The 71,070-nt window shown below is 45.3% G+C and overlaps 2 protein-coding genes and 4 long non-coding RNA genes across 7 annotated transcripts; 1 reads left to right on the forward strand and 5 right to left on the reverse strand.

Moving 5' to 3' along the window:
• Positions 1-8,066: 8,066 nt before the first annotated feature.
• On the reverse strand, positions 8,067-11,682 carry LOC114854648 (uncharacterized). Of its 2 annotated transcripts, XM_029149252.3 has the most exons (3): positions 11,619-11,682; positions 10,974-11,145; positions 8,067-10,246 (listed from the first exon to the last, which is right to left on the reverse strand). In XM_029149252.3, exons 2-3 carry the CDS (start codon positions 11,108-11,110, stop codon positions 8,737-8,739), a joined length of 1,647 nt encoding a protein of 548 aa, XP_029005085.1. In that variant the 5' UTR covers positions 11,111-11,145; positions 11,619-11,682; the 3' UTR covers positions 8,067-8,736. The 2 variants fall into 2 exon arrangements, with proteins under 2 accessions (XP_029005085.1, XP_055364477.1); XM_055508502.1 differs by lacking the exon at positions 11,619-11,682 and having other exon boundaries at positions 8,068-10,246; positions 10,974-11,251.
• A 10,901-nt stretch (positions 11,683-22,583) lies between these two features.
• On the reverse strand, positions 22,584-24,468 carry LOC114854601 (uncharacterized). Its single transcript, XR_003785798.2, has 3 exons — positions 24,216-24,468; positions 23,575-23,746; positions 22,584-22,871 (listed from the first exon to the last, which is right to left on the reverse strand). It is a non-coding gene; the product is annotated as an uncharacterized LOC114854601 (long non-coding RNA).
• A 5,791-nt stretch (positions 24,469-30,259) lies between these two features.
• LOC114854600 (uncharacterized) lies at positions 30,260-32,379 on the reverse strand. Its single transcript, XR_008694601.1, has 3 exons — positions 31,954-32,379; positions 31,311-31,482; positions 30,260-30,606 (listed from the first exon to the last, which is right to left on the reverse strand). It is a non-coding gene; the product is annotated as an uncharacterized LOC114854600 (long non-coding RNA).
• A 4,915-nt stretch (positions 32,380-37,294) lies between these two features.
• On the reverse strand, positions 37,295-38,146 carry LOC114852940 (uncharacterized). Its single transcript, XM_029145665.1, has one exon. The coding sequence runs from the start codon at positions 38,144-38,146 to the stop codon at positions 37,295-37,297; it is 852 nt and encodes a 283-aa protein (XP_029001498.1).
• Positions 38,147-39,970: 1,824 nt separating this feature from the next.
• LOC129604034 (uncharacterized) lies at positions 39,971-45,964 on the forward strand. Its single transcript, XR_008694568.1, has 2 exons — positions 39,971-41,462; positions 42,000-45,964. It is a non-coding gene; the product is annotated as an uncharacterized LOC129604034 (long non-coding RNA).
• Positions 45,965-50,768: 4,804 nt separating this feature from the next.
• On the reverse strand, positions 50,769-53,332 carry LOC114854847 (uncharacterized). The gene is made up of 3 exons (XR_003785831.3): positions 52,955-53,332; positions 52,312-52,483; positions 50,769-51,600 (listed from the first exon to the last, which is right to left on the reverse strand). It is a non-coding gene; the product is annotated as an uncharacterized LOC114854847 (long non-coding RNA).
• Between the last annotated feature and the right edge of the window lie 17,738 nt (positions 53,333-71,070).

A 71,070-nucleotide genomic window follows, 5' to 3' on the forward strand; every position in this document is an offset into this window, starting at 1 on the left:
CATTAGGAGAGCTTTCTTACACCCCGGAGCCCCGCTCTCACCAGGTCACGTCACACACGTCACACGCCAGCCAATCTGCTGCTACGCGGAGAGACCGCGCAAACGTACGGTGGAATCATCTGGACGTGTTGCACATCTGTTGGTCGCACATTTGTTTGTTCCCCGGAGACCGGCCTCATTCACCTGCGTTTATGAACAATGAAGCAATTACTCCAAGGCCCTTCGGGGTGAAAGGGGCTCGTTTTCCCCGCGTGTTGGCGTCGTTGCTGCCATTTAACATTCTCCCATTTAGAAACCGCAGCGAGCGCTTCGAAGGCGGAGGGCTCTGCGTTGGGCCTGGATGCCGGTAACCTGTTCCCAGCTCCAGAAGCTCCTCGGCTGCAGCGCCTCTGTGGAGACATAAGGAGGAGGGAGTGAGCTGCAGTCGGAAGCTCCTCGTGTCTTATCGCGTCTTCATTCATTTCTTTTCTTTTTGGAGCACGAGCTTAAAACGCTCTCGTGTTGTTAACGGTTTAAAAGGAAGCGCAAGTGGACGTTTTTGATGTTTTACCTGCTAACTGCTCTGTGGAGCTGTAATCGTTAGCATCCAGTGAGCTGACATGCTCCCAGTGAAGGTGTAGAGTGATTCAAATGGAAACTAGGGAGCCTTTTCCCCCTCGCGCAGCTGTGGGTTTTGTTTGCTACTGTCTATTGTCCTGCTGTCCATGTGTTTCCTACCGCCCAGACGTCCCTGTCAGATAAAGTTGTGTCAGTGGAACTCGGATGAGCCTCTGCCAAGAGCAGGGCAGACGGGCCAGACCGTTTGGACGGCCTTCTGCTATCGCTGTCAAGTGTCCTTCCTCTTCCTACTCGACCCGCGCACTTGCATCACGCCCCGTTCTATTTTGACGTTTCAGAGATAAAGATGGATGAGGAAACATCCTGCGAGTGTTTCTGTGTGTTGAGCACCGAGGCCCGGCTCCTTTTGACCACTGGGCTGCTGCGTACGTCCCAGCAGGCTTTGCAGCGTCCGCTGCCAAGTCAAACAGACGCAAGCTTTAGACCCAGAGGGGCGGCATCCTGCAGCCTCACAGGCCTCTGCTTTGTGTGGGTTATGAGTGCATGTGAGCCTGAGCCCAAAGCAGGTTGATGTACAGGTAGATAAGCTGATGTGTGAGATACTGCTGAGCCCGTCACACTGGAGTTCAAAGCCCTCAATGCCACTCAGAGGTTGAGGAAGGGTTAGAGAGTGGGCTCAACACACTCAGCTGATTGTTCCCTCGGCCTCTGCTCTTTCCTGTTGATGAACTAATAGTTTGTGTCCTTCACAGAGCTCCCTGGCCGGTCTCTCGTGTCGCCCCCGTCCTCCCTTCGTTCCTGACGACCCAATCAAGGATCGGTTTGTTTCCCCTTTCATCCGTCAGCGGTACAGTCATCTCGGCCAGACATCTCTGAGTCCGTTGTAAAGGTTTCGCTGCAAGCTGTGGGACTGTTTCCTGTTAGCTTCCCGCTGTACCTCAAAGGTAGATCCGTGGTTAAAGAAATATGTTGGGCTGCAGAAGTCAACGTGTGTTTCCTGCCTGCGCTGCCTTCGCCGATGCTTCAGCTTTCTCATTAGACGTGACTTTTTCCAGACTGCAAGCTGATTACACGTGTGTGATTACAAAGCCTGCAAATACTGTATATTCCAAAGAAATCAATTAAAATCTTGGATATGCAGCATTATGCTTTGACTCATTAAAGCAAAACCTATAGTAATATCATGGTAACTATGTATATGCTGCAATAAGGTAAATACTCCAAGCTGCATCCAGACATCGTCAAATATGACATGTTATGAAATGTATGATTTTGCACCCGACAGTGTAAAATTAACATAAATAAGAAAACAAACTGAACAAAAGACCCCAAAGACTTGATTCGTGTAAGGACACCTTCCACTCTACATAAACTCGTTTATTACGACTCCACATTGTGACAAACACTTAATGAACAAACATCATTGTATTCACTCTTACTCATTTGTGTTACCTGCCTCACATCCTCCACCCTCCCTCCTGAGGGTGACGACATGTCATCAGGCCCTGAATGACAAACTAGGCAATGAGGGACTCATGATCTCCTTTCTTGCTCTTTGTGTCAGCACACACAAAGCTTCAGCACTTAGCGATTGTCCTGATTAATTTTCTCGCCAGAGGGACGTCCCGGTGGAGCTGCCAGCCAATCACACCTTAGCGATGAGGGCGACGGCTTTGAAGGCGCTACGATCTCCTGGAATCCCTCAGAGACACTGCGTCATAATGTAAACACACCTGTGACCTGTACTAACGTCTCCCCTCAACCCCCTCAGTGTCTGGACTGTCAGTGGAGAGACACTGTAGTCTCAACATGAACCTGTCATGCAACAATGCCTGTAGGTCAGTGACAAAACGAAAAGAGTGTAAACGTAGTGTAAAGCAGATAAGAGTGCCCACCATGGGGACACTTGAGGTCAGGGTGAGGGTTAAACTAAACACCCAAATGAGATATGGAATGAGGTCAGAAAAATTTGGAGCGGACATTGGATCCAGCTGTAGGTCAAAGGTCACTGTGTGTGTGTGAGTGTGTGTGTGTGTGTGTGTGTGTGTGTGTGTGTGTGTGTGTGTGTGTGTGTGTGTGTGTGTGTGTGTGTGTGTGCGTGTGCGTGTGCGTGTGCGTGTGTGTGTGTGTGTGTGTCTTTCATCATTGTAGTAAAAGTGCCTCCAGGAACAACATGTCACTTTAACAGCAATTATATTAGCATTTATATTATTTGAGTAATTCCTCAGTGGCAGAGGTGATGATTCTGTGTTATCCTCTCCCTGGTCCACACCAATGTTGAATAAGTGACAGCTGTCAATCAATAATAAATGGACACGCCTCCTTCAGCCCCACTGATTTAAATAACCTTTGCACTAGCATGTGTGTGTTCGAAAAGAGAGTAGAACTAAAACAAAAGCAGTTACGTAAGATAATAAGCACAGAAATGTCAAATGGTGCTTTCTTTATGAGGTCATACTGACAAGGACTAATCCACTCGACCTGCTGCGTAACCTGAAACATCCTTCCATAACTGGGAGATATATTTCAACCAATCAAATATGAGTAATACTGTAAGAAACTAACACCAAAGTCTTACACAATTACTAATAATCTCTCAATGGTACCTCTAATTTTTCATGTGTCTGAGCAAACACACAAACTACCTGAGCGACCCCTTTGTACCACAGTAAGCGACATCAGACATGTACACGCAAGCACTGCATCCATCCAAATTGCATGTTTTATTAACGTTAAATTACAGTATTTACACTTGTTAGAATACCAAAAAAAGGCAAAATAAATTAAATTTACAGTGGTGAGGTGAGAGATTAAAACTCAGTCCTTCTCTTTCAAAGGTCTCTACCAACTGAGACTAACAGGTCTTCTGTGAAACCTCAACCTTCCAAACCTCAACTTTCTATTTAAATGAGTGTCCATCCTCCAGTCACACACGAGTTATCTTACCTGTAACTGTCTTAATCAATACCACCATAATTCAAGAGAAGTAGAGTCATCTTTTATAATAATTAAAACTGTCTCTCCCCTACGTTGAACTGCATCTGTTCGCTGCTGGTTAATTATTTTATAGTTATTTTGCAGTATAAAAGCCATATTTCCCCAACCTGTCACTGGTTTAGCTAACTCAGGACAAACACAAACTTTAAGATTACCTCTGGATAATAATGTGACAGAACATTAATCAGATGTCCTGTATTTGAAAGTGGTGTTTCTCTCAGCCCTTAACTTCAGAGCTTCAGTCGTTATCAGTCACCAGCAGGTCCACTGGTGGTAGATGTTGTAGATGTCATGTGTGGTAGAAATCTTTAAAGGAAAAAAAAAAAATTGTAGAAAACAAATCAAAAACATGGATGTTGATCGTGCACATCAACAAACCTAAAAGTGCACACACCACAAAGGTGTGATGCAAAGAGCCCACAATCCTCAAGTTGCTTCTGACTTTTGACCCCTCTGTCCAACTATGGTGGAACGTCTGTGTAGCCCAATCAGACTGCATGCACCATCTCATCCCTGTCACGGTGTGTGTGGAGATGGTTACATTTTCACACCTGCATCACTGGCATCCAACTATCAGAGAGGAAGGAGGGTTAAGTCTCAACAGACAGAGACACAACTCCCCGGCCTTGGGTTTGGGAGCTAGAGTCCAGAGTCTATCAGGCAGAGACAACCATTGAACAATCTAGGTGAAATGTCAAATACATTACAAAACATAAGATAATAATTGCAGAACATAAGTCATAAATCATGTAATAACCACATAGAATAAGGAAGAAACAATTTTTCCATTACACATGTCAACTGGACTTCTTTTTTTCAGTAGAAATGTTTCACCACCTATCCATGTAGCTCATTGACTCTGTGGAGGTTTGTTAGAGGCCACAACTCTATCCTCCAGTAAGGTTTCACTTCATACCTGCTAACAGTAAGATTGGCATGTGAACGAAGGACTGGAGGTCCTGAGTAGGTGTGAACGCTCTACTACTCTGACTCCTCCTCCACTATTACATGTACAGACTAATTAAGTGTGTCCCTCAGCAGAGGGGGAGACCTCAGACACAATTTGCCCTCTATTTATCATGCTGCCCATGCTGTCATGAAGTCCAACGTTAAGGACACCCTTAACAGCTCTGTGATGATATAGACATCCTTCAGACGTTCAGTGCCCTCTGAGCTCACCATGATCACCAAGATCCCCCACCTTATCCATGGGATTGGTCAGAGGACGGAATTCAGCGCCAGTGACCATCTGTACAGTTGCAGTAAGTCATTCATTACTTCAGTTTGGCTTTACCTGTAGGGAATTAAAGCTTGCCTGTTAAACAGATATCAAGAAAAGATCAGGATTCCACCAAAAATACTCATCCTGTAAAGTATAAAGTCATTGTTAGACTGAGATAACCTAGCTAAGAAGAATTTTTTTTGTTTTCAACTAATTAAACCCATGGCCAGATGTTACTCCATGGTGCTCTGGACTTGTATATTTGAATCGTCCCTTCATTATTCTAAGATGGTAAAGTTGTCATTGTAATCTACAGCTGTATTTGACCAATACAGTAATTGAAATCTCATCTGTTCAGTGCTTAAACCTTGTCCTTGTGATGACGTCCTGCTAAAGGTTGATGTGTGTGATTTGCTTCACTATTGGTGTTGTTGAAGCATTTCTCTACAATTTATCTAAGAAAATGTTTGTGTCCCACACTTTAGTCTTCCTATTGCATTCTTACAGTCTTTAGACTTTAAGATTTTCGCATTGCTGTGTGCTACAAATGGAACCCGATATGATGAGTACTGTATATGTGTCTTGGCCTGTTCTTATCTTCCATCCCATACAGCTAAGACCAAAACAAATGCACATAGAGAGGTTGCGGTGCATCACAGAAACTGGTTTATTACATTGCGCTAAGTAATAGAGGCAAACATGCACAGGCCTACTCTCTGTCAAGACCACACTTTACACAAAGACATAGGGGAACCAGGATCGCAGACTCCAAGTTCAGGAGATGATGTTCAGGTAATCTGTTGTTGAAGGTGTAGAGGTGGATTCGTCTGTCAGATGTGATACTGTAGGACATAATGCCAGCAGGATCATCCGCATACATTGATACTCTGCTGGAGACAGGAGAACCAGATTTAGTTGTACAGCAGGAGATCAAAACACATGCTCTTTACCTCGTCCACCTGATGGCTGCTGACTCTCTGTAGACAAGACGACGGAGAATCACAGCTTCTTTCTCACCGATTAGTGTCACTCAATCTGAAAGTAAATCTAAAAGAAAATATTTTATAGCAACATGACAAAAATTTGTTGTTTCTTTGTCCTTTTTTCCTTTAGGATGCAGACACACAGACACACACAAACATGACTACAACCCTCTCTATTTATCCGGGCTTGGGACCGGCACAGATGTCACTGAATTGCAACCTCTGCGGCTAGATTACACATTCACACACACATTCACACACACACACACACACACACACACACACACACACACACACACAAACACACAAACACACACACACAAGTGGGGGTGGAAGGGAAAGTGGGAGTGGAGGTGATGGGGAAGGTGGACTGATGGGGAAGGTGGAGGTAAGGGTGGAAGGGAAAGTGGGAGTGGAGGTGATGGGGAAGGGAAGGAACCTCCATCATTTCTACATCAGCCCCAGTCCCCCCTGATAGGGGCTGATGGGGAAGGTGGGAGTACAGGTGGAAGGAAAAGTGGGAGTGGAGGTGATGGGGAAGGTGAAGATAGGGGTGGTAGGGAAATTGGGAATGGAGTTGATGGGGAAGGTGAACTGATGGGGAAGGTGGAGGTAAGGGTGAAAGGGAAAGTGGGAGTGGAGGTGATGGGGAAGGGAGGAATCTCCTTCACTTCTAGATCAGCCCCCAGTCCCCCCGATAGGGGCTGATGGGGAAGGTGACGGTAGGGGTGGAGGGGAAAGTGGGAGTGGAGGTGATGGGGAAGGTGGAGGTAGGGGAGGTAAGGAAAGTGGGAGTGTAGAAATGATGGGAAAGGGACAACACTCTATCACCTCTAAATCAGCCCCAGTCCCCCCTGGCAGGGACTGATTGGGAAGGTGGGAGTTGGGGTGGAAGGCAAAGTGAGAGTGAAGGGGATGGGCAAGGTGAACTAATGGGGAAGGTGGAGGTAGGGGTGGAAGGGCAAGTGGGAGTTGAGGTGATGTGGAAGGGAGGAACCTCCTTGACTTCTACATCAGCCCCCGTCCCCCCTGATAGGGGCTGATGAGAAAGGTGGGAGTACGGGTGGAAAGAAAAGTGGGAGTGGAGGTGATGGGGAAAGTAAACTGATGGAGAAGGTGAAGGTAGTGGTGGAGGGGAAAGTGGGAGTGGAGGTGATGGGGAAGGTGAAGGTAGGGGTGGTAGGGAAATTAGGAGTGGAGGTGATGGGGAAGGTGGACTGATGGGGAAGGTGGAGGTAGGGGTGGAAGGGGAAGTGGGAGTGGAGGTGATGGGGAAGGTGGACTGATGGGGAAGGTGGAGGTAGGGGTGGATGGGAAAGTGGGAGTGGAGGTGATGGGGAAGGGAAGGAACCTCCATCATTTCTACATCAGCCCCAGTACCCCCTAAAAGGGGCTGATGAGGAAGGTGGGAGTACGGGTGGAAGGAAAAGTGAGAGTTGAGGTGATGAGTTGAGGTGGGAAAGTGGACTGATAGAGAAGGTGAAGGTAGTGGTGGAGGGGAAAGTGGGAGTGGAGGTGATGGGGAAGGTGAAGGTAGGGGTGGTAGGGAAATTGGGAGTGGAGGTCATAGGTAAGGTGGACTGATGGGGAAGGTGGAGGTAGGGGTGGAAGGGAACGTGGGAGTGGAGGTGATGGGGAAGGTGAAGGTAGGGGTGGTAGGGAAATTGGGAATGGAGGTGAGGGGGAAGGTGGACTGATGGGGAAGGTGGAGGTAGGGGTGGAACGGAAAGTAGGAGTGGAGGTGATGGGGAAGGGAAGGAACCTCCATCACTTCTACATCAGCTCCATTCCCCCCTGATAGGGGCTGATGGGGAAGGTGGGAGTACGGGTGGAAGGAAAAGTGGGAGCGGAGGTGATGGGGAAGGTGGACTGATGGGGAAGGTGGAGCTAGGGCTGGAAGGGAAAGTGGGAGTGGAGGTGATGGGGAAGGTGAAGGTAGGGGTGGTAGGGAAATTGGGAATGGAGGTGAGGGGGAAGGTGGACTGATGGGGAAGGTGGAGGTAAGGGTGGAAGGGAAAGTGGTAGTGGAGGTGATGGGGATAGTGGACTGATGGGGAAGGCGAAGGTAGGGGTGGAAGGGAAAGTGGGAGTGGAGGTGATGGGGAAGGTGAAGGTAGGGGTGGTAGGGAAATTGGGAGTGGAGGTGATGGGTAAGGTGGACTGATGGGGAAGGTGGAGGTAGGGGTGGAAGGGAACGTGGGAGTGGAGGTGATGGGGAAGGTGAAGGTAGGGGTGGAAGGGAAAGTGGGAGTGGAGGTGATGGGGAAGGGAGGGAACCTCCATCACTTCTACATCAGCCCCAGTCCCCCCTGATAGGGGCTGATGGGGAAGGTGGGAGTACAGGTGGAAGGAAAAGTGGGAGTGGAGGTGATGGGGAAAGTGGACTGATGGGGAAGGTGAAGGTAGGGGTGGAGGGAAAGTGGGAGTCGAGGTGATGGGGAAGGTGGAGGTAGGGGTAGAAGGGAAAGTGGGAGTTGAGGTGATAGGGAAGGGAGGAATCTCCTTTACTCCTACATCAGCTCCAGTCCCCCCCGATAGGGGCTGATGGGGAAGGTGGGAGTAGGGGTGGAGGGGAACATGGGAATGGAGGTGATGGGGAAGGTTAACTGATAGGGAAGGTGGAGGTAGGGGTGGAAGGGAAAGTGGGAGTAGAGGTGATGGGGAAAGGGACAACAGTCTATCACCTCTAAATCAGCCCCAGTCCCCCCTGGCAGGGACTGATTGGGAAGGTGGGAGTAGGGGTAGAAGGGAAAGTGGGAGTAGAGGTGATGTGGAAGGGAGGAACCTCCTTCACTTCTACATATGCCCAAGTCCCCCCTGATAGGGGCTGATGGGGAAGGTGGGAGTATGGGTGGAAGGAAAAGTGGGAGTGGAGGTAATGGGGAAGGTGGACTGATGGGAAAGGTGATGGTAGGGGTGGAGGGGAAAGCAGGAGTGGAGGTGATGGGGAAGGGACAACTCTCCATCACCTCTAAATCAGCCCCAGTCCCCCCTGGCAGGGACTGATTGGGAAGGTGGGAGTAGGGGTGGAAGGAAAAGTGGGAGTGAAGGTGATGGGCAAGGTGAACTGATGGGGAAGGTGGAGGTAGGGATTGGAGGGAAAGTGGGAGTGGAGGTGATGGGGAAGGGAAGAATTGGCACATATGAGGATCCGGCTAGTGGGGGGGGGAGTGGCGGTTGTGGGTGGAGGTGATTGTGGAACCTGCGATTCTTGCGAGAGAGGGTGTGACTGGGAGGGGTGGGGAGGCTATAAACAAGAGGTTTGGAGACGGGAGGAGTAGAGCCAAGGGATAAGGGAGAAGTAGAGGGGAGGGAGAAGGTGGGATTGGGGGTGGGTTTTGAAGTGATGGAGGGGAAGAAGGATTGTTTCCTTGACACCTTTTCTACTTGGGTCATTATTGCCTTCTTTTTCATTTCCTCCTTCTTTTTCTTAATGTTAGGGACGGTATGAATGATGGGTTTGGAGAAGGGAGGAGTAGGGAGGATGGGGTAGGAAGAAGTAGGGGGGTTGGGGAAGCTGGCAATGGATGTGGGTTTTGGAATGATGGTGGGTAAAAAGGATTGTTTCCTTGACATCTTTTCCATTTGCTTGATCATTGTCTTCTTCCTGATTTCCTCTTCCTTGATGTTAGGAAGGGTATGAATAAGGGGTTTGGAGAAGGGAGGAGTTGGGAGGATGGGGTAGAAAGAAGTAGGGGGGGTGGGGAAGCTGGCAATGGATGTGGGTTTTGGAATGATGGTGGGTAAAAAGGATTGTTTCCTTGACATCCTTTCCATTTGCTTAATCATTGTCTTCTCCTTGATTTCCTCTTCCTCCTCTTCCTTGATGTTAGGAAGGGTATGAATAAGGGGTTTGGAGAAGGGAGGAGAAGGGAGGATGTGGTAGGAAGAAGTAGGGGGGGTTCGGAAGGTGGAAGTGTTGCTGGGTTTAGGGATGAGGGTGTGTAGGTTTAGTTTCTTTGACATCCTCTCCATGTGTTTAACTGTCAGTGTTTTCTGTCTTTCCATTCGATCTTTTTCTTCCTTTTTCCTTTGTTCCCTTCCCTCTTCTTCTTCTTTCTTCTTTCTCTCTCTCTCATTTTCCTGTTGTTTTTTAATGATGAGGAGGGTTCGAAAGACGGCGGGGGAGAAGGGGGGAGTAGGGGTGGTGGGGGAAATCAGTAAGGTTTTAGTATTGAGGATTGGTACGATTGGTTGTTCGTGTGTCATCCCCTGCTTTTCTTCCTCTTTTTCTTTCTTATTTCTTTCATCTTCCTTTTCGCTCTTCTTTCTTTGCTTTTCTCTTCTCTTTTCTTGTTCTTCTTCTTTTACTTTCTCAAGTCTTTCTTTTTCTTCTTGCTTTCGTCTGTTCTTCTTTTCCTTTTCTTCTTTCATCTCCCTGTTCTTCATCTCTTTTGCCTCTTCTTTCTTTTCCTTCTTTCTATCTTTCTTCTCCATGTTGCTTTGCCTTCTTAAAGGTTTACTCAACACTTTTACCTCTGTCCTTCTGAAAAACAGAAGAAAAATAAAATTATTTTATTGCATTAAATTGCTAAAGACACAAACATGAAAATAAGATCCATGTATATGAAACACCCTCTTCCCCAATAAGCTAGGGAAAAAAATATTAAAATTAGGACCAATATCTATCCTCTTAATATATTGTATAGATTTCAAAATACAGTAGAAGATAACAGCTGTTCTATTTCTGGAACCAGCATTGAGGATATCAATCATTTAATTTTTGTGATACAGTTCAGAGGCTTGACCTACACAAAGGGTAAAAAAAACTAATCCCTATCCCTGAGGACATGCTTCTTTTTCTTAACAACACGGAAGGAAAAAAACAACAACAACACGGAAGATGAACTATGTATTAATAATGATTAAACAGAGTGCAAAAATGTTTCCCAAAATTAGTTTTCTTTACAAGCTTCAAGTTAATTCAATATGTGTGTACATTGTCAAATTGTTAATTAACCCATATCCAGAAATATAGTTTCTTAATTAATTTATTTTATATTCAGTATTTTTAATTAATTTATCTCTCTTCTCTTCCCTCTAAAGGTTATAATTAGGACTCTGACCAGTTGAAACAGATTCAATTCATAGGTAGGAAAGAGCAGGCTTCACTTCCTGGCCCATTGATCTGACTGGAGACCCCACTTACTGCATATCTACGTGTTCAGCGCACTCAGCTACAGTATGTTTCTCCGTTTTCATACGGTACTTACGGGGTTAACACTACGAGCCTGAACGTGGGGGGCTCTCGGGAAGTTGAACCTGATTGGCTTCTCGTGGCTGATGCAATCCGACACTTCGGCCTTTTCCGCCTTCCCTGGTCCCAACCGAAGCGTAAGGGAGACGGCATCCATCTTGAATTCGCTGGATTACTTTGGTTTTTTCCTGTGACGAGTTATGGCTCATAAAAGATGAGGTGGAGCGAAGTTGGAGCTTTTGGTGACTGCGCTGTGATTGTTAATGCTGGAAATGCTTTATATGGGAGTCTAAGCCTTACAAATGACGTGTAGCATGCGTGGCTAACTATTGGGGCTGAACTGTACACATAACGGCTGTCCAGCACCGCCGGTTGGGGGCTTTCATTCTGTGGCTTTTAATATCTGACCTTTTTACATTAAATGTAAAATATCATAATAAAGTGGCACTAAATGCAAACATTTTTTTTTATTGAAATGCAATGTTGATTGTGTTGTTAGCTAATGCAGAAATATTGCATATAATATTGCAGATAATGATCTAATATGAAATTTATTTACATGCATGAAACATAAAGAACTTCTTCCACAAGAAAGTTTGCGTCAAGTCAACAGGAAGTCAAGTCAAATATCGATTTTTAGCTGAGCAGTAAAATGTCTTACCTCTGTCTGTCAGTCAGTCAGGGTTTGAGTGTTACGGTGTCAGTAAACCGCAAAGTCACGTGAGTTGTTACCATGGTTACAGCATTTAAGCTCTGATGTACTTTATCTACACATTAGCATTATTCGGAAGGTCTGCATCATTTGAAATGTTGCAACAGCACTGAAAATGGCTGCAGTGTGAATCTTTGGGCTTCAATAAAGTCCTAGTGGCAACAGATAAGCAACTCTCTGACACACACAAATACACACACACCTAGTATATTAGTAATCACCATTATTGTTTGAAGTCTTGAATAGCTGTGTTACCTGATAACCTTCCAACTGATTAAATTAATATTTGACCTTTTATAGTATTATATGATTAGTATCTATATAAAATTGAGACTGTTTGCTTTTCCAAACGGATCATTGCTGCCTGATGGACAGGGTGGTGCCCTATAATGAATTAAATTAATTAGATAATTATTACCTATTGCACTTGTTAAATTATAGATAATAATTAATATTCATCTAATAATAGGAATTTGTAAAACAAAGTAATAAACAAAATATAGTGTTATTATGTTAATTATTATAATTAGTGATCCTTACTTTAACCAATTTGGCGCACTAGGCAAGATTTCAGGTGGCACTCTGTTGCATTGCAGTAAATTCTACTGCTAGTGTATATCCTGTTATGGGAAAAATTGTCTCTTCCTTATTTCTATGTGTCTTCCTTATTTCTATGCAGTTATTATATGATATATGACTTATGTTCTGCAATTAATATCTTTTGTTTGTCTTACTGTATGCATTTGACATTTGACCTAGATTGTTTCAATGGTTGTCTCTGCCTGATAGACTCTCAACTCTAGCTCCCAAACCCAAGGCCGGGGAGTTGTGTCTCTGTCTGTTGAGACTTGGTGCTCCTTTCTCACAGATAGTCGGACGTCAGCGATGCATGTGTGAGAATGTAAACATCTTCACACACACTGCGACAGGGAGGAGATGGTGCATGTCATTTGATTGGTTTAGAAAGACGTTCCACCGTAGTCGGACAGAGAAGCTAAAAGGCAGAAGCAACTTTAGGATCGTGGGCTCTTTGCATCACACCTTCGTGGTGTGTGCACTGATCTCCCCAACTGGTTTTTGGTTTGTTGATGTGCACGATCAACATCCATGCTTTTTATTTGCTTTCCCCATATTTTATTTTACTTTATTATTCAATAAATCGCACAAAAGGACAACTCTCTCATCTGCTTCTTTATGGAAAATTTCCACTACAGAAATTGGCGTCTTACGAACAGGATCCGCGGCAGGTCGTCTGGACGGATGTGGACCAGAGACGTAGTCCTGAGGACTAGGGTCCGCTGAGCCTCCAAACCTCTACAGACATTCAGAGCTGGGAGGACTGCTCACCCGTCTGGATCGCCTCTGACGGGATCCACGAACTCAGATTCAAACTCAAATCTTAACTTGGCTCAGTCGGTGAGAGAGATTCCTTTGATTTGGGAAAAACAAAAGATTGGAACTTTTTATTTTTTAATTAGCTGAAACATTTCAATTGGTTGAAAAAAAAGAAAAAGAAAAGAAATCTTCTATTTGGTTGAAACACTAATTTGATTAGGAAAAGTAATTAGATCGAGAAAAAGAAAAAAAATCCCAATAATACGTTGTTCTTAATTAGGTCAAAGTCAGCTCTGGGTGGTGAGACGTCGGTTGCTAAGGGTTGGCTCGTGGAACCGAGCTTCCGTCTGTACTGAGGATACGACATGGTTTTTTTGATCTGTGCGTGGTCCACACGTGGGGGACTGAGTATAAAAAGACGGCTTCTGAAAGAGGGAGCGCGTTCGCAGAGTGAAGTATTTTCAAGATACGAGGGACCCGGGTCTTAGAGGGGCCTAACGTTGAGGAAGAATTGTTTGCACTCTGCCACACCACACACACACACACCACATACCACACACACACATATCATGTCAAGAGCAAATGCTCCCATTCTTTCTGCTCTTTGTCCTAATGCAGAACTGAGCGCGATGAGGGTAAATCCGGATCTGGACTCCTTTCCCACCATCAGCAGAAGAACCGAAGGAGAGAAAGCGCCAACCAACAACCAGAACAGGGTGGGAAGCTCTGACACCACAGCAGCTAGAGGACACAGACCACAGCATGGACGCCTCACCGACTCACACAACGTCTACAGCCATCACGTTCTGGGATTATCAGATGAACCAGCTACTACAAGCGTGTGTGTCTGACAGACACCTGCTAATGACAATCAGCAAAGGAAAACAAGGACAGAGCAACAGCAGTGTGAGAAGACGTGCTCTGACACAGACACTGGTTGAAACAACAGGAGGAGCTTCAGACGTGATCGTCCCAAAAGAGCTGCATTGCAGGATCCAGGAAAGGTCTGTCATCGAGGAACAACTGTCCCATTGAAAGGCCCTCACACAGGCTGCATCACAGCTTGTTTATGATTTCACACACACACACACAAACTGACCTCAACTTCCCTCTTTTGGGATGAACAGGTCTGCACTTGCGATTTCTTTTACTAACGAACAAAAGATTTTTGATGTTTATTCTACAGTTCCACACGTCCCTCTGTGAAAACATGATGGAGACAGATGCAGGACGTGGGTCCCTTTCGTGAACAGATGTCAACGGGGTGGAGACTGGTGAACCACTTCTGACCCATGTGACATATTCACCTACTTTGCATACTTTTAGAAACTTATTTTTATTCTGCCTGTTAGGTGCAGCAAACAGTGAACTGGGTAGCCTCCACATTTTAATGACACACACTACATGCTTTTGTTTTTATTTTCATTTCAGAGGACCGCTCTGACCCAACACTCAGCCTTACAGGAAGCCCTGCTTCCTGTGGCTCACACACAGACATGATGAAGGTTTGATCAGAGGATGTGAACCAGTGGTCATCACACCTAAATCTGACCACAAACCATGTAACAACAACACCCTCCTAAAGGAAGCCATAGATGGTGTTACTGCAGACACCACTAAGATACTGAAACATTGGATGCTACAGGCCACAAAGAGAGCCTGTCTAAATTACAGTTAGTTCAGACAAAGGTTATTTCTGGGTCATTGTAATTACAGCTGATGGCAAATCCATCTCACCCAACAGAGTTAAAGCAATTTGAAACCTGCCTAAACCGTGCACTTAAAAACAGCTTATGTCTTTTCTAGGTTTTTGTTCTTATTGTAGGACCTTCGTTCGTAACTTACTGTCTTTGAGGCCCCACTCAGGATTCTGATGCAGACATCTTCAATCGTCCACCTCTTGTCTCACGTGGACGTCTGAGGCTGAACACGTTCACTGACCTCATGCTTGCTCTTCAGTCAACTCCTACTTTGGGGTCTTCCTGATCTGACCCTACGCGACCTTTCACTCAAACAGTGGATGAGAGATCAGGTTGTACGACTTCTGTTCTTTCGTCCTCATGCTGAGTCCTTGATTCTTTTGGAATAGATCACATCTTTCTACAGCCCGATGGCTTAGATGCAACACCACTTTGCTCAACTGCTGAACGTTACTATCAAGACGTCGTCTTGAAGTTCTAGTGCTTTGCTAAGACACTACTCTGCTCAGGCTGCAGAGTTGATCCTATTGACTGGAAGCTGTTAACTAAAAGTCTGTTACCATCTACACAGACTCCACAGACGCTCTGTGGAAGCATAGGAAGCTTTTTGAAGTCTGATTGCAAACCTATCTCACATCATGATTAGGTTCTGCTTTGCTGGACGCTGTCCTGCCACCTACAGCTAATGCTGTTTTTACATCATCAGTGACGACTTTGTTTGGTGCCGACATGCAGCTGCAGACGCTGCTGCGAAGGTCGCTGCCCGACAATCCCTCCCTCTCCTGATCCTCGTTTCCTCTCCTGATCCTTGTTCCCTCTCTCCAACTCTGTGCTTTAAACATTTTCTACCTCGCAGGAACACAGACTCTGGCAGACGAATGGTTCCACCTGTAGCCATGGAGTCTGGTTTGGGCCTGATGACAAGCCGTGCCGCCCAAACACCTTTCCCCATAATTCAGATTTCCCAACAGGTGAAAGCAGGCGACAGGACCATCACATCATTCAACCAGGAGACTGGGCGATCGACTCCAAACGGTGGCGAGGCCCCTTCCAGGACCTTCTGACGACCCACACGGCTGTGAAGGTCACAGAGAAAACCACCACTGACGAAAACAACTGAGAAGGACGACCCTCGCTGTGCTCACACACGCACTGAGGCGAGGCTGCGTTGACCGTTCAGCTAAAGGTGTGAGCCAAGCGCCGCCTGAAGCTGCGCCGATGAATCACACTATCAGACCATACATCTACACACACGTTCCTGAGAAAACACACACACGAGCAGCCTTGAGTTGCCGACGCTGGAAGACGTGTAGACTCTTCACATCACGGGAGTGACAGTGACTCAGACGACATTGGGAGGAAACCTGGCGGTGATAACGAATCCCAAGTGTCTCTGTGATCAGCTGATCACAACCTGAAGAACCCCAACGAACAATCAATACTCAACACACAGGTTGGAAACAATCTAACGCTACTGTTCAACAGGACGAAGCAGATCGTTACGAGACATCAATTGTAACCATGCTTTGTTAGACTTCATTTTATGTTACTCTGATTATTGCCTTTATCACATGATGTTTCTATGTAACTTTACACACTACTTTTGAATGAGAAAATTTCACATAATTCACAACACTGAGTTTAAATATCCTAAAGTTGATTTGGTGTTTGATTTGCTCACAATCACTTTATTCACTGCTACAAAAATCTTTATCCTTCATCTACAGATGAAAGACAACACAAGCGGAAATATGCATCATCATCATTCTGGTTTAATCCCTGAATCTCGTATTCATTCTAGACGCAAATGTACAATTAAAGATCCAAAAGCATGAAATCTATCTTAAGATTACTGTATATGAAACAGAACCCCATCGGAAACCTATGGCTATCATACATTAATTGTCTTTATTACATTACAATTGAATGGCCGTAGACACGTTGTTAGCTGAGAAAAGAGGCGTTTGTGTTATGTTTGGAGAGGCATGTTGTACTTACATCCTGAATAACACTGATTCTAATGGTATTGTGGCGAAGGCGCTCCACGGCCTTCCGAATCTCAGCTAACTCTGGTATAGGTTCTTTCCCTTGGAATTGGCTAGACGAAATGTCTGGAAAATGGAAATCTGTTCTCATGTCCGCAGCAACACTCTTGTATCAAATGACACAATGCACTATGTTCAAAAACCCCAACTCTAATTCACTTAATGACTTTGACGATGATCTTAGGCTATCGGATCAAAATATAATATGATACAAATATGATAATGAGCTTATTTTCTTCACATGCCAATACAGAAGTTATTCTTGTATAACTATCCACCAAAACAGCTCCCAACCTTTTGTCCCTAAGTTACTTGCATTTTATGTAAAGGTGTATTTTGACTCTTGATGAGTTAATACCCTTATTGTTTCATTTGCAAGGGTCTTTTATTATTACAGAATGTGATGTTGACAATTTTTATTCCTTTATGGTTTGATTAATGTGTAATCAAAAGGGGGGAGTGTTATGGGAAAAATTGTCTCTTCCTTATTTCTATGTGTCTTCCTTATTTCTATGCAGTTATTATATGATTTATGACTTATGTTCTGCAATTAATATCTTTTGTTTTGTCTTACTGTATGCATTTGACATTTGACCTAGATTGTTCAATGGTTGTCTCTGCCTGATAGACTCTCAACTCTAGCTCCCAAACCCAAGGCCGGGGAGTTGTGTCTCTGTCTGTTGAGACTTGGTGCTCCTTTCTCACAGATAGTCGGACGTCAGCGATGCATGTGTGAGAATGTAAACATCTTCACACACACTGCGACAGGGAGGAGATGGTGCATGTCATTTGATTGGTTTAGAAAGACGTTCCACCGTAGTCGGACAGAGAAGCTAAAAGGCAGAAGCAACTTTAGGATCGTGGGCTCTTTGCATCACACCTTCGTGGTGTGTGCACTGATCTCCCCAGCTGGTTTTTGGTTTGTTGATGTGCACGATCAACATCCATGCTTTTTATTTGCTTTCCCCATTATTTTTATTTTCTGTATTATTTCAATATATCGCACAAAAGGACAACTCTCTCATCTGCTTCTTTATGGAAAATTTCCACCACAATCCTCATAAGAAAACTAATAGCATTGTCTCAGACATACTTTAATTTAACTAAAGCAACTGCACACTCAAAATACTTAGAAAGAATTAAAGATACAAATACAAAAAACTGAACATATGAAATACAATATAAATAGCTTACATAAAGTATTACTACTCCCAAAATAAAAAGTGTAAGCAAGTAACATTAATTTAAAAATACAATATCAATACGACACTGCAAGATATTTAAGAAACGAGTAGACACGAAAAAATACAAGGATTTAAATAAAAAAATTATGATTTTACAAAGACCTCGAGTCATGTTTTCACCTCTTTAATCTCACATAACCTGCTACACCTTTATTCTCCTGGTTTCTCTAGCAGCAACAACATTGTCACATGACAACTGATTTGAGACCACAAGGTTTATAATTTTAATGGCAATTCCACTGAGACGTTATTGCTTCATAGTAAATCACAGTAGTAAAGAAGAAGCTTCTTTCAGCAGCAGCCACTGTTAGAGGAAGAGTGTGTTTCTCAAAGCAACCCACATGTTGGGGTAAGTTTCTGCCAGCTTCCAAAACAAATGCACATAGAGAGGTTGCGGTGCATCACAGAAACTGGTTTAATACATTGCGCTAAGTAAAAGAGGCAAACATGCACAGGCCTACTCTCTGTCAAGACCACACTTTACACAGAGACATGGAGGTACCAGGATCGCAGACTCCAAGTTCAGGAAATGATGTTCAGGTAATCTGTTGTTGAAGGTATAGAGGTGGATTCGTCTGTCAGATGTGATACTGTAGGACATAATGCCAGCAGGATCGTTCGCATACATTGATACATGATCTCTGTTGGAGACAGGAGAACCAGATTTAGTTGTACAGCAGGAGATCAAACACATGCTCTTTACCTCGTCCACCTGATGGCTGCTGACTCTCTGTAGACAAGACGACGGAGAATCACAGCTTCTTTCTCACAGATTAGTGTCACTCAATCTGAAAGAAAATCTAAAAGAAAATATTTTATAGCAACATGACAAAAATTTGTTGTTTCTTTGTCCTTTTTCCTTTAGGATGCAGACACACAGACACACACAAACATGACCACAACCCTCTCTATTTATCCGGGCTTGGGACCGGCACAGATGTCACTGGATTGCAACCTCTGCGGCTAGATTACACATTCACACACACATTCACACACACGCACGCATGCACGCACACATGCACACACACACACACACACACGCAAACACACACACACAAGTGGGAGTAGGGGTGGAAGGGAAAGTGGGAGTGGAGGTGGTGGGGAAGGGAGGGAACCTCCATCACTTCTACATCAGCCCCAGTCCCCCCTGATAGGGGCTGATGGGGAAGGTGGGAGTACGGGTGGAAGGAAAAGTGGGAGTGGAGGTGATGGGGAAAGTGGACTGATGGGGAAGGTGAAGGTAGGGGTTGGAGGGGAAAGTGGGAGTGGAGGTGATGGGGAAGGTGGACTGATGGGGAAGTGGAGCTAGGGTGGAAGGGAAAGTGGGAGTGGGGGTGATGGGGAAGGTGAAGGTAGGGGTGGTAGGGAAATTGGGAATGGAGGTGCGGGGGAAGGTGGACTGATGTGGAAGGTGGAGGTAAGGGTGGAAGGGAAAGTGGTAGTGGAGGTGTGGGGGATAGTGGACTTATGGGAAGGTGAAAGTAGGGGTGGAAGGGAAAGTGGGAGTGGAGGTGATGGGGAAGGTGAAGGTAGGGGTGGTAGGGAAATTGGGAGTGGAGGTGATGGGTAAGGTGGACTGATGGGGAAGGTGAAGGTAGGGGTGGACGGGAAGTGGAGTGGAGGTGATGGGGAAGGGAGGGAACCTCCATCACTTCTACATCAGCCCCAGTCCCCCCTGATAGGGCTGATGGGGAAGGTGGAGTACAGGTGGAAGGAAAGTGGGAGTAGAGTTGATGGGAAATGGACTGATGGGAAGGTGAAGGTCGGGTGGAGGGGAAGTGGGAGTGGAGGTGATGGGGTGAAGGTAGGGGTGGAAGGGAAGTGGGAGTGGGTGATGGGGAAGGTGAAGGTAGTGGTGGTAGGGAAATTGGGAGTGGGTTATGGGTAAGGTGGCCTGATGGGGAAGGTGGAGGTAGGGGTGGAAGGGAAAGGAGGAGTGGAGGTGATGGGGAAGGGAATGAACCTCCATCACTTCTACATCAGCTCCAGTCCCCCCTGATAGGGGCTGATGGGGAAGTGGTACAGGTGGAAGGGGAAAGTGGGAGTGGAGGTGATGGGGAAAGTGGACTGATGGGGAAGGTAAAGGTAGGGGTGGAGGGGAAAGTGGGAGTCGAGGTGATGGGGAAGGGAGGAATCTCCTTCACTCCTACATCAGCCCAGTCCCCCCGATAGGGGCTGATGGGGAAGGTGGGAGTAGGGGTGGAGGGGAAAGTTGGAGTGTGGAGGTGATGGGAAAGGGACAACACTCTATCACCTCTAAATCAGCCCCAGTCCCCCCTGGCAGGGACTGATTGGACAGGTGGGAGTAGGGGTGGAAGGGAAAGTGAGAGTGAAGGTGATGGGCAAAGTGAACTGATGGGGAAGGTGGAGGTAGGGGTGGAAGAGAAAGTGGGAGTAAGGTGATGTGGGAAAGTGGACTGATGGAAAGGTGATGGTAGGGGTGGAGGGGAAAGCGGGAGCGGAGGTGATGGGGAAGGTGGAGGTAGGGGTGGAAGGGAAAGTGGGAGTGGAGGTGATGGGGAAGGGACAACTCTCTATCACCTCTAAATCAGCCCCAGTCCCCCCTGATAGGGGCTGATTGGGAAGGTGGCAGTAGGGGGGGAGGGAAAGTGGGAGTGGAGGTGATGGGGAAAGTGGACTGATGGGCAAGGTGAAGGTAGGGGTGGAGGGGAAAGTGGGAGTGGAGGTGATGAGAAGGTGAAGGTAGGGGTGGTAGGCAATTGGAGTGATGGTGATGGGGAAGGTGGACTGATGGGGAAGGTGGGAGTACGGGTGGAAGGGAAAGTGGGAGTGGAGGTGATGGGAAAGTGGACTGATAGGGAAGGTGAAGGTAGGGGTGGAGGGACAGTGGGAGTCGAGGTGATGGGGAAGGTGGAGGTAGGGGTAGAAGGGAAAGTGGGTGTTGAGGTGATAGGGAACGGAGGAATCTCCTTTACTCCTACATCAGCCCCAGTCCCCCCCGATAGGGCTGATGGGAAGGGGGAGTAGGGGTGGAGTGGAACATGGGAATGGAGGTGATGGGGAAGGTTAACTGATAGGAAGGTGGAGGTAGGGGTGAAGGGAAGTGGGAGTAGAGGTGATGGGGAAAGGGACAACACTCTATCACCTCTAAATCACCCCAGTCCCCCCTGGCAGGGACTGATTGGGAAGTGGAGTAGGGGTAGAAGGGAAAGTGGAGTAGAGGTGATGTGGAAGGAGGAACCTCCTTCACTTCTACATCAGCCAAGTCCCCCCTGATAGGGGCTGATGGGGAAGGTGGTAGTATGGTGGGGAAAAGTGGGAGTTAGGTAAGGGGGTGGACTGATGGGAAAGGTGATGGTAGGGGTGGAGGGGAAAGCAGGAGTGGAGGTGATGGGGAAGGACAACTCTCCATCACCTCTAAATCAGCCCCAGTCCCCCCTGGCAGGGACTGATTGGGAAGGTGGGAGTAGGGGTGGAAGGAAAAGTGGGAGTGAAGGTGATGGGCAAGGTGAACTGATGGGAAGGTGGAGGTAGGGATTGGAGGGAAAGTGGGAGTGGAGGTGATGGGGAAGGGAAGAATTGGCACATATGAGATCCGGCTAGTGGGGGGGGAGTGGCGGTTGTGGGTGGAGGTGATGGTGGAACCTGCGATTCTTGCGAGAGAGGTGTGACTGGGAGGGGTGGGGAGGCTATAAACAGAGGTTTTGGAGACGGAGGAGTAGAGCCAAGGGATAAGGGAGAAGAGGAGGGAGAGGTGGAGATTGGGGGTGGGTTTTGAAGTGATGGAGGGGAAGAAGGATTGTTTCCTTGACACCTTTTCTACTTGGGTCATTATTGCCTTCTTTTTCATTTCCTCCTTCTTTTTCTTAATGTTAGGGACGGTATGAATGATGGGTTTGGAGAAGGGAGGAGTAGGGAGGATGGGGTAGGAAGAAGTAGGGGGGTGGGGAAGCTGGCAATGGATGTGGGTTTTGGAATGATGGGGTAAAAAGGATTGTTTCCTTGACATCTTTTCCATTTGCTTGATCATTGTCTTCTTCCTGATTTCCTCTTCCTTGATGTTAGGAAGGGTATGAATAAGGGGTTTGGAGAAGGGAGGAGTTGGGAGGATGGGGTAGAAAGAAGTAGGGGGGGTGGGGAAGCTGGCAATGGATGTGGGTTTTGGAATGATGGTGGGTAAAAAGGATTGTTTCCTTGACATCCTTTCCATTTGCTTAATCATTGTCTTCTCCTTGATTTCCTCTTCCTCCTCTTCCTTGATGTTAGGAAGGGTATGAATAAGGGGTTTGGAGAAGGGAGGAGAAGGGAGGATGTGGTAGGAAGAAGTAGGGGGGTTCGGAAGGTGGAAGTGTTGCTGGGTTTAGGGATGAGGGTGTGTAGGTTTAGTTTCTTTGACATCCTCTCCATGTGTTTAACTGTCAGTGTTTTCTGTCTTTCCATTCTATCTTTTTCTTCCTTTTTCCTTTGTTCCCTTCCCTCTTCTTCTTCTTTCTTCTTTCTCTCTCTCTCATTTTCCTGTTTTTTTTTAATGATGAGGAGGGTTCGAAAGACGGCGGGGGAGAAGGGGGGAGTAGGGGTGGTGGTGGAAATCAATAAGGTTTAGTATTGAGGATTGGTACGATTGGTTGTTCGTGTGTCATCCCCTGCTTTTCTTCCTCTTTTTCTTTCTTATTTCTTTCATCTTCCTTTTCGCTCTTCTTTCTTTGCTTTTCTCTTCTCTTTTCCTGTTCTTCTTCTTTTACTTTCGCAAGTCTTTCTTTTTCTTCTTGCTTTCGTCTGTTCTTCTTTTCCTTTTCTTCTTTCATCTCCCTGTTCTTCATCTCTTTTGCCTCTTCTTTCTTTTCCTTCTTTCTATCTTTCTTCTCCATGTTGCTTTGCCTTCTTAAAGGTTTACTCAACACTTTTACCTCTGTCCTTCTGAAAAACAGAAGAAAAATAAAATTATTTATTGCATTAAATTGCTAAAGACACAAACATGAAAATAAGATCCATGTATATGAAACACCCTCTTCCCCAATAAGCTAGGGAAAAAAATATTAAAATTAGGACCAATATCTATCCTCTTAATATATTGTATAGATTTCAAAATACAGTAGAAGATAACAGCTGTTCTATTTCTGGAACCAGCATTGAGGATATCAATCATTTAATTTTTGTGATACAGTTCAGAGGCTTGACCTACACAAAGGGTAAAAAAAACTAATCCCTATCCCTGAGGACATGCTTCTTTTTCTTAACAACACGGAAGGAAAAAAACAACAACAACACGGAAGATGAACTATGTATTAATAATGATTAAACAGAGTGCAAAAATGTTTCCCAAAATTAGTTTTCAATATGTGTGTACATTGTCAAATTGTTAATTAACCCATATCCAGAAATATAGTTTCTTAATTAATTTATTTTATATTCAGTATTTTTAATTAATTTCTCTCTCTTCTCTTCCCTCTAAGGTTATAATTAGGACTCTGACCAGTTGAAACAGATTCAATTCATAGGTAGGAAAGAGCAGGCTTCACTTCCTGGCCCATTGATCTGACTGGAGACCCCACTTACTGCATATCTACGTGTTCAGCGCACTCAGCTACAGTGTGTTTCTCCGTTTTCATACGGTACTTACGGGGTTAACACTACGAGCCTGAACGTGGGGGGCTCTCGGGAAGTTGAACCTGATTGGCTTCTCGTGGCTGATGCAATCCGACACTTCGGCCTTTTCCGCCTTCCCTGGTCCCAACCGAAGCGTAAGGGAGACGGCATCCATCTTGAATTCGCTGGATTACTTTGGTTTTTTCCTGTGACGAGTTATGGCTCATAAAAGATGAGGTGGAGCGAAGTTGGAGCTTTTGGTGACTGCGCTGTGATTGTTATGCTGGAAATGCTTTATATGGGAGTCTAAGCCTTACAATGACGTGTAGCATGCGTGGCTAACGTATTGGGGCTGAACTGTACACATAACGGCTGTCCAGCACCGCCGGTTGGGGGCTTTCATTCTGTGGCTTTTAATATCTGACCTTTTTACATTAAATGTAAAATATCATAATAAGTGGCACTAAATGCAAACATTTTTTTTATTGAAATGCAATGTTGATTGTGTTGTTAGCTAATGCAGAAATATTGCATATAATATTGCAGATAATGATCTAATATGAATTTATTTACATGCATGAAACATAAAGAACTTCTTCCACAAGAAAGTCTGCGTCAAGTCAACAGGAAGTCAAGTCAAATATCGATTTTTAGCTGAGCAGTAAAATGTCTTACCTCTGTCTGTCAGTCAGTCAGGGTTTGAGTGTTACGGTGTCAGTAAACCGCAAAGTCACGTGAGTTGTTGCCATGGTTACAGCATTTAAGCTCTGATGTACTTTATCTACACATTAGCATTATTCGGAAGGTCTGCATCATTTGAAATGTTGCAACAGCACTGAAAATGGCTGCAGTGTGAATCTTTGGGCTTCAATAAAGTCCTAGTGGCAACAGATAAGCAACTCTCTGACACACACAAATACACACACACCTAGTATATACACCATTATTGTTTGAAGTCTTGAATAGCTGTGTTACCTGATAACCTTCCAACTGATTAAATTAATATTTGACCTTTTATAGTATTATATGATTAGTATCTATATAAAATTGAGACTGTTTGCTTTTCCAAACGGATCATTGCTGCCTGATGGACAGGGTGGTGCCCTATAATGAATTAAATTAATTAGATAATTATTACCTATTGCACTTGTTAAATTATAGATAATAATTAATATTCATCTAATAATAGGAATTTGTAAAACAAGTAATAAACAAAATATATAGTGTTTTATGTTAATTATTATAATTAGTGATCCTTACTTTAACCAATTTGGCGCACTAGGCAAGATTTCAGGTGGCACTCTGTTGCATTGCAGTAAATTCTACTGCTAGTGTATATCCTGTTATGGGAAAAATTGTCTCTTCCTTATTTCTATGTGTCTTCCTTATTTCTATGCAGTTATTATATGATTATGACTTATGTTCTGCAATTAATATCTTTTGTTTTGTCTTACTGTATGCATTTGACATTTGACCTAGATTGTTCAATGGTTGTCTCTGCCTGATAGACTCTCAACTCTAGCTCCCAAACCCAAGGCCGGGGAGTTGTGTCTCTGTCTGTTGAGACTTGGTGCTCCTTTCTCACAGATAGTCGGACGTCAGCGATGCATGTGTGAGAATGTAAACATCTTCACACACACTGCGACAGGGAGGAGATGGTGCATGTCATTTGATTGGTTTAGAAAGACGTTCCACCGTAGTCGGACAGAGAAGCTAAAAGGCAGAAGCAACTTTAGGATCGTGGGCTCTTTGCACCTTCGTGGTGTGCACTGATCTCCCCAGCTGGTTTTTGGTTTGTTGATGTGCACGATCAACATCCATGCTTTTATTTGCTTTCCCCATTATTTTTATTTTCTTATTATTTCAATAAATCGCACAAAAGGACAACTCTCTCATCTGCTTCTTTATGGAAAATTTCCACCACAATCCTCATAAGAAAACTAATAGCATTGTCTCAGACATACTTTAATTTAACTAAAGCAACTGCACACTCAAAATACTTAGAAAGAATTAAAGATACAAATACAAAAAATGACTGAACATATGAAATACAATATAAATAGCTTACATAAAGTATTACTACTCCCAAAATAAAAAGTGTAAGCAAGTAACATTAATTTAAAAATACAATATCAATACGACACTGCAAGATATTTAAGAAACGAGTAGACACGAAAAAATACAAGGATTTAAATAAAAAATTATGATTTTACAAAGACCTCGAGTCATGTTTTCACCTCTTTAATCTCACATAACCTGCTACACCTTTTATTCTCCTGGTTTCTCTAGCAGCAACAACATTGTCACATGACAACTGATTTGAGACCACAAGGTTTATAATTTTAATGGCAATTACACTGAGACGTTATTGCTTCATAGTAAATCACAGTAGTAAAGAAGAAGCTTCTTTCAGCAGCAGCCACTGTAACAGGAAGAGTGTGTTTCTCAAAGCAACCCACATGTTGGGGTAAGTTTCTGCCAGCTTCTAAAACAAATGCACATAGAGAGGTTGCGGTGCATCACAGAAACTGGTTTAATACATTGCGCTAAGTAAAAGAGGCAAACATGCACAGGCCTACTCTCTGTCAAGACCACACTTTACACAGAGACATGGAGGTACCAGGATCGCAGACTCCAAGTTCAGGAAATGATGTTCAGGTAATCTGTTGTTGAAGGTTAGAGTGGATTCGTCTGTCAGATGTGATACTGTAGGACATAATGCCAGCAGGATCGTTCGCATACATTGATACTCTGTTGGAGACAGGAGAACCAGATTTAGTTGTACAGCAGGAGATCAAAACACATGCTCTTTACCTCGTCCACCTGATGGCTGCTGACTCTCTGTAGACAAGACGACGGAGAATCACAGCTTCTTTCTCACAGATTAGTGTCACTCAATCTGAAAGAAAATCTAAAAGAAAATATTTTAAAGCAACATGACAAAAATTTGTTGTTTCTTTGTCCTTTTTTCCTTTAGGATGCAGACACACAGACACACACAAACATGACCACAACCCTCTCTATTTATCCGGGCTTGGGACCGGCACAGATGTCACTGGATTGCAACCTCTGCGGCTAGATTACACATTCACACACACATTCACACACACGCACGCATGCACGCACACATGCACACACACACACACACACACGCAAACACACACACACAAGTGGGAGTAGGGGTGGAAGGGAAAGTGGGAGTGGAGGTGGTGGGGAAGGGAGGGAACCTCCATCACTTCTACATCAGCCCCAGTCCCCCCTGATAGGGGCTGATGGGGAAGGTGGGAGTACGGGTGGAAGGAAAAGTGGGAGTGGAGGTGATGGGGAAAGTGGACTGATGGGGAAGGTGAAGGTAGGGGTGGAGGGGAAAGTGGGAGTGGAGGTGATGGGGAAGGTGGACTGATGGGGAAGGTGGAGCTAGGGGTGGAAGGGAAAGTGGGAGTGGAGGTGATGGGGAAGGTGAAGGTAGGGGTGGTAGGGAAATTGGGAATGGAGGTGCGGGGGAAGGTGGACTGATGGGGAAGGTGGAGGTAAGGGTGGAAGGGTGGTAGTGGAGGTGATGGGGATAGTGGACTTATGGGGAAGGTGGAGGTAGGGTGGAAGGGAAAGTGGGAGTGGAGGTGATGGGGAAGGTGAAGGTAGGGGTGGTAGGGAAATTGGGAGTGGAGGTGATGGGTAAGGTGGACTGATGGGGAAGGTGAAGGTAGGGGTGGAAGGGAAAGTGGGAGTGGAGGTGATGGGGAAGGGAGGGAACCTCCATCACTTCTACATCAGCCCCAGTCCCCCCTGATAGGGGCTGATGGGGAAGGTGGGAGTACAGGTGGAAGGAAAAGTGGGAGTAGAGGTGATGGGGAAAGTGGACTGATGGGGAAGGTGAAGGTAGGGGTGGAGGGGATGGGGGTGGAGGTGATGGGGAAGGTGAAGGTAGGGGTGGAAGGGAAAGTGGGGTGGAGGTGATGGGGAAGGTGAAGGTAGGGGTGGTAGGGAAATTGGGAGTGGAGGTGATGGGTAAGGTGGACTGATGGGGAAGGTGGAGGTAGGGGTGGAAGGGAAAGTAGGAGTGGAGGTGATGGGGAAGGGAATGAACCTCCATCACTTCTACATCAGCTCCAGTCCCCCCTGATAGGGGCTGATGGGGAAGGTGGGAGTACAGGTGGAAGGGAAAGTGGGAGTGGAGGTGATGGGGAAAGTGGACTGATGGGGAAGGTAAAGGTAGGGGTGGAGGGGAAAGCGGGGGTCGGAGGTGATGGGGAAGGGAGGAATCTCCTTCACTCCTACATCAGCCCAGTCCCCCCGATAGGGGCTGATGGGGAAGGTGGGAGTAGGGGTGGAGGGGAAAGTTGGAGTGGAGATGGGGAAGGTGGAGGTAGGGGTGGGACGGAAAGTGGGAGTGTGGAGTGATGGGAAAGGGACAACACTCTATCACCTCTAAATCAGCCCCAGTCCCCTGGCAGGGACTGATTGGACAGGTGGGAGTAGGGGTGGAAGGGAAAGTGAGAGTGAAGGTGATGGGCAAAGTGAACTGATGGGGAAGGTGGGGGTAGGGGTGGAAGAGAAAGTGGGAGTAGAGGTGATGGGGAAAGTGGACTGATGGGAAAGGTGATGGTAGGGGTGGAGGGGAAAGCGGGAGCGGAGGTGATGGGGAAGGTGGAGTGGAAGGGAAAGTGGGAGTGGAGGTGATGGGGAAGGGACAACTCTCTATCACCTCTAAATCAGCCCCAGTCCCCCCTGATAGGGGCTGATTGGGAAGGTGGCAGTAGGGGTGGGAGGGAAAGTGGGAGTGGAGGTGATGGGGAAAGTGGACTGATGGGCAAGGTGAAGGTAGGGTGGAGGGGAAAGTGGGAGTGGAGGTGATGGAGAAGGTGAAGGTAGGGGTGGTAGGCAAATTGGGAGTGAAGGTGATGGGGAAGGTGGACTGATGGGGAAGGTGGGAGTACGGGTGGAAGGGAAAGTGGGAGTGGAGGTGATGGGGAAAGTGGACTGATAGGGAAGGTGAAGGTAGGGGTGGAGGGACAGTGGGAGTCGAGGTGATGGGGAAGGTGGAGGTAGGGGTAGAAGGGAAAGTGGGTGTTGAGGTGATAGGGAACGGAGGAATCTCCTTTACTCCTACATCAGCCCAGTCCCCCCCGATAGGGGCTGATGGGGAAGGTGGGAGTAGGGGTGGAGGGAAAATGGGAATGGAGGTGATGGGGAAGGTGGACTGATAGGGAAGGTGGAGGTAGGGGTGGAAGGGAAAGTGGGAGTAGAGGTGATGGGGAAAGGGACAACACTCTATCACCTCTAAATCAGCCCCAGTCCCCCCTGGCAGGGACTGATTGGGAAGGTGGGAGTAGGGGTAGAAGGGAAAGTGGGAGTAGAGGTGATGTGGAAGGGAGGAACCTCCTTCACTTCTACATCAGCCCAAGTCCCCCTGATAGGGGCTGATGGGGAAGGTGGGAGTATGGGTGGAAGGAAAAGTGGGAGTGGAGGTAATGGGGAAGGTGACTGATGGAAGGTGATGGTAGGTGGAGGGGAAAGCAGGAGTGGAGGTGATGGGGAAGGGCAACTCTCCATCACCTCTAAATCAGCCCAGTCCCCCCTGGCAGGGACTGATTGGGAAGGTGGGAGTAGGGGTGGAAGGAAAAGTGGGAGTGAAGGTGATGGGCAAGGTGAACTGATGGGGAAGGTGGAGGTAGGGATTGGAGGGAAAGTGGGAGTGGAGGTGATGGGGAAGGGAAGAATTGGCACATATGAGGATCCGGCTAGTGGGGGGGGTGGCGGTTGTGGGGTGGAGGTGATGGTGGAACCTGCGATTCTTGCGAGAGAGGTGTGACTGGGAGGGGTGGGGGAGGCTATAAACAAGAGGTTTGGAGACGGGAGGAGTAGAGCCAAGGGATAAGGGAGAAGTAAAGGGGAGGGAGAAGGTGGGATTGGGGGTGGGTTTTGAAGTGATGGAGGGGAAGAAGGATTGTTTCCTTGACACCTTTTCTACTTGGGTCATTATTGCCTTCTTTTTCATTTCCTCCTTCTTTTTCTTAATGTTAGGGACGGTATGAATGATGGGTTTGGAGAAGGGAGGAGTAGGGAGGATGGGGTAGGAAGAAGTAGGGGGGGTGGGGAAGCTGGCAATGGATGTGGGTTTTGGAATGATGGTGGGTAAAAAGGATTGTTTCCTTGACATCTCTTCCATTTGCTTGATCATTGTCTTCTTCCTGATTTCCTCTTCCTTGATGTTAGGAAGGGTATGAATAAGGGGTTTGGAGAAGGGAGGAGTTGGGAGGATGGGGTAGAAAGAAGAGGGGGGGTGGGGAAGCTGGCAATGGATGTGGGTTTTGGAATGATGGTGGGTAAAAAGGATTGTTTCCTTGACATCCTTTCCATTTGCTTAATCATTGTCTTCTCCTTGATTTCCTCTTCCTCCTCTTCCTTGATGTTAGGAAGGGTATGAATAGGGGTTTGGAGAAGGGAGGAGAAGGGAGGATGTGGTAGGAAGAAGTAGGGGGGGTTCGGAAGGTGGAAGTGTTGCTGGGTTTAGGGATGAGGGTGTGTAGGTTTAGTTTCTTTGACATCCTCTCCATGTGTTTAACTGTCAGTGTTTTCTGTCTTTCCATTCTATCTTTTTCTTCCTTTTTCCTTTGTTCCCTTCCCTCTTCTTCTTCTTTCTTCTTTCTCTCTCTCTCATTTTCCTGTTGTTTTTTAATGATGAGGAGGGTTCGAAAGACGGCGGGGGAGAAGGGGGGTAGGGGTGGTGGTGGAAATCAATAAGGTTTTAGTATTGAGGATTGGTACGATTGGTTGTTCGTGTGTCATCCCCTGCTTTTCTTCCTCTTTTTCTTTCTTATTTCTTTCATCTTCCTTTTCGCTCTTCTTTCTTTGCTTTTCTCTTCTCTTTTCCTGTTCTTCTTCTTTTACTTTCTCAAGTCTTTCTTTTTCTTCTTGCTTTCGTCTGTTCTTCTTTTCCTTTTCTTCTTTCATCTCCCTGTTCTTCATCTCTTTTGCCTCTTCTTTCTTTTCCTTCTTTCTATCTTTCTTCTCCATGTTGCTTTGCCTTCTTAAAGGTTTACTCAACACTTTTACCTCTGTCCTTCTGAAAAACAGAAGAAAAATAAAATTATTTATTGCATTAAATTGCTAAAGACACAAACATGAAAATAAGATCCATGTATATGAAACACCCTCTTCCCCAATAAGCTAGGGAAAAAAATATTAAAATTAGGACCAATATCTATCCTCTTAATATATTGTATAGATTTCAAAATACAGTAGAAGATAACAGCTGTTCTATTTCTGGAACCAGCATTGAGGATATCAATCATTTAATTTTTGTGATACAGTTCAGAGGCTTGACCTACACAAAGGGTAAAAAAAACTAATCCCTATCCCTGAGGACATGCTTCTTTTTCTTAACAACACGGAAGGAAAAAAACAACAACAACACGGAAGATGAACTATGTATTAATAATGATTAAACAGAGTGCAAAAATGTTTCCCAAAATTAGTTTTCAATATGTGTGTACATTGTCAAATTGTTAATTAACCCATATCCAGAAATATAGTTTCTTAATTAATTTATTTTATATTCAGTATTTTTAATTAATTTCTCTCTCTTCTCTTCCCTCTAAAGGTTATAATTAGGACTCTGACCAGTTGAAACAGATTCAATTCATAGGTAGGAAAGAGCAGGCTTCACTTCCTGGCCCATTGATCTGACTGGAGACCCCACTTACTGCATATCTACGTGTTCAGCGCACTCAGCTACAGTGTGTTTCTCCGTTTTCATACGGTACTTACGGGGTTAACACTACGAGCCTGAACGTGGGGGGCTCTCGGGAAGTTGAACCTGATTGGCTTCTCGTGGCTGATGCAATCCGACACTTCGGCCTTTTCCGCCTTCCCTGGTCCCAACCGAAGCGTAAGGGAGACGGCATCCATCTTGAATTCGCTGGATTACTTTGGTTTTTTCCTGTGACGAGTTATGGCTCATAAAAGATGAGGTGGAGCGAAGTTGGAGCTTTTGGTGACTGCGCTGTGATTGTTAATGCTGGAAATGCTTTATATGGGAGTCTAAGCCTTACAATGACGTGTAGCATGCGTGGCTAACGTATTGGGGCTGAACTGTACACATAACGGCTGTCCAGCACCGCCGGTTGGGGGCTTTCATTCTGTGGCTTTTAATATCTGACCTTTTTACATTAAATGTAAAATATCATAATAAAGTGGCACTAAATGCAAACATTTTTTTATTGAAATGCAATGTTGATTGTGTTGTTAGCTAATGCAGAAATATTGCATATAATATTGCAGATAATGATCTAATATGAAATTTATTTACATGCATGAAACATAAAGAACTTCTTCCACAAGAAAGTCTGCGTCAAGTCAACAGGAAGTCAAGTCAAATATCGATTTTTAGCTGAGCAGTAAAATGTCTTACCTCTGTCTGTCAGTCAGTCAGGGTTTGAGTGTTACGGTGTCAGTAAACCGCAAAGTCACGTGAGTTGTTGCCATGGTTACAGCATTTAAGCTCTGATGTACTTTATCTACACATTAGCATTATTCGGAAGGTCTGCATCATTTGAAATGTTGCAACAGCACTGAAAATGGCTGCAGTGTGAATCTTTGGGCTTCAATAAAGTCCTAGTGGCAACAGATAAGCAACTCTCTGACACACACAAATACACACACACCTAGTATATTAGTAATCACCATTATTGTTTGAAGTCTTGAATAGCTGTGTTACCTGATAACCTTCCAACTGATTAAATTAATATTTGACCTTTTATAGTATTATATGATTAGTATCTATATAAAATTGAGACTGTTTGCTTTTCCAAACGGATCATTGCTGCCTGATGGACAGGGTGGTGCCCTATAATGAATTAAATTAATTAGATAATTATTACCTATTGCACTTGTTAAATTATAGATAATAATTAATATTCATCTAATAATAGGAATTTGTAAAACAAAGTAATAAACAAAATATAGTGTTATTATGTTAATTATTATAATTAGTGATCCTTACTTTAACCAATTTGGCGCACTAGGCAAGATTTCAGGTGGCACTCTGTTGCATTGCAGTAAATTCTACTGCTAGTGTATATCCTGTTATGGGAAAAATTGTCTCTTCCTTATTTCTATGTGTCTTCCTTATTTCTATGCAGTTATTATATGATATATGACTTATGTTCTGCAATTAATATCTTTTGTTTTGTCTTACTGTATGCATTTGACATTTGACCTAGATTGTTCAATGGTTGTCTCTGCCTGATAGACTCTCAACTCTAGCTCCCAAACCCAAGGCCGGGGAGTTGTGTCTCTGTCTGTTGAGACTTGGTGCTCCTTTCTCACAGATAGTCGGACGTCAGCGATGCATGTGTGAGAATGTAAACATCTTCACACACACTGCGACAGGGAGGAGATGGTGCATGTCATTTGATTGGTTTAGAAAGACGTTCCACCGTAGTCGGACAGAGAAGCTAAAAGGCAGAAGCAACTTTAGGATCGTGGGCTCTTTGCACCTTCGTGGTGTGTGCACTGATCTCCCCAGCTGGTTTTTGGTTTGTTGATGTGCACGATCAACATCCATGCTTTTTATTTGCTTTCCCCATTATTTTTATTTTCTTTATTATTTCAATAAATCGCACAAAAGGACAACTCTCTCATCTGCTTCTTTATGGAAAATTTCCACCACAATCCTCATAAGAAAACTAATAGCATTGTCTCAGACATACTTTAATTTAACTAAAGCAACTGCACACTCAAAATACTTAGAAAGAATTAAAGATACAAATACAAAAAATGACTGAACATATGAAATACAATATAAATAGCTTACATAAAGTATACTACTCCCAAAATAAAAAGTGTAAGCAAGTAACATTAATTTAAAAATACAATATCAATACGACACTGCAAGATATTTAAGAAACGAGTAGACACGAAAAAATACAAGGATTTAAATAAAAAAATTATGATTTTACAAAGACCTCGAGTCATGTTTTCACCTCTTTAATCTCACATAACCTGCTACACCTTTATTCTCCTGGTTTCTCTAGCAGCAACAACATTGTCACATGACAACTGATTTGAGACCACAAGGTTTATAATTTTAATGGCAATTACACTGAGACGTTATTGCTTCATAGTAAATCACAGTAGTAAAGAAGAAGCTTCTTTCAGCAGCAGCCACTGTAACAGGAAGAGTGTGTTTCTCAAAGCAACCCACATGTTGGGGTAAGTTTCTGCCAGCTTCTAAAACAAATGCACATAGAGAGGTTGCGGTGCATCACAGAAACTGGTTTAATACATTGCGCTAAGTAAAAGAGGCAAACATGCACAGGCCTACTCTCTGTCAAGACCACACTTTACACAGAGACATGGAGGTACCAGGATCGCAGACTCCAAGTTCAGGAAATGATGTTCAGGTAATCTGTTGTTGAAGGTGTAGAGGTGGATTCGTCTGTCAGATGTGATACTGTAGGACATAATGCCAGCAGGATCGTTCGCATACATTGATACTCTGTTGGAGACAGGAGAACCAGATTTAGTTGTACAGCAGGAGATCAAAACACATGCTCTTTACCTCGTCCACCTGATGGCTGCTGACTCTCTGTAGACAAGACGACGGAGAATCACAGCTTCTTTCTCACAGATTAGTGTCACTCAATCTGAAAGAAAATCTAAAAGAAAATATTTTAAAGCAACATGACAAAAATTTGTTGTTTCTTTGTCCTTTTTTCCTTTAGGATGCAGACACACAGACACACACAAACATGACCACAACCCTCTCTATTTATCCGGGCTTGGGACCGGCACAGATGTCACTGGATTGCAACCTCTGCGGCTAGATTACACATTCACACACACATTCACACACACGCACGCATGCACGCACACATGCACACACACACACACACACACACACACACACACACACACACACACACACAAGTGGGAGTAGGGGTGGAAGGGAAAGTGGGAGTGGAGGTGGTGGGGAAGGGAGGGAACCTCCATCACTTCTACATCAGCCCCAGTCCCCCCTGATAGGGGCTGATGGGGAAGGTGGGAGTACGGGTGGAAGGAAAAGTGGGAGTGGAGGTGATGGGGAAAGTGGACTGATGGGGAAGGTGAAGGTAGGGGTGGAGGGGAAAGTGGGAGTGGAGGTGATGGGGAAGGTGGACTGATGGGGAAGGTGGAGCTAGGGGTGGAAGGGAAAGTGGGAGTGGAGGTGATGGGGAAGGTGAAGGTAGGGGTGGTAGGGAAATTGGGAATGGAGGTGCGGGGGAAGGTGGACTGATGGGGAAGGTGGAGGTAAGGGTGGAAGGGAAAGTGGTAGTGGAGGTGATGGGGATAGTGGACTTATGGGGAAGGTGAAGGTAGGGGTGGAAGGGAAAGTGGGAGTGGAGGTGATGGGGTGAAGGTAGGGGTGGTAGGGAAATTGGGAGTGGAGGTGATGGGTAAGGTGGACTGATGGGGAAGGTGAAGGTAGGGGTGGAAGGGAAAGTGGGAGTGGAGGTGATGGGGAAGGGAGGGAACCTCCATCACTTCTACATCAGCCCCAGTCCCCCCTGATAGGGGCTGATGGGGAAGGTGGGAGTACAGGTGGAAGGAAAAGTGGGAGTAGAGGTGATGGGGAAAGTGGACTGATGGGGAAGGTGAAGGTAGGGGTGGAGGGGAAAGTGGGAGTGGAGGTGATGGGGAAGGTGAAGGTAGGGGTGGAAGGGAAAGTGGGAGTGGAGGTGATGGGGAAGGTGAAGGTAGGGGTGGTAGGGAAATTGGGAGTGGAGGTGATGGGTAAGGTGGACTGATGGGGAAGGTGGAGGTAGGGGTGGAAGGGAAAGTAGGAGTGGAGGTGATGGGGAAGGGAATGAACCTCCATCACTTCTACATCAGCTCCAGTCCCCCCTGATAGGGGCTGATGGGGAAGGTGGGAGTACAGGTGGAAGGGAAAGTGGGAGTGGAGGTGATGGGGAAAGTGGACTGATGGGGAAGGTAAAGGTAGGGGTGGAGGGGAAAGTGGGAGTCGAGGTGATGGGGAAGGGAGGAATCTCCTTCACTCCTACATCAGCCCAGTCCCCCCGATAGGGGCTGATGGGGAAGGTGGGAGTAGGGGTGGAGGGGAAAGTTGGAGTGGAGGTGATGGGGAAGGTGGAGGTAGGGGTGGTACGGAAAGTGGGAGTGTGGAGGTGATGGGAAAGGGACAACACTCTATCACCTCTAAATCAGCCCCAGTCCCCCTGGCAGGGACTGATTGGACAGGTGGGAGTAGGGGTGGAAGGGAAAGTGAGAGTGAAGGTGATGGGCAAAGTGAACTGATGGGGAAGGTGGAGGTAGGGGGGGGAAGAGAAAGTGGGAGTAGAGGTGATGGGGAAAGTGGACTGATGGGAAAGGTGATGGTAGGGGTGGAGGGGAAAGCGGGAGCGGAGGTGATGGGGAAGGTGGAGGTAGGGGTGGAAGGGAAAGTGGGAGTGGAGGTGATGGGGAAGGGACAACTCTCTATCACCTCTAAATCAGCCCCAGTCCCCCCTGATAGGGGCTGATTGGAAAGGTGGCAGTAGGGGTGGGAGGGAAAGTGGGAGTGGAGGTGATGGGGAAAGTGGACTGATGGGCAAGGTGAAGGTAGGGGTGGAGGGGAAAGTGGGAGTGGAGGTGATGGAGAAGGTGAAGGTAGGGGTGGTAGGCAAATTGGGAGTGAAGGTGATGGGGAAGGTGGACTGATGGGGAAGGTGGGAGTACGGGTGGAAGGGAAAGTGGGAGTGGAGGTGATGGGGAAAGTGGACTGATAGGGAAGGTGAAGGTAGGGGTGGAGGGACAGTGGGAGTCGAGGTGATGGGGAAGGTGGAGGTAGGGGTAGAAGGGAAAGTGGGTGTTGAGGTGATAGGGAACGGAGGAATCTCCTTTACTCCTACATCAGCCCCAGTCCCCCCCGATAGGGGCTGATGGGGAAGGTGGGAGTAGGGGTGGAGGGGAACATGGGAATGGAGGTGATGGGGAAGGTTAACTGATAGGGAAGGTGGAGGTAGGGGTGGAAGGGAAAGTGGGAGTAGAGGTGATGGGGAAAGGGACAACACTCTATCACCTCTAAATCAGCCCCAGTCCCCCCTGGCAGGGACTGATTGGGAAGGTGGGAGTAGGGGTAGAAGGGAAAGTGGGAGTAGAGGTGATGTGGAAGGGAGGAACCTCCTTCACTTCTACATCAGCCCAAGTCCCCCCTGATAGGGGCTGATGGGGAAGGTGGGAGTATGGGTGGAAGGAAAAGTGGGAGTGGAGGTAATGGGGAAGGTGGACTGATGGGAAAGGTGATGGTAGGGGTGGAGGGGAAAGCAGGAGTGGAGGTGATGGGGAAGGGAGGAACCTCCTTCACTTCTACATCAGCCCAAGTCCCCCCTGATAGGGGCTGATGGGGAAGGTGGGAGTACGGGTGGAAGGAAAAGTGGGAGTGGAGGTAATGGGGAAGGTGGACTGATGGGAAAGGTGATGGTAGGGGTGGAGGGGAAAGCGGGAGCGGAGGTGATGGGGGAGGTGGAGGTAGGGGTGGAGGGGAAAGCAGGAGTGGAGGTGATGGGGAAGGGACAACTCTCCATCACCTCTAAATCAGCCCCAGTCCCCCCTGGCAGGGACTGATTGGGAAGGTGGGAGTAGGGGTGGAAGGAAAAGTGGGAGTGAAGGTGATGGGCAAGGTGAACTGATGGGGAAGGTGGAGGTAGGGATTGGAGGGAAAGTGGGAGTGGAGGTGATGGGGAAGGGAAGAATTGGCACATATGAGGATCCGGCTAGTGGGGGGGGAGTGGCGGTTGTGGGTGGAGGTGATGGTGGAACCTGCGATTCTTGCGAGAGAGGGTGTGACTGGGAGGGGTGGGGAGGCTATAAACAAGAGGTTTGGAGACGGGAGGAGTAGAGCCAAGGGATAAGGGAGAAGTAGAGGGGAGGGAGAAGGTGGGATTGGGGGTGGGTTTTGAAGTGATGGAGGGGAAGAAGGATTGTTTCCTTGACACCTTTTCTACTTGGGTCATTATTGCCTTCTTTTTCATTTCCTCCTTCTTTTTCTTAATGTTAGGGACGGTATGAATGATGGGTTTGGAGAAGGGAGGAGTAGGGAGGATGGGGTAGGAAGAAGTAGGGGGGGTGGGGAAGCTGGCAATGGATGTGGGTTTTGGAATGATGGTGGGTAAAAAGGATTGTTTCCTTGACATCTTTTCCATTTGCTTGATCATTGTCTTCTTCCTGATTTCCTCTTCCTTGATGTTAGGAAGGGTATGAATAAGGGGTTTGGAGAAGGGAGGAGTTGGGAGGATGGGGTAGAAAGAAGTAGGGGGGGTGGGGAAGCTGGCAATGGATGTGGGTTTTGGAATGATGGTGGGTAAAAAGGATTGTTTCCTTGACATCCTTTCCATTTGCTTAATCATTGTCTTCTCCTTGATTTCCTCTTCCTCCTCTTCCTTGATGTTAGGAAGGGTATGAATAAGGGGTTTGGAGAAGGGAGGAGAAGGGAGGATGTGGTAGGAAGAAGTAGGGGGGGTTCGGAAGGTGGAAGTGTTGCTGGGTTTAGGGATGAGGGTGTGTAGGTTTAGTTTCTTTGACATCCTCTCCATGTGTTTAACTGTCAGTGTTTTCTGTCTTTCCATTCGATCTTTTTCTTCCTTTTTCCTTTGTTCCCTTCCCTCTTCTTCTTCTTTCTTCTTTCTCTCTCTCTCATTTTCCTGTTGTTTTTTAATGATGAGGAGGGTTCGAAAGACGGCGGGGGAGAAGGGGGGAGTAGGGGTGGTGGGGGAAATCAATAAGGTTTTAGTATTGAGGATTGGTACGATTGGTTGTTCGTGTGTCATCCCCTGCTTTTCTTCCTCTTTTTCTTTCTTATTTCTTTCATCTTCCTTTTCGCTCTTCTTTCTTTGCTTTTCTCTTCTCTTTTCTTTTCTTCTTCTTTTACTTTCTCAAGTCTTTCTTTTTCTTCTTGCTTTCGTCTGTTCTTCTTTTTCCTTTTCTTTCATCTCCCTGTTCTTCATCTCTTTTGCCTCTTCTTTCTTTTCCTTCTTTCTATCTTTCTTCTCCATGTTGCTTTGCCTTCTTAAAGGTTTACTCAACACTTTTACCTCTGTCCTTCTGAAAAACAGAAGAAAAATAAAATTATTTTATTGCATTAAATTGCTAAAGACACAAACATGAAAATAAGATCCATGTATATGAAACACCCTCTTCCCCAATAAGCTAGGGAAAAAAATATTAAAATTAGGACCAATATCTATCCTCTTAATATATTGTATAGATTTCAAAATACAGTAGAAGATAACAGCTGTTCTATTTCTGGAACCAGCATTGAGGATATCAATCATTTAATTTTTGTGATACAGTTCAGAGGCTTGACCTACACAAAGGGTAAAAAAAACTAATCCCTATCCCTGAGGACATGCTTCTTTTTCTTAACAACACGGAAGGAAAAAAACAACAACAACACGGAAGATGAACTATGTATTAATAATGATTAAACAGAGTGCAAAAATGTTTCCCAAAATTAGTTTTCAATTAATTCAATATGTGTACATTGTCAAATTGTTAATTAACCCATATCCAGAAATATAGTTTCTTAATTAATTTATTTTATATTCAGTATTTTTAATTAATTTCTCTCTCTTCTCTTCCCTCTAAAGGTTATAATTAGGACTCTGACCAGTTGAAACAGATTCAATTCATAGGTAGGAAAGAGCAGGCTTCACTTCCTGGCCCATTGATCTGACTGGAGACCCCACTTACTGCATATCTACGTGTTCAGCGCACTCAGCTACAGTGTGTTTCTCCGTTTTCATACGGTACTTACGGGGTTAACACTACGAGCCTGAACGTGGGGGGCTCTCGGGAAGTTGAACCTGATTGGCTTCTCGTGGCTGATGCAATCCGACACTTCGGCCTTTTCCGCCTTCCCTGGTCCCAACCGAAGCGTAAGGGAGACGGCATCCATCTTGAATTCGCTGGATTACTTTGGTTTTTTCCTGTGACGAGTTATGGCTCATAAAAGATGAGGTGGAGCGAAGTTGGAGCTTTTGGTGACTGCGCTGTGATTGTTAATGCTGGAAATGCTTTATATGGGAGTCTAAGCCTTACAATGACGTGTAGCATGCGTGGCTAACGTATTGGGGCTGAACTGTACACATAACGGCTGTCCAGCACCGCCGGTTGGGGGCTTTCATTCTGTGGCTTTTAATATCTGACCTTTTTACATTAAATGTAAAATATCATAATAAAGTGGCACTAAATGCAAACATTTTTTTTATTGAAATGCAATGTTGATTGTGTTGTTAGCTAATGCAGAAATATTGCATATAATATTGCAGATAATGATCTAATATGAAATTTATTTACATGCATGAAACATAAAGAACTTCTTCCACAAGAAAGTCTGCGTCAAGTCAACAGGAAGTCAAGTCAAATATCGATTTTTAGCTGAGCAGTAAAATGTCTTACCTCTGTCTGTCAGTCAGTCAGGGTTTGAGTGTTACGGTGTCAGTAAACCGCAAAGTCACGTGAGTTGTTGCCATGGTTACAGCATTTAAGCTCTGATGTACTTTATCTACACATTAGCATTATTCGGAAGGTCTGCATCATTTGAAATGTTGCAACAGCACTGAAAATGGCTGCAGTGTGAATCTTTGGGCTTCAATAAAGTCCTAGTGGCAACAGATAAGCAACTCTCTGACACACACAAATACACACACACCTAGTATATTAGTAATCACCATTATTGTTTGAAGTCTTGAATAGCTGTGTTACCTGATAACCTTCCAACTGATTAAATTAATATTTGACCTTTTATAGTATTATATGATTAGTATCTATATAAAATTGAGACTGTTTGCTTTTCCAAACGGATCATTGCTGCCTGATGGACAGGGTGGTGCCCTATAATGAATTAAATTAATTAGATAATTATTACCTATTGCACTTGTTAAATTATAGATAATAATTAATATTCATCTAATAATAGGAATTTGTAAAACAAAGTAATAAACTAAAACTAAAAATAAATAAAAAATATAGTGGTATTATGTTAATTATTATAATTAGTGATCCTTACTTTAACCAATTTGGCGCACTAGGCAAGATTTCAGGTGGCACTCTGTTGCATTGCAGTAAATTCTACTGCTAGTGTATATCCTGTTATGGGAAAAATTGTCTCTTCCTTATTTCTATGTGTCTTCCTTATTTCTATGCAGTTATTATATGATATATGACTTATGTTCTGCAATTAATATCTTTTGTTTTGTCTTACTGTATGCATTTGACATTTGACCTAGATTGTTCAATGGTTGTCTCTGCCTGATAGACTCTCAACTCTAGCTCCCAAACCCAAGGCCGGGGAGTTGTGTCTCTGTCTGTTGAGACTTGGTGCTCCTTTCTCACAGATAGTCGGACGTCAGCGATGCATGTGTGAGAATGTAAACATCTTCACACACACTGCGACAGGGAGGAGATGGTGCATGTCATTTGATTGGTTTAGAAAGACGTTCCACCGTAGTCGGACAGAGAAGCTAAAAGGCAGAAGCAACTTTAGGATCGTGGGCTCTTTGCATCACACCTTCGTGGTGTGTGCACTGATCTCCCCAACTGGTTTTTGGTTTGTTGATGTGCACGATCAACATCCATGCTTTTTATTTGCTTTCCCCATTATTTTTATTTTCTTTATTATTTCAATAAATCGCACAAAAGGACAACTCTCTCATCTGCTTCTTTATGGAAAATTTCCACTACAGAAATTGGCGTCTACGAACAGGATCCGCGGCAGGTCGTCTGGACGGTGTGACCAGAGACGATAGTCCTGAGGACTAGGGTCGCTGAGCCTCCAAACCTCTACAGACATTCAGAGCTGGGAGGACTGCTCACCCGTCTGGATCGCCTCTGACGGGATCCACGAACTCAGATTCAAACTCAAATCTTAACTTGGCTCAGTCGGTGAGAGAGATTCCTTTGATTTGGGAAAAACAAAAAGATTGGAACTTTTATTTTTAATTTAGCTGAAACATTTCAATTGGTTGAAAAAAAAGAAAAAGAAAAGAAATCTTCTATTTGGTTGAAACACTAAATTTGATTAGGAAAAGTAATTAGATCGAGAAAAAAGAAAAAAAATCCCAATAATACGTGTTCTTAATTAGGTCAAAGTCAGCTCTGGGTGGTGAGACGTCGGTTGCTAAGGGTTGGCTCGTGGAACCGAGCTTCCGTCTGTACTGAGGATACAGACATGGTTTTTTGATCTGTGCGTGGTCCACACGTGGGGGACTGAGTATAAAAGACGGCTTCTGAAAGAGGGAGCGCGTTCGCAGAGTGAAGTATTTTCAAGATACGAGGGACCCGGGTCTTAGAGGGGCCTAACGTTGAGGAAGAATTGTTTGCACTCTGCCACACCACACACACACACACCACATACCACACACACACATATCATGTCAAGAGCAAATGCTCCCATTCTTTCTGCTCTTTGTCCTAATGCAGAACTGAGCGCGATGAGGGTAAATCCGGATCTGGACTCCTTTCCCACCATCAGCAGAAGAACCGAAGGAGAAGAAGCGCCAACCAACAACCAGAACAGGGTGGAAGCTCTGACACCACAGCAGCTAGAGGACACAGACCACAGCATGGACGCCTCACCGACTCACACAACGTCTACAGCCATCACGTTCTGGGATCATCAGATGAACCAGCTACTACAAGCGTGTGTGTCTGACAGACACCTGCTAATGACAATCAGCAAAGGAAAACAAGGACAGAGCAACAGCAGTGTGAGAAGACGTGCTCTGACACAGACACTGGTTGAAACAACAGGAGAGGCTTCAGACGTGATCGGCCCAAAAGAGCTGCATGCGAGGATCCAGGAAAGGTCTGTCATCGAGGAACAACTGTCCCATTGAAAGGCCCTCACACAGGCTGCATCACAGCTTGTTTATGATTTCACACACACACACACAAACTGACCTCAACTTCCCTCTTTTGGGATGAACAGGTCTGCACTTGCGATTTCTTTTACTAACGAACAAAAAGATTTTTGATGTTTATTCTACAGTTCCACACGTCCCTCTGTGAAAACATGATGGAGACAGATGCAGGACGTGGGTCCTTTCGTGAACAGATGTCAACGGGGTGGAGACTGGTGAACCACTTCTGACCCCATGTGACATATTCACCTACTTTGCATACTTTTAGAAAACTTATTTTTATTCTGCCTGTTATGTGCAGCAAACAGTGAACTGGGTACCTCCACATTTTAATGACACACACTACATGCTTTTGTTTTTATTTTCATTTCAGAGGACGCTCTGACCCAACACTCAGCCTTACAGGAAGCCCTGCTTCCCTGTGGCTCACACACAGACATGATGAAGGTTTGATCAGAGGATGTGAACCAGTGGTCATCACACCTAAATCTGACCACAAACCATGTAAACAACAACACCCTCCTAAAGGAAGCCATAGATGGTGTTACTGCAGACACCACTAAGATACTGAAACATTGGATGCTACAGGCCACAAAGAGAGCCTGTCTAAATTACAGTTAGTTCAGACAAAGGTTATTTTCTGGGTCATTGTAATTACAGCTGATGGCAAATCCATCTCACCCAACAGAGTTAAAGCAATTTGAAACCTGCCTAAACCGTGCACGTAAAAACAGCTTATGTCTTTTCTAGGTTTTTGTTCTTATTGTAGGACCTTCGTTCGTAACTTTACTGTCTTTGAGGCCCCACTCAGGATTCTGATGCAGACATCTTCATCGTCCACCTCTTGTCTCACGTGGACGTCTGAGGCTGAACAACGTTCACTGACCTCATGCTTGCTCTTCAGTCAACTCCTACTTTGGGTCTTCCTGATCTGACCCTACGCGACCTTTCACTCAAACAGTGGATGAGAGATCAGGTTGTACGACTTCTGTTCTTTCGTCCTCATGCTGAGTCCTTGATTCTTTTGGAATAGATCACATCTTTCTACAGCCCGATGGCTTAGATGCAACACCACTTTGCTCAACATGCTGAACGTTACTATCAAGACGTCGTCTTGAAGTCTAGTGCTTTGCTAAGACACTACTCTGCTCAGGCTGCAGAGTTGATCCTATTGACTGAAGCTGGTTAACTAAAAGTCTGTTACCATCTACACAGACTCCACAGACGCTCTGTGGAAGCATAGGAAGCTTTTGAAGTCTGATTGCAAACCTATCTCACATCATGATTAGGTTCTGCTTTGCTGGACGCTGTCCTGCCACCTACAGCTAATGCTGTTTTTACATCATCAGTGACGACTTTGTTTGTGCCGACATGCAGCTGCAGACGCTGCTGCGAAGGTCGCTGCCCGACAATCCCTCCCTCTCCTGATCCTCGTTTCCTCTCCTGATCCTTGTTCCCTCTCTCCAACTCTGTGCTTTAAACATTTTCTACCTCGCAGGAACACAGACTCTGGCAGACGAATGGTTCCACCTGTAGCCATGGAGTCTGGTTTGGGCCTGATGACAAGCCGTGCCGCCCAAACACCTTTTCCCCATAATTCAGATTTCCCAACAGGTGAAAGCAGGCGACAGGACCATCACATCATTCAACCAGGAGACTGGGCGATCGTTAAGGAGTTCAGGAGGAAGCACTGGGACTCCAAACGGTGGCGAGGCCCCTTCCAGGACCTTCTGACGACCCACACGGCTGTGAAGGTCACAGAGAAAACCACCACTGACGAAAACAACTGAGAAGGACGACCCTCGCTGTGCTCACACACGCACTGAGGCGAGGCTGCGTTGACCGTTCAGCTAAAGGTGTGAGCCAAGCGCCGCCTGAAGCTGCGCCGATGAATCACACTATCAGACCATACATCTACACACACGTTCCTGAGAAAACACACACACGAGCAGCCTTGAGTTGCCGACGCTGGAAGACGTGTAGACTCTTCACATCACGGGAGTGACAGTGACTCAGACGACATTGGGAGGAAACCTGGCGGTGATAACGAATCCCAAGTGTCTCTGTGATCAGCTGATCACAACCTGAAGAACCCCAACGAACAATCAATACTTCAACACACAGGTTGGAAACAATCTAACGCTACTGTTCAACAGGACGAAGCAGATCGTTACGAGACATCAATTGTAACCATGCTTTGTTAGACTTCATTTTATGTTACTCTGATTATTGCCTTTATCACATGATGTTTCTATGTAACTTTACACACTACTTTTGAATGAGAAAATTTCACATAATTCACAACACTGAGTTTAAATATCCTAAAGTTGATTTGGTGTTTGATTTGCTCACAATCACTTTATTCACTGCTACAAAAATCTTTATCCTTCATCTACAGATGAAAGACAACACAAGCGGAAATATGCATCATCATCATTCTGGTTTAATCCCTGAATCTCGTATTCATTCTAGACGCAAATGTACAATTAAAGATCCAAAAGCATGAAATCTATCTTAAGATTACTGTATATGAAACAGAACCCCATCGGAAACCTATGGCTATCATACATTAATTGTCTTTATTACATTACAATTGAATGGCCGTAGACACGTTGTTAGCTGAGAAAAGAGGCGTTTGTGTTATGTTTGGAGAGGCATGTTGTACTTACATCCTGAATAACACTGATTCTAATGGTATTGTGGCGAAGGCGCTCCACGGCCTTCCGAATCTCAGCTAACTCTGGTATAGGTTCTTTCCCTTGGAATTGGCTAGACGAAATGTCTGGAAAATGGAAATCTGTTCTCATGTCCGCAGCAACACTCTTGTATCAAATGACACAATGCACTATGTTCAAAAACCCCAACTCTAATTCACTTAATGACTTTGACGATGATCTTAGGCTATCGGATCAAAAATATAATATGATACAAATATGATAATGAGCTTATTTTCTTCACATGCCAATACAGAAGTTATTCTTGTATAACTATCCACCAAAACAGCTCCCAACCTTTTGTCCCTAAGTTACTTGCATTTTATGTGAAGGTGTATTTTGACTCTTGATGAGTTAATACCCTTATTGTTTCATTTGCAAGGGTCTTTTATTATTACAGAATGTGATGTTGACAATTTTTATTCCTTTATGGTTTGATTAATGTGTAATCAAAAGGGGGGAGTGTTATGGGAAAAATTGTCTCTTCCTTATTTCTATGTGTCTTCCTTATTTCTATGCAGTTATTATATGATTTATGACTTATGTTCTGCAATTAATATCTTTTGTTTTGTCTTACTGTATGCATTTGACATTTGACCTAGATTGTTCAATGGTTGTCTCTGCCTGATAGACTCTCAACTCTAGCTCCCAAACCCAAGGCCGGGGAGTTGTGTCTCTGTCTGTTGAGACTTGGTGCTCCTTTCTCACAGATAGTCGGACGTCAGCGATGCATGTGTGAGAATGTAAACATCTTCACACACACTGCGACAGGGAGGAGATGGTGCATGTCATTTGATTGGTTTAGAAAGACGTTCCACCGTAGTCGGACAGAGAAGCTAAAAGGCAGAAGCAACTTTAGGATCGTGGGCTCTTTGCACCTTCGTGGTGTGTGCACTGATCTCCCCAGCTGGTTTTTGGTTTGTTGATGTGCACGATCAACATCCATGCTTTTTATTTGCTTTCCCCATTATTTTTATTTTCTTTATTATTTCAATAAATCGCACAAAAGGACAACTCTCTCATCTGCTTCTTTATGGAAAATTTCCACCACAATCCTCATAAGAAAACTAATAGCATTGTCTCAGACATACTTTAATTTAACTAAAGCAACTGCACACTCAAAATACTTAGAAAGAATTAAAGATACAAATACAAAAAATGACTGAACATATGAAATACAATATAAATAGCTTACATAAAGTATTACTACTCCCAAAATAAAAAGTGTAAGCAAGTAACATTAATTTAAAAATACAATATCAATACGACACTGCAAGATATTTAAGAAACGAGTAGACACGAAAAAATACAAGGATTTAAATAAAAAAATTATGATTTTACAAAGACCTCGAGTCATGTTTTCACCTCTTTAATCTCACATAACCTGCTACACCTTTATTCTCCTGGTTTCTCTAGCAGCAACAACATTGTCACATGACAACTGATTTGAGACCACAAGGTTTATAATTTTAATGGCAATTACACTGAGACGTTATTGCTTCATAGTAAATCACAGTAGTAAAGAAGAAGCTTCTTTCAGCAGCAGCCACTGTAACAGGAAGAGTGTGTTTCTCAAAGCAACCCACATGTTGGGGTAAGTTTCTGCCAGCTTCTAAAACAAATGCACATAGAGAGGTTGCGGTGCATCACAGAAACTGGTTTAATACATTGCGCTAAGTAAAAGAGGCAAACATGCACAGGCCTACTCTCTGTCAAGACCACACTTTACACAGAGACATGGAGAGGTACCAGGATCGCAGACTCCAAGTTCAGGAAATGATGTTCAGGTAATCTGTTGTTGAAGGTGTAGAGGTGGATTCGTCTGTCAGATGTGATACTGTAGGACATAATGCCAGCAGGATCGTTCGCATACATTGATACTCTGTTGGAGACAGGAGAACCAGATTTAGTTGTACAGCAGGAGATCAAAACACATGCTCTTTACCTCGTCCACCTGATGGCTGCTGACTCTCTGTAGACAAGACGACGGAGAATCACAGCTTCTTTCTCACAGATTAGTGTCACTCAATCTGAAAGAAAATCTAAAAGAAAATATTTTAAAGCAACATGACAAAAATTTGTTGTTTCTTTGTCCTTTTTTCCTTTAGGATGCAGACACACAGACACACACAAACATGACTACAACCCTCTCTATTTATCCGGGCTTGGGACCGGCACAGATGTCACTGGATTGCAACCTCTGCGGCTAGATTACACATTCACACACACATTCACACACACGCACGCATGCACGCACACATGCACACACACACACACACGCAAACACACACACACAAGTGGGAGTAGGGGTGGAAGGGAAAGTGGGAGTGGAGGTGGTGGGGAAGGGAGGGAACCTCCATCACTTCTACATCAGCCCCAGTCCCCCCTGATAGGGGCTGATGGGGAAGGTGGGAGTACGGGTGGAAGGAAAAGTGGGAGTGGAGGTGATGGGGAAAGTGGACTGATGGGGAAGGTGAAGGTAGGGGTGGAGGGGAAAGTGGGAGTGGAGGTGATGGGGAAGGTGGACTGATGGGGAAGGTGGAGCTAGGGGTGGAAGGGAAAGTGGGAGTGGAGGTGATGGGGAAGGTGAAGGTAGGGGTGGTAGGGAAATTGGGAATGGAGGTGCGGGGGAAGGTGGACTGATGGGGAAGGTGGAGGTAAGGGTGGAAGGGAAAGTGGTAGTGGAGGTGATGGGGATAGTGGACTTATGGGGAAGGTGAAGGTAGGGGTGGAAGGGAAAGTGGGAGTGGAGGTGATGGGGAAGGTGAAGGTAGGGGTGGTAGGGAAATTGGGAGTGGAGGTGATGGGTAAGGTGGACTGATGGGGAAGGTGAAGGTAGGGGTGGAAGGGAAAGTGGGAGTGGAGGTGATGGGGAAGGGAGGGAACCTCCATCACTTCTACATCAGCCCCAGTCCCCCCTGATAGGGGCTGATGGGGAAGGTGGGAGTACAGGTGGAAGGAAAAGTGGGAGTAGAGGTGATGGGGAAAGTGGACGGATGGGGAGGGTGAAGGTAGGGGTGGGGAGGGGAAGGGGGGGTGGAGGTGATGGGGAAGGTGAAGGTAGGGGTGGAAGGGAAAGTGGGAGTGGAGGTGATGGGGAAGGTGAAGGTAGGGGTGGTAGGGAAATTGGGAGTGGAGGTGATGGGTAAGGTGGACTGATGGGGAAGGTGGAGGTAGGGGTGGAAGGGAAAGTAGGAGTGGAGGTGATGGGGAAGGGAATGAACCTCCATCACTTCTACATCAGCTCCAGTCCCCCCTGATAGGGGCTGATGGGGAAGGTGGGAGTACAGGTGGAAGGGAAAGTGGGAGTGGAGGTGATGGGGAAAGTGGACTGATGGGGAAGGTAAAGGTAGGGGTGGAGGGGAAAGTGGGAGTCGAGGTGATGGGGAAGGGAGGAATCTCCTTCACTCCTACATCAGCCCAGTCCCCCCGATAGGGGCTGATGGGGAAGGTGGGAGTAGGGGTGGAGGGGAAAGTTGGAGTGGAGGTGATGGGGAAGGTGGAGGTAGGGGTGGTACGGAAAGTGGGAGTGTGGAGGTGATGGGAAAGGGACAACACTCTATCACCTCTAAATCAGCCCCAGTCCCCCTGGCAGGGACTGATTGGACAGGTGGGAGTAGGGGTGGAAGGGAAAGTGAGAGTGAAGGTGATGGGCAAAGTGAACTGATGGGGAAGGTGGAGGTAGGGGTGGAAGAGAAAGTGGGAGTAGAGGTGATGGGGAAAGTGGACTGATGGGAAAGGTGATGGTAGGGGTGGAGGGGAAAGCGGGAGCGGAGGTGATGGGGAAGGTGGAGGTAGGGGTGGAAGGGAAAGTGGGAGTGGAGGTGATGGGGAAGGGACAACTCTCTATCACCTCTAAATCAGCCCCAGTCCCCCCTGATAGGGGCTGATTGGGAAGGTGGCAGTAGGGGTGGGAGGGAAAGTGGGAGTGGAGGTGATGGGGAAAGTGGACTGATGGGCAAGGTGAAGGTAGGGGTGGAGGGGAAAGTGGGAGTGGAGGTGATGGAGAAGGTGAAGGTAGGGGTGGTAGGCAAATTGGGAGTGAAGGTGATGGGGAAGGTGGACTGATGGGGAAGGTGGGAGTACGGGTGGAAGGGAAAGTGGGAGTGGAGGTGATGGGGAAAGTGGACTGATAGGGAAGGTGAAGGTAGGGGTGGAGGGACAGTGGGAGTCGAGGTGATGGGGAAGGTGGAGGTAGGGGTAGAAGGGAAAGTGGGTGTTGAGGTGATAGGGAACGGAGGAATCTCCTTTACTCCTACATCAGCCCCAGTCCCCCCCGATAGGGGCTGATGGGGAAGGTGGGAGTAGGGGTGGAGGGGAACATGGGAATGGAGGTGATGGGGAAGGTTAACTGATAGGGAAGGTGGAGGTAGGGGTGGAAGGGAAAGTGGGAGTAGAGGTGATGGGGAAAGGGACAACACTCTATCACCTCTAAATCAGCCCCAGTCCCCCCTGGCAGGGACTGATTGGGAAGGTGGGAGTAGGGGTAGAAGGGAAAGTGGGAGTAGAGGTGATGTGGAAGGGAGGAACCTCCTTCACTTCTACATCAGCCCAAGTCCCCCCTGATAGGGGCTGATGGGGAAGGTGGGAGTATGGGTGGAAGGAAAAGTGGGAGTGGAGGTAATGGGGAAGGTGGACTGATGGGAAAGGTGATGGTAGGGGTGGAGGGGAAAGCAGGAGTGGAGGTGATGGGGAAGGGAGGAACCTCCTTCACTTCTACATCAGCCCAAGTCCCCCCTGATAGGGGCTGATGGGGAAGGTGGGAGTACGGGTGGAAGGAAAAGTGGGAGTGGAGGTAATGGGGAAGGTGGACTGATGGGAAAGGTGATGGTAGGGGTGGAGGGGAAAGCGGGAGCGGAGGTGATGGGGGAGGTGGAGGTAGGGGTGGAGGGGAAAGCAGGAGTGGAGGTGATGGGGAAGGGACAACTCTCCATCACCTCTAAATCAGCCCCAGTCCCCCCTGGCAGGGACTGATTGGGAAGGTGGGAGTAGGGGTGGAAGGAAAAGTGGGAGTGAAGGTGATGGGCAAGGTGAACTGATGGGGAAGGTGGAGGTAGGGATTGGAGGGAAAGTGGGAGTGGAGGTGATGGGGAAGGGAAGAATTGGCACATATGAGGATCCGGCTAGTGGGGGGGGAGTGGCGGTTGTGGGTGGAGGTGATGGTGGAACCTGCGATTCTTGCGAGAGAGGGTGTGACTGGGAGGGGTGGGGAGGCTATAAACAAGAGGTTTTGGAGACGGGAGGAGTAGAGCCAAGGGATAAGGGAGAAGTAGAGGGGAGGGAGAAGGTGGGATTGGGGGTGGGTTTTGAAGTGATGGAGGGGAAGAAGGATTGTTTCCTTGACACCTTTTCTACTTGGGTCATTATTGCCTTTTTTCATTTCCTCCTTCTTTTTCTTAATGTTAGGGACGGTATGAATGATGGGTTTGGAGAAGGGAGGAGTAGGGAGGATGGGGTAGGAAGAAGTAGGGGGGGTGGGGAAGCTGGCAATGGATGTGGGTTTTGGAATGATGGTGGGTAAAAGGATTGTTTCCTTGACATTTTCCATTTGCTTGATCATTGTCTTCTTCCTGATTTCCTCTTCCTTGATGTTAGGAAGGGTATGAATAAGGGGTTTGGAGAAGGGAGGGAGTTGGGAGGATGGGGTAGAAAGAAGTAGGGGGGGTGGGGAAGCTGGCAATGGATGTGGGTTTTGGAATGATGGTGGGTAAAAAGGATTGTTTCCTTGACATCCTTTCCATTTGCTTAATCATTGTCTTCTCCTTGATTTCCTCTTCCTCCTCTTCCTTGATGTTAGGAAGGGTATGAATAAGGGGTTTGGAGAAGGGAGGAGAAGGGAGGATGTGGTAGGAAGAAGTAGGGGGGGTTCGGAAGGTGGAAGTGTTGCTGGGTTTAGGGATGAGGGTGTGTAGGTTTAGTTTCTTTGACATCCTCTCCATGTGTTTAACTGTCAGTGTTTTCTGTCTTTCCATTCTATCTTTTTCTTCCTTTTTCCTTTGTTCCCTTCCCTCTTCTTCTTCTTTCTTCTTTCTCTCTCTCATTTTCCTGTTGTTTTTTAATGATGAGGAGGGTTCGAAAGACGGCGGGGGAGAAGGGGGGAGTAGGGGTGGTGGTGGAAATCAATAAGGTTTTAGTATTGAGGATTGGTACGATTGGTTGTTCGTGTGTCATCCCCTGCTTTTCTTCCTCTTTTCTTTCTTATTTCTTTCATCTTCCTTTTCGCTCTTCTTTCTTTGCTTTTCTCTTCTCTTTTCTTGTTCTTCTTCTTTTACTTTCTCAAGTCTTTCTTTTTCTTCTTGCTTTCGTCTGTTCTTCTTTTCCTTTTCTTCTTTCATCTCCCTGTTCTTCATCTCTTTTGCCTCTTCTTTCTTTTCCTTCTTTCTATCTTTCTTCTCCATGTTGCTTTGCCTTCTTAAAGGTTTACTCAACACTTTTACCTCTGTCCTTCTGAAAAACAGAAGAAAAATAAAATTATTTTATTGCATTAAATTGCTAAAGACACAAACATGAAAATAAGATCCATGTATATGAAACACCCTCTTCCCCAATAAGCTAGGGAAAAAAATATTAAAATTAGGACCAATATCTATCCTCTTAATATATTGTATAGATTTCAAAATACAGTAGAAGATAACAGCTGTTCTATTTCTGGAACCAGCATTGAGGATATCAATCATTTAATTTTTGTGATACAGTTCAGAGGCTTGACCTACACAAAGGGTAAAAAAAACTAATCCCTATCCCTGAGGACATGCTTCTTTTTCTTAACAACACGGAAGGAAAAAAACAACAACAACACGGAAGATGAACTATGTATTAATAATGATTAAACAGAGTGCAAAAATGTTTCCCAAAATTAGTTTTAGTTAATTCAATATGTGTGTACATTGTCAAATTGTTAATTAACCCATATCCAGAAATATAGTTTCTTAATTAATTTATTTTATATTCAGTATTTTTAATTAATTTCTCTCTCTTCTTCCCTCTAAAGGTTATAATTAGGACTCTGACCAGTTGAAACAGATTCAATTCATAGGTAGGAAAGAGCAGGCTTCACTTCCTGGCCCATTGATCTGACTGGAGACCCCACTTACTGCATATCTACGTGTTCAGCGCACTCAGCTACAGTGTGTTTCTCCGTTTTCATACGGTACTTACGGGGTTAACACTACGAGCCTGAACGTGGGGGGCTCTCGGGAAGTTGAACCTGATTGGCTTCTCGTGGCTGATGCAATCCGACACTTCGGCCTTTTCCGCCTTCCCTGGTCCCAACCGAAGCGTAAGGGAGACGGCATCCATCTTGAATTCGCTGGATTACTTTGGTTTTTTCCTGTGACGAGTTATGGCTCATAAAAGATGAGGTGGAGCGAAGTTGGAGCTTTTGGTGACTGCGCTGTGATTGTTAATGCTGGAAATGCTTTATATGGGAGTCTAAGCCTTACAATGACGTGTAGCATGCGTGGCTAACGTATTGGGGCTGAACTGTACACATAACGGCTGTCCAGCACCGCCGGTTGGGGGCTTTCATTCTGTGGCTTTTAATATCTGACCTTTTTACATTAAATGTAAAATATCATATAAAGTGGCACTAAATGCAAACATTTTTTTTATTGAAATGCAATGTTGATTGTGTTGTTAGCTAATGCAGAAATATTGCATATAATATTGCAGATAATGATCTAATATGAAATTTATTTACATGCATGAAACATAAAGAACTTCTTCCACAAGAAAGTCTGCGTCAAGTCAACAGGAAGTCAAGTCAAATATCGATTTTTAGCTGAGCAGTAAAATGTCTTACCTCTGTCTGTCAGTCAGTCAGGGTTTGAGTGTTACGGTGTCAGTAAACCGCAAAGTCACGTGAGTTGTTGCCATGGTTACAGCATTTAAGCTCTGATGTACTTTATCTACACATTAGCATTATTCGGAAGGTCTGCATCATTTGAAATGTTGCAACAGCACTGAAAATGGCTGCAGTGTGAATCTTTGGGCTTCAATAAAGTCCTAGTGGCAACAGATAAGCAACTCTCTGACACACACAAATACACACACACCTAGTATATTAGTAATCACCATTATTGTTTGAAGTCTTGAATAGCTGTGTTACCTGATAACCTTCCAACTGATTAAATTAATATTTGACCTTTTATAGTATTATATGATTAGTATCTATATAAAATTGAGACTGTTTGCTTTTCCAAACGGATCATTGCTGCCTGATGGACAGGGTGGTGCCCTATAATGAATTAAATTAATTAGATAATTATTACCTATTGCACTTGTTAAATTATAGATAATAATTAATATTCATCTAATAATAGGAATTTGTAAACAAGTAATAAACTAAAAAACAAAATAAAAAATAGTGTTATTATGTTAATTATTATAATTAGTGATCCTTACTTTAAACCAATTTGGCGCACTAGGCAAGATTTCAGGTGGCACTCTGTTGCATTGCAGTAAATTCTACTGCTAGTGTATATCCTGTATGGGAAAAATTGTCTCTTCCTTATTTCTATGTGTCTTCCTTATTTCTATGCAGTTATTATATGATATATGACTTATGTTCTGCAATTAATATCTTTTGTTTTGTCTTACTGTATGCATTTGACATTTGACCTAGATTGTTCAATGGTTGTCTCTGCCTGATAGACTCTCAACTCTAGCTCCCAAACCCAAGGCCGGGGAGTTGTGTCTCTGTCTGTTGAGACTTGGTGCTCCTTTCTCACGATAGTCGGACGTCAGCGATGCATGTGTGAGAATGTAAACATCTTCACACACCTGCGACAGGGAGGAGATGGTGCATGTCATTTGATTGGTTTAGAAAGACGTTTCCACCGTAGTCGGACAGAGAAGCTAAAAGGCAGAAGCAACTTTAGGATCGTGGGCTCTTTGCACCTTCGTGGTGTGTGCACTGATCTCCCCAGCTGGTTTTTGGTTTGTTGATGTGCACGATCAACATCCATGCTTTTATTTGCTTTCCCATTATTTTTATTTTCTTTATTATTTCAATAAATCGCACAAAAGGACAACTCTCTCATCTGCTTTCTTTATGGAAAATTCCACCACAATCCTCATAAGAAAACTAATAGCATTGTCTCAGACATACTTTAATTTAACTAAAGCACTGCACACTCAAAATACTAGAAAGAATTAAAGATACAAATAAAAAAATGACCTGAACATATGAAATACAATATAAATAGCTTACATAAAGTATTACTACTCCCAAAATAAAAAGTGTAAGCAAGTAACATTAATTTAAAAATACAATATCAATACGACACTGCAAGATATTTAAGAAACGAGTAGACACGAAAAAATACAAGGATTTAAATAAAAAAAAATTATGATTTTACAAAGACCTCGAGTCATGTTTTCACCTCTTTAATCTCACATAACCTGCTACACCTTTATTCTCCTGGTTTCTCTAGCAGCAACAAAATTGTCATGACAACTGATTTGAGACCACAAGGTTTATAATTTTAATGGCAATTACACTGAGACGTTATTGCTTCATAGTAATACAGTAGTAAAGAAGAAGCTTCTTTCAGCAGCAGCAGCCACTGTAACAGGAAAGTGGTTTTCAAAGCAACCCACATGTTGGGGTAAGTTTCTGCCAGCTTCTAAAACAAATGCACATAGAGAGGTTGCGGTGCATCACAGAAACTGGTTTAATACATTGCGCTAAGTAAAAGAGGCAAACATGCACAGGCCTACTCTCTGTCAAGACCACACTTTACACAGAGACATGGAGGTACCAGGATCGCAGACTCCAAGTTCAGGAAATGATGTTCAGGTAATCTGTTGTTGAAGGGTGTAGAGGTGGATTCGTCTGTCAGATGTGATACTGTAGGACATAATGCCAGCAGGATCGATTTCGCTACATTGATACTCTGTTGGAGACAGGAACCAGATTTAGTTGTACAGCCAGGAGATCAAAACACATGCTCTTACCTCGTCCACCTGATGGCTGCTGACTCTCTGTAGACAAGACGACGGAGAATCACAGCTTCTTTCTCACAGATTAGTGTCACTCAATCTGAAAGAAAAATCTAAAAGAAAATATTTTAAAGCAACATGCAAAAAATTTGTTGTTCTTTGTCCTTTTTTCTTTAGGATGCAGACACACAGACACACACAAACATGACTACAACCCTCTCTATTTATCCGGGCTTGGGACCGGCACAGATGTCACTGGATTGCAACCTCTGCGGCTAGATTAACATTCACACACACATTCACACACACGCACGCATGCACGCACCATGCACCACACCACACACACACACACGCACAACACACACACACAAGTGGGAGTAGGGGTGGAAGGGGAAAGTGGGAGTGGAGGTGGTGGGGAAGGGAGGGAAGGAGGGAACCTCCATCACTTCTACATCAGCCCCAGTCCCCTGATAGGGGCTGATGGGGAAGGTGGGAGTACGGGTGGGAAGGAAAAGTGGGAGGGGGTGATGGGGAAAGTGGACTGATGGGGAAGGTGAAGGTAGGGGTGAGGGGAAAGTGGGAGTGGAGGTGATGGGGAAGGTGGACTGATGGGGAAGGTGGAGCTAGGGGTGGAAGGGAAAGTGGGAGGGAGTGGGTGATGGGGAAGGTGAAGGTAGGGGTGGTAGGGAAATTGGGAATGGAGGTGCGGGGGAAGGTGGACTGATGGGGAAGGTGGAGGTAAGGGTGGAAGGGAAAGTGGTAGTGGAGGTGATGGGGATAGTGGACTTATGGGGAAGGTGAAGGTAGGGGTGGAAGGGAAAGTGGGAGTGGAGGTGATGGGGAAGGTGAAGGTAGGGGTGGTAGGGAAATTGGGAGTGGAGGTGATGGGTAAGGTGGACTGATGGGGAAGGTGAAGGTAGGGGTGGAAGGGAAAGTGGGAGTGGAGGTGATGGGGAAGGGAGGGAACCTCCATCACTTCTACATCAGCCCCAGTCCCCCCTGATAGGGGCTGATGGGGAAGGTGGGAGTACAGGTGGAAGGAAAAGTGGGAGTAGAGGTGATGGGGAAAGTGGACTGATGGGGAAGGTGAAGGTAGGGGTGGAGGGGAAAGTGGGGGTGGAGGTGATGGGGAAGGGTGAAGGTAGGGGTGGAAGGGAAAGTGGGAGTGGAGTGGTGATGGGGAAGGTGAGGGTAGGGGTGGTAGGGAAATTGGGAGTGGAGGTGATGGGTAAGGTGGACTGATGGGGAAGGTGGAGGTAGGGGTGGAAGGGAAAGTAGGAGTGGAGGTGATGGGGAAGGGAATGAACCTCCATCACTTCTACATCAGCTCCAGTCCCCCCTGATAGGGGCTGATGGGGAAGGGGGAGTACAGGTGGAAGGGAAAGTGGGAGTGGAGGTGATGGGGAAAGTGGACTGATGGGGAAGGTAAAGGTAGGGGTGGAGGGGAAAGGGGAGGCGAGGTGATGGGGAAGGGAGGAATCTCCTTCACTCCTACATCAGCCCAGTCCCCCCGATAGGGGCTGATGGGGAAGGTGGGAGTAGGGGTGGAGGGGAAAGTTGGAGTGGAGGTGATGGGGAAGGTGGAGGTAGGGGTGGTACGGAAAGTGGGAGTGTGGAGGTGATGGGAAAGGGACAACACTCTATCACCTCTAAATCAGCCCCAGTCCCCCTGGCAGGGACTGATTGGACAGGTGGGAGTAGGGGTGGAAGGGAAAGTGAGAGTGAAGGTGATGGGCAAAGTGAACTGATGGGGAAGGTGGAGGTAGGGGTGGAAGAGAAAGTGGGAGTAGAGGTGATGGGGAAAGTGGACTGATGGGAAAGGTGATGGTAGGGGTGGAGGGGAAAGCGGGAGCGGAGGTGATGGGGAAGGTGGAGGTAGGGGTGGAAGGGAAAGTGGGAGTGGAGGTGATGGGAAGGGACAACTCTCTATCACCTCTAAATCAGCCCCAGTCCCCCCTGATAGGGGCTGATTGGAAGGTGGCAGTAGGGGTGGGAGGGAAAGTGGGAGTGGAGGTGATGGGGAAAGTGGACTGATGGGCAAGGTGAAGGTAGGGGTGGAGGGGAAAGTGGGAGTGGAGGTGATGGAGAAGGTGAAGGTAGGGGTGGTAGGCAAATTGGGAGTGAAGGTGATGGGGAAGGTGGACTGATGGGGAAGGTGGGAGTACGGGTGGAAGGGAAAGTGGGAGTGGAGGTGATGGGGAAAGTGGACTGATAGGGAAGGTGAAGGTGAGGTAGGGGGAGGGACAGTGGGAGTCGAGGTGATGGGGAAGGTGGAGGTAGGGGTAGAAGGGAAAGTGGGTGTTGAGGTGATAGGGAACGGAGGAATCTCCTTTACTCCTACATCAGCCCCAGTCCCCCCCGATAGGGGCTGATGGGGAAGGTGGGAGTAGGGGTGGAGGGGAACATGGAATGGAGGTGATGGGGAAGGTTAACTGATAGGGAAGGTGGAGGTAGGGGTGGAAGGGAAAGTGGGAGTAGAGGTGATGGGGAAAGGGACAACACTCTATCACCTCTAAATCAGCCCCAGTCCCCCTGGCAGGGACTGATTGGGAAGGTGGGAGTAGGGGTAGAAGGGAAAGGGGAGTAGAGGTGATGTGGAAGGGAGGAACCTCCTTCACTTCTACATCAGCCCAAGTCCCCCCTGATAGGGGCTGATGGGGAAGGTGGGAGTATGGGTGGAAGGAAAAGTGGGAGTGGAGGTAATGGGGAAGGTGGACTGATGGGAAAGGTGATGGTAGGGGTGGAGGGGAAAGCAGGAGTGGAGGTGATGGGGAAGGGAGGAACCTCCTTCACTTCTACATCAGCCCAAGTCCCCCCTGATAGGGGCTGATGGGGAAGGTGGGAGTACGGGTGGAAGGAAAAGTGGGAGTGGAGGTAATGGGGAAGGTGGACTGATGGGAAAGGTGATGGTAGGGGTGGAGGGGAAAGCGGGAGCGGAGGTGATGGGGGAGGTGGAGGTAGGGGTGGAGGGGAAAGCAGGAGTGGAGGTGATGGGGAAGGGACAACTCTCCATCACCTCTAAATCAGCCCCAGTCCCCCCTGGCAGGGACTGATTGGGAAGGTGGGAGTAGGGGTGGAAGGAAAAGTGGGAGTGAAGGTGATGGGCAAGGTGAACTGATGGGGAAGGTGGAGGTAGGGATTGGAGGGAAAGTGGGAGTGGAGGTGATGGGGAAGGGAAGAATTGGCACATATGAGGATCCGGCTAGTGGGGGGGAGTGGCGGTTGTGGGTGGAGGTGATGGTGGAACCTGCGATTCTTGCGAGAGAGGGTGTGACTGGGAGGGGTGGGGAGGCTATAAACAAGGGTTTGGAGACGGGAGGAGTAGAGCCAAGGGATAAGGGAGAAGTAGAGGGGAGGGAGAAGGTGGGATTGGGGGGGTGGGTTTTGAAGTGATGGAGGGGAAGAAAGGATTGTTTCCTTGACACCTTTTCTACTTGGGTCATTATTGCCTTCTTTTTCATTTCCTCCTTCTTTTTCTTAATGTTAGGGACGGTATGAATGATGGGTTTGGAGAAGGGAGGAGTAGGGAGGATGGGGTAGGAAGAAGTAGGGGGGGTGGGGAAGCTGGCAATGGATGTGGGTTTTGGAATGATGGTGGGTAAAAAGGATTGTTTCCTTGACATCTTTTCCATTTGCTTGATCATTGTCTTCTTCCTGATTTCCTCTTCCTTGATGTTAGGAAGGGTATGAATAAGGGGTTTGGAGAAGGGAGGAGTTGGGAGGATGGGGTAGAAAGAAGTAGGGGGGGTGGGGAAGCTGGCAATGGATGTGGGTTTTGGAATGATGGTGGGTAAAAAGGATTGTTTCCTTGACATCCTTTCCATTTGCTTAATCATTGTCTTCTCCTTGATTTCCTCTTCCTCCTCTTCCTTGATGTTAGGAAGGGTATGAATAAGGGGTTTGGAGAAGGGAGGAGAAGGGAGGATGTGGTAGGAAGAAGTAGGGGGGGTTCGGAAGGTGGAAGTGTTGCTGGGTTTAGGGATGAGGGTGTGTAGGTTTAGTTTCTTTGACATCCTCTCCATGTGTTTAACTGTCAGTGTTTTCTGTCTTTCCATTCTATCTTTTTCTTCCTTTTTCCTTTGTTCCCTTCCCTCTTCTTCTTCTTTCTTCTTTCTCTCTCTCTCATTTTCCTGTTGTTTTTTAATGATGAGGAGGGTTCGAAAGACGGCGGGGGAGAAGGGGGGAGTAGGGGTGGTGGGGGAAATCAATAAGGTTTTAGTATTGAGGATTGGTACGATTGGTTGTTCGTGTGTCATCCCCTGCTTTTCTTCCTCTTTTTCTTTCTTATTTCTTTCATCTTCCTTTTCGCTCTTCTTTCTTTGCTTTTCTCTTCTCTTTTCTTGTTCTTCTTCTTTTACTTTCTCAAGTCTTTCTTTTTCTTCTTGCTTTCGTCTGTTCTTCTTTTCCTTTTCTTCTTTCATCTCCCTGTTCTTCATCTCTTTTGCCTCTTCTTTCTTTTCCTTCTTTCTATCTTTCTTCTCCATGTTGCTTTGCCTTCTTAAAGGTTTACTCAACACTTTTACCTCTGTCCTTCTGAAAAACAGAAGAAAAATAAAATTATTTTATTGCATTAAATTGCTAAAGACACAAACATGAAAATAAGATCCATGTATATGAAACACCCTCTTCCCCAATAAGCTAGGGAAAAAAATATTAAAATTAGGACCAATATCTATCCTCTTAATATATTGTATAGATTTCAAAATACAGTAGAAGATAACAGCTGTTCTATTTCTGGAACCAGCATTGAGGATATCAATCATTTAATTTTTGTGATACAGTTCAGAGGCTTGACCTACACAAAGGGTAAAAAAAACTAATCCCTATCCCTGAGGACATGCTTCTTTTTCTTAACAACACGGAAGGAAAAAAACAACAACAACACGGAAGATGAACTATGTATTAATAATGATTAAACAGAGTGCAAAAATGTTTCCCAAAATTAGTTTTCAATATGTGTGTACATTGTCAAATTGTTAATTAACCCATATCCAGAAATATAGTTTCTTAATTAATTTATTTTATATTCAGTATTTTTAATTAATTTCTTCTCTCTCTTCCCTCTAAAGGTTATAATTAGGACTCTGACCAGTTGAAACAGATTCAATTCATAGGTAGGAAAGAGCAGGCTTCACTTCCTGGCCCATTGATCTGACTGGAGACCCCACTTACTGCATATCTACGTGTTCAGCGCACTCAGCTACAGTGTGTTTCTCCGTTTTCATACGGTACTTACGGGGTTAACACTACGAGCCTGAACGTGGGGGGCTCTCGGGAAGTTGAACCTGATTGGCTTCTCGTGGCTGATGCAATCCGACACTTCGGCCTTTTCCGCCTTCCCTGGTCCCAACCGAAGCGTAAGGGAGACGGCATCCATCTTGAATTCGCTGGATTACTTTGGTTTTTTCCTGTGACGAGTTATGGCTCATAAAAGATGAGGTGGAGCGAAGTTGGAGCTTTTGGTGACTGCGCTGTGATTGTTAATGCTGGAAATGCTTTATAGGGAGTCTAAGCCTTACAATGACGTGTAGCATGCGTGGCTAACGTATTGGGGCTGAACTGTACACATAACGGCTGTCCAGCACCGCCGGTTGGGGGCTTTCATTCTGTGGCTTTTAATATCTGACCTTTTTACATTAAATGTAAAATATCATAATAAAGTGGCACTAAATGCAAACATTTTTTTATTGAAATGCAATGTTGATTGTGTTGTTAGCTAATGCAGAAATATTGCTATAATATTGCAGATAATGATCTAATATGAAATTTATTTACATGCATGAAACATAAAGAACTTCTTCCACAAGAAAGTCTGCGTCAAGTCAACAGGAAGTCAAGTCAAATATCGATTTTTAGCTGAGCAGTAAAATGTCTTACCTCTGTCTGTCAGTCAGTCAGGGTTTGAGTGTTACGGTGTCAGTAAACCGCAAAGTCACGTGAGTTGTTGCCATGGTTACAGCATTTAAGCTCTGATGTACTTTATCTACACATTAGCATTATTCGGAAGGTCTGCATCATTTGAAATGTTGCAACAGCACTGAAAATGGCTGCAGTGTGAATCTTTGGGCTTCAATAAAGTCCTAGTGGCAACAGATAAGCAACTCTCTGACACACACAAATACACACACACCTAGTATATTAGTAATCACCATTATTGTTTGAAGTCTTGAATAGCTGTGTTACCTGATAACCTTCCAACTGATTAAATTAATATTTGACCTTTTATAGTATTATATGATAGTATCTATATAAAATTGAGACTGTTTGCTTTTCCAAACGGATCATTGCTGCCTGATGGACAGGGTGGTGCCCTATAATGAATTAAATTAATTAGATAATTATTACCTATTGCACTTGTTAAATTATAGATAATAATTAATATTCATCTAATAATAGGAATTTGTAAAACAAAGTAATAAACAAAATATAGTTATTATGTTAATATAAATAGTGGTATTATGTTAATTATTATAATTAGTGATCCTTACTTTAACCAATTTGGCGCACTAGGCAAGATTTCAGGTGGCACTCTGTTGCATTGCAGTAAATTCTACTGCTAGTGTATATCCTGTTATGGGAAAAATTGTCTCTTCCTTATTTCTATGTGTCTTCCTTATTTCTATGCAGTTATTATATGATATATGACTTATGTTCTGCAATTAATATCTTTTGTTTTGTCTTACTGTATGCATTTGACATTTGACCTAGATTGTTCAATGGTTGTCTCTGCCTGATAGACTCTCAACTCTAGCTCCCAAACCCAAGGCCGGGGAGTTGTGTCTCTGTCTGTTGAGACTTGGTGCTCCTTTCTCACAGATAGTCGGACGTCAGCGATGCATGTGTGAGAATGTAAACATCTTCACACACACTGCGACAGGGAGGAGATGGTGCATGTCATTTGATTGGTTTAGAAAGACGTTCCACCGTAGTCGGACAGAGAAGCTAAAAGGCAGAAGCAACTTTAGGATCGTGGGCTCTTTGCACCTTCGTGGTGTGTGCACTGATCTCCCCAGCTGGTTTTTGGTTTGTTGATGTGCACGATCAACATCCATGCTTTTTATTTGCTTTCCCCATTATTTTTATTTTCTTTATTATTTCAATAAATCGCACAAAAGGACAACTCTCTCATCTGCTTCTTTATGGAAAATTTCCACCACAATCCTCATAAGAAAACTAATAGCATTGTCTCAGACATACTTTAATTTAACTAAAGCAACTGCACACTCAAAATACTTAGAAAGAATTAAAGATACAAATACAAAAAATGACTGAACATATGAAATACAATATAAATAGCTTACATAAAGTATTACTACTCCCAAAATAAAAAGTGTAAGCAAGTAACATTAATTTAAAAATACAATATCAATACGACACTGCAAGATATTTAAGAAACGAGTAGACACGAAAAAATACAAGGATTTAAATAAAAAAATTATGATTTTACAAAGACCTCGAGTCATGTTTTCACCTCTTTAATCTCACATAACCTGCTACACCTTTATTCTCCTGGTTTCTCTAGCAGCAACAACATTGTCACATGACAACTGATTTGAGACCACAAGGTTTATAATTTTAATGGCAATTACACTGAGACGTTATTGCTTCATAGTAAATCACAGTAGTAAAGAAGAAGCTTCTTTCAGCAGCAGCCACTGTAACAGGAAGAGTGTGTTTCTCAAAGCAACCCACATGTTGGGGTAAGTTTCTGCCAGCTTCTAAAACAAATGCACATAGAGAGGTTGCGGTGCATCACAGAAACTGGTTTAATACATTGCGCTAAGTAAAAGAGGCAAACATGCACAGGCCTACTCTCTGTCAAGACCACACTTTACACAGAGACATGGAGGTACCAGGATCGCAGACTCCAAGTTCAGGAAATGATGTTCAGGTAATCTGTTGTTGAAGGTGTAGAGGTGGATTCGTCTGTCAGATGTGATACTGTAGGACATAATGCCAGCAGGATCGTTCGCATACATTGATACTCTGTTGGAGACAGGAGAACCAGATTTAGTTGTACAGCAGGAGATCAAAACACATGCTCTTTACCTCGTCCACCTGATGGCTGCTGACTCTCTGTAGACAAGACGACGGAGAATCACAGCTTCTTTCTCACAGATTAGTGTCACTCAATCTGAAAGAAAATCTAAAAGAAAATATTTTATAGCAACATGACAAAAATTTGTTGTTTCTTTGTCCTTTTTTCCTTTAGGATGCAGACACACAGACACACACAAACATGACCACAACCCTCTCTATTTATCCGGGCTTGGGACCGGCACAGATGTCACTGGATTGCAACCTCTGCGGCTAGATTACACATTCACACACACATTCACACACACGCACGCATGCACGCACACATGCACACACACACACACACACACACACACACGCAACACACACGCAAACACACACACACACAAGTGGGAGTAGGGGTGGAAGGGAAAGTGGGAGTGGAGGTGGTGGGGAAGGGAGGGAACCTCCATCACTTCTACATCAGCCCCAGTCCCCCCTGATAGGGGCTGATGGGGAAGGTGGGAGTACGGGTGGAAGGAAAAGTGGGAGTGGAGGTGATGGGGAAAGTGGACTGATGGGGAAGGTGAAGGTAGGGGTGGAGGGGAAAGTGGGAGTGGAGGTGATGGGGAAGGTGAAGGTAGGGGTGGTAGGGAAATGGGATGGAGGTGGGGGAAGGTGGAAGGATGGGGAAGGTGGAGGTAGGGTGGAAGGGAAATGGAGTGGAGGTGGGGAAGGTGGACTGATGGGGAAGGTGGAGGTAGGGTGGAAGGGAAAGGGGGAGGTGAGGTGGGGTGGATGGGGAAGGGAAGTGGGAGGGAGTGGGGGAGGTGATGGGAAGGTGAAGGTAGGGGTGGTAGGGAAATTGGGAGTGGAGGTGATGGGTAAGGTGGACTGATGGGGAAGGTGAAGGTAGGGGTGGAAGGGAAAGTGGGAGTGGAGGTGATGGGGAAGGGAGGGAACCTCCATCACTTCTACATCAGCCCCAGTCCCCCCTGATAGGGGCTGATGGGGAAGGTGGGGGTACGGGTGGAAGGAAAAGTGGGAGTGGAGGTGATGGGGAAAGTGGACTGATGGGGAAGGTGAAGGTAGGGGTGGAGGGGAAAGTGGGAGTGGAGGTGATGGGGAAGGTGAAGGTAGGGGTGGAAGGGAAAGTGGGAGTGGAGGTGATGGGGAAGGTGAAGGTAGGGGTGGTAGGGAAATTGGGAGTGGAGGTGATGGGGAAGGTGGACTGATGGGGAAGGTGGAGGTAGGGGTGGAAGGGAAAGTAGGAGTGGAGGTGATGGGGAAGGGAATGAACCTCCATCACTTCTACATCAGCTCCAGTCCCCCCTGATAGGGGCTGATGGGGAAGGTGGGAGTACAGGTGGAAGGGAAAGTGGGAGTGGAGGTGATGGGGAAAGTGGACTGATGGGGAAGGTAAAGGTAGGGGTGGAGGGGAAAGTGGGAGTCGAGGTGATGGGGAAGGGAGGAATCTCCTTCACTCCTACATCAGCCCAGTCCCCCCGATAGGGGCTGATGGGGAGATGGGGAAGGTGGGAGTAGGGGTGGAGGGGAAAGTTGGAGTGGAGGTGATGGGGAAGGTGGAGGTAGGGGTGGTACGGAAAGTGGGAGTGTGGAGGTGATGGGAAAGGGACAACACTCTATCACCTCTAAATCAGCCCCAGTCCCCCTGGCAGGGACTGATTGGACAGGTGGGAGTAGGGGTGGAAGGGAAAGTGAGAGTGAAGGTGATGGGCAAAGTGAACTGATGGGGAAGGTGGAGGTAGGGGTGGAAGAGAAAGTGGGAGTAGAGGTGATGGGGAAAGTGGACTGATGGGAAAGGTGATGGTAGGGGTGGAGGGGGAAAGCGGGAGCGGAGGTGATGGGGAAGGTGGAGGTAGGGGTGGAAGGGAAAGTGGGAGTGGAGGTGATGGGGAAGGGACAACTCTCTATCACCTCTAAATCAGCCCCAGTCCCCCCTGATAGGGGCTGATTGGAAAGGTGGCAGTAGGGGGGGAGGGAAAGTGGAGTGGGAGTGGAGGTGATGGGGAAAGTGGACTGATGGGCAAGGTGAAGGTAGGGGTGGAGGGGAAAGTGGGAGTGGAGGTGATGGAGAAGGTGAAGGTAGGGGTGGTAGGCAAATTGGGAGTGAAGGTGATGGGGAAGGTGGACTGATGGGGAAGGGGAGACGTGGGTGGAAGGGAAAGTGGGAGTGGAGGTGATGGGGAAAGTGGACTGATAGGGAAGGTGAAGGTAGGGGTGGAGGGACAGTGGGAGTCGAGGTGATGGGGAAGGTGGAGGTAGGGGTAGAAGGGAAAGTGGGTGTTGAGGTGATAGGGAACGGAGGAATCTCCTTTACTCCTACATCAGCCCCAGTCCCCCCGATAGGGGCTGATGGGGAAGGTGGGAGTAGGGGTGGAGGGGAACATGGGAATGGAGGTGATGGGGAAGGTTAACTGATAGGGAAGGTGGGGTAGGGGTGGAAGGGAAAGTGGGAGTAGAGGTGATGGGGAAAGGGACAACACTCTATCACCTCTAAATCAGCCCCAGTCCCCCCTGGCAGGGACTGATTGGGAAGAGGGGAGTAGGGGTAGAAGGGAAAGTGGGAGTAGAGGTGATGTGGAAGGGAGGAACCTCCTTCACTTCTACATCAGCCCAACCCCCCTGATAGGGGCTGATGGGGAAGGTGGGAGTATGGGTGGAAGGAAAAGTGGGAGTGGAGGTAATGGGGAAGGTGGACTGATGGGAAAGGTGATGGTAGGGGTGGAGGGGAAAGCAGGAGTGGAGGTGGGGGAAGGGGAGGAACCTCCTTCACTTCTACATCAGCCCAAGTCCCCCCTGATAGGGGCTGATGGGGAAGGTGGGAGTACGGGTGGAAGGAAAAGTGGGAGTGGAGGTAATGGGGAAGGTGGACTGATGGGAAAGGTGATGGTAGGGGTGGAGGGGAAAGGGGAGCGGAGGTGATGGGGGAGGTGGAGGTAGGGGTGGAGGGGAAAGCAGGAGTGGAGGTGATGGGGAAGGGACAACTCTCCATCACCTCTAAATCAGCCCCAGTCCCCCCTGGCAGGGACTGATTGGGAAGGTGGGAGTAGGGGTGGAAGGAAAAGTGGGAGTGAAGGTGATGGGCAAGGTGAACTGATGGGGAAGGTGGAGGTAGGGATTGGAGGGAAAGTGGGAGTGGAGGTGATGGGGAAGGGAAGAATTGGCACATATGAGGATCCGGCTAGTGGGGGGGGAGTGGCGGTTGTGGGTGGAGGTGATGGTGGAACCTGCGATTCTTGCGAGAGAGGGTGTGACTGGGAGGGGTGGGGAGGCTATAAACAAGAGGTTTGGAGACGGGAGGAGTAGAGCCAAGGGATAAGGGAGAAGTAGAGGGGAGGGAGAAGGTGGGATTGGGGGTGGGTTTTGAAGTGATGGAGGGGAAGAAGGATTGTTTCCTTGACACCTTTTCTACTTGGGTCATTATTGCCTTTTTTCATTTCCTCTTCTTTTTCTTAATGTTAGGGACGGTATGAATGATGGGTTGGGGGAGGGGGGGAGTGGGGAGGATGGGGTAGGAAGAGGGAGGGGGGGTGGGGAAGCTGGCAATGGATGTGGGTTTTGGAATGATGGTGGGTAAAAAGGATTGTTTCCTTGACATCTTTTCCATTTGCTTGATCATTGTCTTCTTCCTGATTTCCTCTTCCTTGATGTTAGGAAGGGTATGAATAAGGGGTTTGGAGAAGGGAGGAGTTGGGAGGATGGGGTAGAAAGAAGTAGGGGGGGTGGGGAAGCTGGCAATGGATGTGGGTTTTGGAATGATGGTGGGTAAAAAGGATTGTTTCCTTGACATCCTTTCCATTTGCTTAATCATTGTCTTCTCCTTGATTTCCTCTTCCTCCTCTTCCTTGATGTTAGGAAGGGTATGAATAAGGGGTTTGGAGAGGAGGAGAGGAGAAGGAGGGGATGGGTAGGAAGAAGTAGGGGGGGTTCGGAAGGTGGAAGTGTTGCTGGGTTTAGGGATGAGGGTGTGTAGGTTTAGTTTCTTTGACATCCTCTCCATGTGTTTACTGTCAGTGTTTTCTGTCTTTCCATTCGATCTTTTTCTTCCTTTTTCCATTTGTTCCCTTCCCTCTTCTTCTTCTTTCTTCTTTCTCTCTCTCTCATTTTCCCTGTTGTTTTTTAATGATGAGGAGGGTTCGAAAGACGGCGGGGGAGAAGGGGGGAGTAGGGGTGGTGGTGGAAATCAATAAGGTTTTAGTATTGAGGATTGGTACGATTGGTTGTTCGTGTGTCATCCCCTGCTTTTCTTCCTCTTTTTCTTTCTTATTTCTTTCATCTTCCTTTTCGCTCTTCTTTCTTTGCTTTTCTCTTCTCTTTTCTTGTTCTTCTTCTTTTACTTTTCTCAAGTCTTTCTTTTCTTCTTGCTTTCGTCTGTTCTTCTTTTCCTTTTCTTTCTTTCATCTCCCTGTTCTTCCATCTCTTTTTGCCTCTTCTTTCTTTTCCTTCTTTCTATCTTTCTTCTCCATGTTGCTTTGCCTTCTTAAAGGTTTACTTCAACACTTTTACCTCTGTCCTTCTGAAAAACAGAGAAGAAAAATAAAATTATTTTATTGCATTAAATTGCTAAAGACACAAACATGAAAATAAGATCCATGTATATGAAACAACCCTCTTCCCCAATAAGCTAGGGAAAAAAATATTAAAATTAGGACCAATATCTATCCTCTTAATATATTGTATAGATTTCAAAATACAGTAGAAGATAACAGCTGTTCTATTTCTGGAACCAGCATTGAGGATATCAATCATTTAATTTTGTGATACAGTTCAGAGGCTTGACCTACACAAAGGGTAAAAAAAACTAATCCCTATCCCTGAGGACATGCTTCTTTTTCTTAACAACACGGAAGGAAAAAAACAACAACAACACGGAAGATGAACTATGTATTAATAATGATTAAACAGAGTGCAAAAATGTTTCCCAAAATTAGTTTTCTTTACAAGCTTCAAGTTAATTCAATATGTGTGTACATTGTCCAAATTGTTAATTAACCCATATCCAGAAATATAGTTTCTAATTAATTTATTTTATATTCAGTATTTTTAATTATTTCTCTCTCTTCTCTTCCCTCTAAAGGTTATAATTAGGACTCTGACCAGTTGAAACAGATTCAATTCATAGGTAGGAAAGAGCAGGCTTCACTTCCTGGCCCATTGATCTGACTGGAGACCCCACTTACTGCATATCTACGTGTTCAGCGCACTCAGCTACAGTGTGTTTTCTCCGTTTTCATACGGTACTTACGGGGTTAACACTACGAGCCTGAACGTGGGGGGCTCTCGGGAAGTTGAACCTGATTGGCTTCTCGTGGCTGATGCAATCCGACACTTCGGCCTTTTCCGCCTTCCCTGGTCCCAACCGAAGCGTAAGGGAGACGGCATCCATCTTGAATTCGCTGGATTACTTTGGTTTTTTCCTGTGACGAGTTATGGCTCATAAAAGATGAGGTGGAGCGAAGTTGGAGCTTTTGGTGACTGCGCTGTGATTGTTAATGCTGGAAATGCTTTATATGGGAGTCTAAGCCTTACAATGACGTGTAGCATGCGTGGCTAACTATTGGGGCTGAACTGTACACATAACGGCTGTCCAGCACCGCCGGTTGGGGGCTTTCATTCTGTGGCTTTTAATATCTGACCTTTTTACATTAAATGTAAAATATCATAATAAAGTGGCACTAAATGCAAACGTTTTTTTTTATTGAAATGCAATGTTGATTGTGTTGTTAGCTAATGCAGAAATATTGCATATAATATTGCAGATAATGATCTAATATGAAATTTATTTACATGCATGAAACATAAAGAACTTCTTCCACAAGAAAGTCTGCGTCAAGTCAACAGGAAGTCAAGTCAAATATCGATTTTTAGCTGAGCAGTAAAATGTCTTACCTCTGTCTGTCAGTCAGTCAGCGTTTGAGTGTTATGATGTCAGTAAACCGCAAAGTCATGTGAGTTGTTGCCATGGTTACAGCATTTAAGCTCTGATGTACTTTATCTACACATTAGCATTATTCGGAAGGTCTGCATCATTTGAAATGTAGCAACAGCACTGAAAATGGCTGCAGTGTGAATCTTTGGGCTTCAATAAAGTCCTAGTGGCAACAGATAAGCAACTCTCTGACACACACAAATACACACACACCTAGTATATTAGTAATCACCATTATTGTTTGAAGTCTTGAATAGCTGTGTTACCTGATAACCTTCCAACTGATTAAATTAATATTTGACCTTTTATAGTATTATATGATTAGTATCTATATAAAATTGAGACTGTTTGCTTTTCCAAACGGATCATTGCTGCCTGATGGACAGGGTGGTGCCCTATAATGAATTAAATTAATTAGATAATTATTACCTATTGCACTTGTTAAATTATAGATAATAATTAATATTCATCTAATAATAGGAATTTGTAAAACAAAGTAATAAACAAAATATAGTGGTATTATGTTAATTATTATAATTAGTGATCCTTACTTTAACCAATTTGGCGCACTAGGCAAGATTTCAGGTGGCACTCTGTTGCATTGCAGTAAATTCTACTGCTAGTGTATATCCTCATAAGAAAACTAATAGCATTGTCTCAGACATACTTTAATTTAACTAAAGCAACTGCACACTCAAAATACTTAGAAAGAATTAAAGATACAAATACAAAAAATGACTGAACATATGAAATACAATATAAATAGCTTACATAAAGTATTACTACTCCAAAAATAAAAAGTGTAAGCAAGTAACATTAATTTAAAAATACAATATCAATACGACACTGCAAGATATTTAAGAAACGAGTAGACACGAAAAACTACAAGGATTTAAATTAAAAAAATATATGATTTTACAAAGACTTTGAGTCATGTTTTCACCTCTTAAATCTCACGTAACCTGCTACACCTTTATTCTCCTGGTTTCTCTAGCAGCAACAACATTGTCACATGACAACTGATTTGAGACCACAAGGTTTATAATTTTAATGGCAATTCCACTGAGACGTTATTGCTTCATAGTAAATCACAGTAGTAAAGAAGAAGCTTCTTTCAGCAGCAGCCACTGTCACAGGAAGAGTGTGTTTCTCAAAGCAACCCACATGTTGGGGTAAGTTTCTGCCAGTTTCTTGATGCTGCTGCGGCACTGCTGGGTTGTGCTGCTGATGTGGAGGCCACAGGAGGATTTGCAAAGGTGGGACCTCAGCAGCGCATCTGAAGACAGAAGAGTAGAGTATGTGAAACCAGTCTAATAATAAACACATGATTTTAAGAATGAAAGAAATCTAGAAAGACATGCATAATATGGACTATACTGCATAACATACAATGTACTTTTTCTGATTTAATGTAAATATGTAATACATATAACACTAACCTTTAATTGTATTATCAAAACAGTGAAATGCTAATTAGCAGAATGCATTGCAAAGAATGAGTAAAGTGCAGTATAATATAGGGGAATGCTAAATTATGCTCTAACGTCACACTGTTACGTTTGACATAAACTTTAGACAAACAGCTAGGCTTACAACTATGGAAATGAAGAGCGTTTTGATCGACTATTACAAGCTTAGAAAACGTCAGATAACCACGTAAATCCAATTAACGTTATAACACCTGCTAAATCTAATATTTACACGTCTGGAGGAATGATGGGGTCGTTACATTACTATTTTCCGTAACAGCTAGGCACTTCCATGACATTATCCGACGCTTTAACAGGTAGAAAGCGCTAGCTATTTATCGATTAGCAAACAATGTTGCTATGCTAATTGTTAATGGCGGTTATTATGGCGTTATCAGTCATCGTTCGGAAACAGCAAAATAATATCATTGACATAATCTTTACCGTAACATTACTTCTGTCTTTGTCGAGTTTTCCTCCTCTTTCTTTTCTCCCTGTCCTGGGCATCAGTTTAGGACGTTTAACATCAAACAACGA

This window comes from Betta splendens, chromosome 4 (assembly GCF_900634795.4).
Source record: "Betta splendens chromosome 4, fBetSpl5.4, whole genome shotgun sequence".
Classification (NCBI taxonomy): Eukaryota; Metazoa; Chordata; class Actinopteri; order Anabantiformes; family Osphronemidae; genus Betta; species Betta splendens.

Bases quoted from the DNA above. Each gene is read 5' to 3' on its own strand.
- LOC114854648 (XM_029149252.3), bottom strand. From the start codon at position 11,110: ATGCCGTCTCCCTTACGCTTCGGTTGGGACCAGGGAAGGCGGAAAAGG. The intron at 10,247-10,973 runs GTAAGTACCGTA...TCTGTTTTTCAG, and splicing joins AGGCTCGTAGTGTTAACCCC to AAGGACAGAGGTAAAAGTGT.
- LOC114852940 (XM_029145665.1), bottom strand. From the start codon at position 38,146: ATGGAAAGACAGAAAACACTGACAGTTAAACACATGGAGAGGATGTCA.